Below are 72089 nucleotides of genomic sequence, written 5' to 3' on the forward strand. Positions count from 1 at the left end.
GTCCCAGGGTGCCTGTTGGTGGCAGAGAAATGGGGCCCCTGCTCTGGCATCAGCTGGACAACTCCACACTGGTCCTTTGAAAAAGAGAAAAGGAGGGAACGGAAGATCAAAGGCCATTGCAACACCATGTTTTATTCTCTGTCTCGCGCCGCAGCGCTCACAGTTCTCCTGCCTTCAGCAAAAGAGATCTCAGACCTGAGGTTTGTGTACTCTATAGCTTCACCAAATTAGACTGGTCCCAGACCTGGGCAATATAAATAATTCTCTTGAGAGGTATGTGTGTAAGTGGGAGTGCAACAGCTTGCTCCTTGAGTGCCTGGGGAACTGGGAAGGAGTGGAAAAGTAGGTCATAGTGGCAAGATTAGGGTAATGAAGTGTAAAAGAAGAGAAATGTGGGATAATCACTGGGAAATGACTCAAAATTGATCTATCATTCATACATCGGTGTCCACTGTGTGTACAAAACTGGACAGCGTGGAAGAGGAAATGTGATATGAAACGTAATCAGTAAGATTGGCAACTGCTTCATCTTTCACAGGCTGCCGTTTGTCTTGGCTTGCAAAGGTCAAAACAAGATAATTTAGAGAACAATGAAATTGCCATTGATAAAAATTGAGTTCCTGGAAACTTATCTGAACATTTCCTGGCATGACATTCGATAGACATATACAATGGTTTAACAGGTGCTTTGTGCTCTTTTCAATATTCCTTTTCTTGGTTGACATTTGACACTCGTCAAGATTTCTAGTCTGAAGAAAATACAGATTGTGTTACATCACCATATTTCTTTGCTATGGACAATTGAAGGAAAGATTTTGCGAGAAAAATACGACAAGATCAGCTTGTCAGGCCACTATGTGTAAAAATTTATTTTGGGTCATTTTTTACACAAATTTCCATTTAAACATTTGACCGTGGAGCTGATGTGAACTCGCTTAGAGCATCAGTACAATGATGAATTAAAGTAATTAGAAAATGATGCACTGCAGCCCTCTCCAGTGATGATTGGCAAAAACATGTCAGGGCAACATCAGCATTAATGAGCCATAATCGACATAGGCCTAATTAGCAGCACTTTGTACTTTTATGTAGGTTTATCATCATTAGCCAAGCCAGGCTTGATATGGCACTGAGTATGTGGGTGGCATAAGTGTTTGTTTATCGTGTAGACACGGAAAATAGTTACATGCTACAACAGCCTCGGTGGAGGGAAGTGTTTCTGTAGACCTACATCTCCCATCAGGAGGGGCTTCGGGGCTAATTAGATCTCCAAAGACTTCGGAAACTGTGGAAGGAAACATGCATATTAAAAAACAAAAAAAAGAAAAATTAACGGTAGTTGTTTTGAGTTTTTCATAGCTAGCTCAGCTCAATTATACATTCATATCAAAAAGACTAATAAATCATCTATCACTGGGACTATTAGAGCCAATCAGCAAAGGTTTAACACCACTTTCTTTGGAATTTTATTACTATGCATGTCAGTCGTACTTAGTCTGGACGGTGTTGTATATTTCTATTCTGCCATTCCTCTCACTGCTGATCATAGGGTGTTTGACATAATTAGTAAAAATATTAATCAATCATGTCTTCTGCCATCCGCCAATTTACATATCTTTACATGGAGCAACTGAGCATGGAGCCAACTCCCCGCTTAATAATTCACGAGATGTTTTCCCTTTCTATTGTCGTTTCAAGGCGTGAGCATGCTGGGTTTATTTTTCTAATAAAACCAAATGGCACAATGAGAGGATGGAATTATCCTGGTTGTATTTAATTGAGTTTGACCAGGTCCCCGCTCGGTGTCGGTCTAATCTCCCTGCAGCACTGTAGTCTCTCTCCCAGGGAGACAGGGGAGGCCGATAAACTTTGAAGCTTGCGCTGAGAACCTGCTCGCTTCACCCTCTGCATTATTCATGATGCAGGGACTAGAGCATCTTCAAATGGCCTGTCATTTCCTTTTACCCTCCATCACAATGGCCATATGCTGCACACACTAGAGGAGGGGATAGGGGAAAGCAATCTGCAGCTAAGCCTAGCCAAACAGGAACACATACATACTAACAGATACATTCACAGGTAAACCCACACAAGCAGATATGTACAAGTGGGGAAGCTGGGACTAAAAAAAGTCTGCTGTGGCATATTTCAATCTTGTGCCATTCAAAACTAACCTCCTCCCACTGCTCCCCCCAGACAGCTACTGCTGCTAAAGTAAACATGATGGTACCCCCGTATTGCTGCCAAACTGGCATTTGCAGAAAAGTTATAAAAGGGCAAAAAAAGAGAACAATCAAAAGTTTTTGGCAATATGTTCAAAGTCTTGTGACGTTTTTGGAAAGGTATGAACTTGCATAATTGTTCTCTTAGGAAACAAAAGATGCAAATCTCTCACGGTGCGGTGCGGTTACCTTTTTTTCCCCACAGCTAAACAAAGTGTGGAGGCGTACTCATTGTTTGAGTATAAGTTGTAAGGATCTTCTCTCAGATCGGTGACATTTTGTCAGCCGCCGCGGAGTCCCTTCAGCCAGTGTTCCGCACGTTATTTGTGTTTACAGAGTTTGTTTGCGTGACAAAACCACACAAGGCACGTCCCTCGGAGGTAATTGGGATTGCCGTCATTTGGCCTCCCTAATGTCTGCCATTCAGCATTAACATATCATTAGCTCTTTCTGGGACCGTTCACTCAGAAAATTAGAGGTCTCCATAGACCCCCGGCTCCATCAATATGGCAAAACCAGTTGACACCTTCTCTTTGTAGTTTTCCTGAGAGAGAAGCAAAATGGAGATAGGCGTGGGAGTAAGAATGGCAGATCAAGTGGTACGTCATTATATTACTTTATAAAACTTTGTATTTGTGACCGCAGCTCATGAAATGTAATTTGCTCTTCTCAAAGAATATAATTGACATTTTTTTCATGACCTTCACCTTGAAGTAAAAAGATGGTGCAGACAGACTGTGGAACGTGATAAAATTGCATATATGGTTCCCGAGGGCTGACATGGATTCTACTAAAATAACATCAGCCTTAAAGTGATTCATTAAATGCTATTGTAAAAAGCCTGTCCTTGTCGAATGGTTGAGATGAACAGCACTGCCATGATACCTAATGACAAAACATCTGGTTGATTGTTCCTACGCTGTGATGGAATTGCTGTAGCTCGGGCATTTAGTCTTCGTAAATACCTTGTTTTGACACCTATAATGGCACAAAGTCTAAGTTGTTTTTGTTGTTGATGCACTCACTAAATAGGTAGATGCTGTAAAGTGAAGTTCTTCTTCTCCGGGGTAATTACCTGTTAAAAATAAATACAAATGTGCAACATCACAGATCACAGCTTGTCATTGTTTTTTTTAACTTTAACACAAACATTTAGAATACATATCTATGGACTGCAGGAGAAAGAGCATGCAAACTCCACGGAAATGCCAAAAAGAAACAGCTCCTTCACTGTGCTTTCAGAAACCATGTCCCTTCTTACATTTAATGCCCTGCTTTGGTTTCTAGTTGTATATGTTTGTGCTATCCATTGTATTTTGAAACAACAGACTGTTTTTGTGTTTTTCACCCAAAGCTATTGTTCTACATTAGAAACAAATAAAGAATACATATTTTGTAATTTGCATAAAAAATGTCTTTTATTTTATTGCTCTCAACAGGAGTGAAAGAAGGTTAGGCTGAAGTTTTTCTTTCTTGAAAAACAAACAAACAACTAAAACTTATTAGGAGATTGTTAGGAAAATTCTACTTTAAATGGTGCCTGGTAGTAATACTAATTGTAGTAATATTGGTTGTTTGTTGAAAAAAGAAGAGGAGGAGTACAAGTAGCAGCTGTAAAAATAGTTTTATGTTGTGAGAACAGTATATTTTAGGAATTTTAGCATAATAACAATTATTCTGTGATCTGAAGCTGAAAAACATTAGTTTGTTTAAATGTGAGAATTTTCTGCTTTTTAAAAAAAAAATCTACTATATTTTTATCGACTAACCTTTAACACTGATGATTTGAAAATAACTAAATGTCGTCATTATTGGTACCACTGTTTCACAGGATTTATGTCTAAACATAAATCTAACATAATCATGAATTCATGTGATTTATGTGTAAACATGTCTTATGTATAAACAGACCCCTGCTAAAAGACATTACGGGTTATTTATGGGTTGTCTAAGAGAATCATTTTAACCATGAAAACTGAAAAAATGTAACATTTATTAACATGTATTTCTGATCAAATTGATATTGTGTTATTGATTAATGTTATTAAAAGACAAATTTTCAAAAATGGCCTACCATCATTAAAGGACGACTTAATATAAAAGTATAATTTCTATGGGGAAAATTATTTCAGGAAACAGAAAGGATGTTTCTGGCACAGTCTCACTTACCTCACTTCAAACATCACTGCAAATTTATAATAAATAGATGACATGTTCTTTATTCTTTCTGTGCAATCGCAAAACTCTGTCTCTTGGAGGATTGGTATATTGTTCGAATATGATTTCTTGTTTTAATTTCCCTATTATTTCATATTTCTTATTATTCATATTTATTTAAACTGCTATCAGCAATATACTTCTTAATGCAATGGTCACATAATAAAGCTGTTCCACATCCTTAAAGAATATTTTGGAGAAAATTCAGCAAACTTTTTAAGGATTTTTCTGTGATTCATATTTGACTGGTTACCGTATGTTAAATAAGGCAATACTTTAAAACATCTTGTAGGTGTTGGGATGGATATAGATTGTTAGATTTGCTTAAGCTTTTTGACATAATCCATGAATAAGACGGGAATGTCTTTATTGGCTAACCAACTGAACTAAGCACCCAAAACTCTGCTTAAAGAGCCCGGCTCAATCATTTTTAAAAATAAGTGAGCTGGCAACCAGACATATTATAGAGGCAAATACCTATATGATGACTGACAGTTTTATACAGTTTGACATCACATAATTTCCCAACCCTAGTAACAGTAAATGCCACATTAATTATTAATTTTGTTGAGGTCACAGGTATTCTTGCAAATGCACTGCATTGCTGTGATTATAAACCAGTCAGTAACAGAAAAGTCTGAGGTGTACAAGGCGGCCTGTATGAAAGAAATAAGGAAGATATCCTCAAGGTAGGCTGCCACATGGTTGGCAGGTAAATAAAACTATCTGGCCAGGGGATAAGTTTGGGCTCCTGATGGGCATATCAACACATATGCACAGTGAGTAAATATTTCCCAGGGATGGCCATTAGAAAGTAGACTGTACAGTGGTAAAGGCTGTCTAATCCCTGCTGGTATGTGTTTCAAATTCAGCAGACAGAAGGAAGCTGATCCAATTCCCTGCATCCTGCAGGACACAGATCTGCATTTCCTCTGCACTTTGATGAAACAGCAGCCAAGCTGTCCGCCTCCATTAACAGCCCCTCTGATTTTACACCGCACTCTGACAACTCTGTGTGCTTGTGTGTTTACTTGTATGTGTGTCTGTGGGTGCATATAATAAATATGTCTGAGCGCATATGCCTGTGATGTATTTCTTGGGATCTGCATGTTTATATTGCTTTATAGCAATGAGCTTGAGGTATCACGACTAGGAAAGTCTGTGTTTATTTTTAGATCATATGAACAACCTGGAATCTGTTAGAGGTTATAGAAAAAACCCAACATTCAGGCCCTATTTCCATCCATGAGAGCCAGAGCATATTCATGCTGGTTTCTCGCAGCTTTAGAAATCTTTCTTATCTCTTGAACAGCAGACTATTTTTGCTTGAGTTTCCTTCATTGTCAGGATTGGTCTGACCATGTGTCAGGTTCACAAACTGTATTTTCAGATTAGGCATAGAAATGCCATCTTTTGTCACAATGTACGCCAAAGGTGGCTTTAAACTACAGCTTATTATCACTTTTAATATAATTAACAAACTCTTTACCAGCTTCACTTTTTAATGAACGATATCGTACACTAGTAAGTCCACTTTCATGTTTCTATTTATTATATTTATATCAGGGTTGAAAATGTCTCTTTCAAATGACCCACAAGACAGTGAACTCATTTATGTGTTCATTTAAATCAATGAAAAAAAAATCTCATTGTAATTAAAAGCAAAAATCCCAATAAAACAGCCACATCGTACTCAAGCTCCTGTCACAGTCTCAGGCTGACACTTAAAAGCTTGCTGTACTGTGTCAGAGGGAGACTGGGTGTATTAAAACAACACATGTGTTACTTTTATTGTTATATGCTGTCACCCCTTATACACATGTTATTAAACTGTGACAAGGACACTGTGGTGTAAACCAGCCCCCTCATTGTAACCGTAGATCAGTACGAGTATGGTTGGAGGTTTGAATTCTCAAACTTAAGAGTCTGTTAAATGCCACGCAGGCTTGTCACAGTTATGCAAAAACAATGATCTGCCCCAGCTTGAAGGGCAAGGTAATAAAAAAAAGAAAACGAAACACAGCATATTTTTGTTCCACCTCCGTGATGACGTGTGTACACAGGATGGTTAACTACGATAAATTGGCCCGAAATTGGCCAATGAGTTCAGACGCACTTGTAATGTGGCTTAAATTGCATGCCCTTTCAGGCAGGGGAACAAACCTTCTCAATGTCAGCGTTCTCTCCCACATGTTGAGTGCTTAGTTTGCCATGCAGTACAGGATCTCCAGGCCTGTTTAGTATTCACCCACTTGAATTTCCTAAAGGTTACCAAACCTAATTAGACATTTATGCAGGATCTTCAAAGGTCCCTCCGTTATTAATGATGTGCTACTTCTGAGGACTGCATCGATGGCTTTTTTTCTGACTCGGAGAGCACACGCCTCACAATATGTGCATACACAATGGAGACACGCAGCCATCCAAAATGCAAGAAGAGACTTTTAACTGTTGTTATGCAGTGTTAAAATGGCCCAGTGTTTTTGAGAAATGTTGGGATTCAAAGTTAGCCTATTTTTTTCCATAAAATGTTCTTATTCAAACATTTGATATGTTTTCTGCATTTATGAGATTTGCAAGTGGTTACATTCTGTTTTTAGTTACATTTTATGCAGTAACCCAACTTTTTTGGCATTGGGATTGTGCATTAACACACTGACATTACACATTGTCCAATTTAGTTTTATCTGACCTTGGTGGAAGAATTCACATCATGCTCTCACACCAGGAATGTCAAGTGCAGTTCTCCAATCCGGAATTCATTTCCACACCCACATTAGTCTTTGTGTTTGTACTCACTGTTATTGCTTTTGCACACACTTCACTACTAACAACATCTTACTATTGTGTTGGTGTATTTCTCATCTGAATCGGCTCTACAACATCAACATCAGTTTTACCTTAGTACTGTTGCCCTTCACTTGAAATCAAATAGAGACACGTGTTCTCAGAATAGGAATAGTTGAAACAAATAGAAACACAGGCGCACATCCTGACACTGTCATAATTACACAAGCATACACTATACATGTAGGCAGCATAGCTTTACTGTATTACACAGTAGCTGGTGTTATGGTCAAAGTCTTTATTGCTGTTTTCTGATGTGTGTAGTGTCAGGAATGATTTGTGACAGACGAATAGCAGAAAGATGGAAAGGGAAGGTTTACAAGATGATAGTGAGACCTGCTGTGATGTATTGTTTGGAGATGGTGGCACTGACAAAAAAGGCGAAGAAGTATCGCTAGAGGTGGCGGAGTTGAACATGCTAAGATTTTCATTGGGAGGAACAAGGATGGACAGGATTAGAAACGAGTACATCAGAGGGAAAGCTCGGGTTGAGCAGTTTGGAGATAAAGTTAGAGAGGTAAGACTGAAAGGGTTTGGACATGTGAAGAGAAGGAATAGTGGCTATAATAGCTCCTGGCAGGCAGGAGGAAAAGAGAAAGACCACAGAGAAGGTAAATAGATGTAGTGAAGGACGACAGGTTTGGTATGACAGAAGAGGATGCTAGGGATGAGACTGAGGCATATGGTCTGCTGTGGTGACCTCTAAAGGAATCAGCCACATGAAGAAGAAGATAGTATCACTTTGTGTCTGGACTCTTTTCGTTCTACACTAGGCCTCACTGCTTGCAGTACTCTTTCCAAAGTCAGTAAGTATGAAACTATTTGGTGTTTAAGTCTTAAAGCCAGGATGGAAGTATTTTATTTCACTGAGTTGAAGTGACCGGCTGACATTGCATGTTTTGACATAGGTGAAAAATGTGATTTGCAAAAGCATGTGCTTTGAGAATTGAACTGTGTTAAGAGTCGTGAGAATGATGTACCTAATATTAGAACTGCAACAAGGGATTTGGATAAAACCATTACTTAAAGTGCCAATAATACAATTTGATAATAATACAAAAAAGGACCTCTCTCTGTAAGACACTCTATAATATTTTACAGATTGTGTATAATATTGTAGCATTAAATGAAACTATTCAAGTAAAGGACTAAAAAAAAGACTAAACGTGTTAATTTCTCACAATTTAGAGGCTGGAACTTTATATTAGAGCTGCTCAGCTCATCAGCTGTCACGTCTAATTTGTTTACCTTTATTAAAACTAAGTATATCATTTATGCACACTAGTGGGAGGGCAGTGTAGTTCTTTCATTTATTCATACTACAACAACTGACAGTCTAACTTAGGATATAAAGTGAGATAAAACTGCTTTTAATGGAATGGCTTGATTTTGGCATTCCCCTCAGAAAGAATAAAACGATCCTCCAAAGGAGTAAAGCCAATCTTGGCTCAGTGTCAAAATTAAAATGCTTCCCTCAGAAAAACAGGACCCTGGTCCATCATTTTCCCATGACCAGAATGTGAAATGACTTTACAAAGAATGTGAAACAAAGCCAGGAGACACCTCCGACCTCTCTTTGCCATTTAAAATAATTAACTGAATCTAATGCAGGAATTAGTCCAACATTATGCATCCGTGTTTGCATCCACTCTTAGTAATGCATTAGGTAACTGTAGTTGACAAGACAACCTAAATAAAACTCAGTTTACATTTATTATTTACATTCAGACTTTAATCAATTATGAATGATGGCTAATTAGTGGTGCGGAGGGGTCATCGCTCTTTGCAGTGTCAGAGTCTGCTAAATCTACTGTATGTCACGGAGTGCGGACATTGACAAAAAACCTCTCACCACTTTACAGATTTAGGTGTCTTTCTTCTGAGGAGACTTCACTAATCATCTGTGAAAGTGTGTGCACTGTGCACACACACCCACTTGTGTATGTGGGAATGTGCCCGTGCGCCGGTTTGATAATAATAAGGCAAGTGAAAATGAAGAGGAGCTAAACTGTGTAAGTCATTTCTCATTTCCCTGCTTCAGTGCCTGTCAGCAGAAAGCCTTGCATTTTGAATGATGGCTCAGACAACAAAAAGTGAACAACAAACCCTTTGGCTCCAAGGAGGGAAATGGAGGGAGACAAAGAAAGAAAGAAAGAAAGAAAGAAAGAAAGAAAGAGAGAGAGAGAGAGAGAGAAAATGCACGCAAGAAAAAAAAAGACAAATGCTCAGTTTTTAAAAAATGACCAAACAAACAAACAAAGCAAAATCCCAATATCAATGCTTTGATAAAACCACTGAACATGCCCTGAAAGTGAAACATAATAGAGAGAAAAAAATTACCTATACAGTTGGCACTCATACAGTTTTAGAAGGACCTTTCAAGGGGCTGATTTAATGTGAGAGCATCAATCCTTTAGCAGCACCGGGCCTTGACAGCAAGTGAAAGTAATCTCTTCTTTATTAATGGGACTTTTCACTTTGGACCCGAGGCCTTTGGTATTCCATAATAGTAGTTTCATACTACAGACCAAAGGAAAGAACAATATGAAATCAGATCAACTGGATGTGTTATGAATGATAAGTGAAATGTATTTCTTTGTAAATTCAGCCAAGCCTTTCAAAGAAATACAAAAAAAAGGGAATGTTAGCAGCTAAACTAGCAAAATAGATTATACACTGCTTATTTTCATTTAATCAAAAAGTGTGGAGCCTCCTTGAACACATTATTTGGCTGAAAAATAAATATAAACCCTGTAGCCATGGAGCTACCTTGTGGGGAACTGTGGAAACTTCAGTTTGACCCTTTGCTTTGGCTTTAAATCCTTAAAAATTGATGATTTCAGTACTTTATCTGAATAGTATAATGTGTAATACAAAAAAGTTTTACTTAAAATAAAAAAAAATCATAGGATTATTTGTTTACAGTTCTCCTCAGTGTTCTCTTTGTTTTGGCTTCAGCCAAGTAACTTTATATAGAAGTCAGAACCAGCCAGTCAACACATCCAGTCCGGTCTACTCGCTGGCTTTACAAAGACTGAAAGTGCAGTGAAGCCATTAATAATTCTGGTTTGTCAGTAAAGTACACTGCTGCTGGTTGCATGGAGTGAAAATGGATGGACATTTATGCTGACAATACTGTGCAAAAGTCACTCATTGCCTTTTGTTTTGCCAGGAAAATGGGTAATAGGTGCAGTGATTTTGTGAATCATGCAAGCATACATCAAAATATATGTAGTGTATGGGGCAAAAACAGAGCTTGTGTCATGGGCCGCGTGAGTGGCAGTATTTTTCCACTGTGTGTCATGTCTCCTCCTCTGGGCGGAGTCGTCCTCATCTCTCTCGGGAGCTGCACCTGGAGCTGATTAACTCTGTAGTATTTAAGTCCAGCCTTGACAGCTGCTCTCTGGCTGAATGTCAGCTAACCAGCTTGTGTCCATGGAACGTTCTCTCCACCGGGCTACAGCTACTCTCGCCCCGGTCGCTGAACTCACCTGCTGCCATCACAGCCATAGTTTCGGTACGGTCTACACTCCCACTCTCACCTGCCTCCCTGTCTCACTATTGGACCTTCTCGTACTGGATGAATCTCATACTCACCTGGACCTTCTCAAACTTACCTCCTCCTCTCACGTACCTCCACCTGTGGACAAGTAAGCCACAGAATTACTCTCATTGTATATCTCACTGCAATCCGTTTTACCTCCACTCTGATACACCTCTCCTCTGTCACAGTCTCCCTGACCACCGGCTCTCTCACTCGTTTCTCGGCCTGATTAGATATTCCCTACCATGTCCAGTTCCAGCTTTGGGACCCCATTGTCATGCTCATGCTCTCAAACAGATAACTCGCAGTATTTATCTCTCCTACCATAATTAGTGTTTTAATTGTCATAGTGTTCTACCCACGGTCATGTTGCCATTTCTGTATTTATAGTTATAGTGTCTTTGCTCACGTCACAGCTCTTGCTCACTACTATTCTACTAGAATTTGCTCTCTTTGCTGTATATAATCCCTGCCCTGTTCACTAGTATTCATTTGTGCCTTGCCATTTCACTCACCCCTGTATGTAGTCACTATACATGTGCATAAGCATTGTATTTATTCTCGTTCTTGTAATTAGACACTCAAGATACGTGACGGAAGTTTATGTCGAATCTGTATTTTGGGTCCATTCTGTGTCTGACGGCTTGTGCTGTGACAGTTTGTGTAATTCTAACACGCTTAAAAGTCAATAATTGGCATGACCACCTTTATTCTTCAACACAGTCTGAAGTCCAAGACGAGCTTTATTGTAAGTTCTTTAATAGTCCTCAGAAATAATTCCTTAATGACATCTGAAGCTCTTTTTTGGATGTTTGTTAGCTTTTGTTCTGTTCTGTCAGGTTGATCCAACAGGGCTTTAACAGTTTTGAAATTCAGGCTCAGGGGAGGCCAATCCATGACTAACAGTGTTAAACCATATTTTCCAATCTAGGTATGCTGTTATTGCATTTCGGGTCGTTTTTATGCTGAAAAGGGAAGCTGGTAAAGACCTGTTGCCACTGATTTTCATTCCAGCTCTTGTATAATTTGGCATCCTTCAAACTTATTTCCCTGTTTCCCTTAAGAATCCTTAAAAATGGCTTCTTGACAGCCGCTCTTTCACTGAGACCATTTCTGATGAGGCTTAAGCCAACAGCCAACAGATGGATCAACTGAAGGGCCAGATGCATCTCTCAAGTCATATGTCAGGTCTTTGCCGGATTTCTTCTTATTTAAGGACATGACCAGCCCCCCCCCCAGCCCCCCAATTAACAACAAAAACACATTTTTGGGTCCTTGGGAATCATCAGTGTATTATAGTAGTCTGTTATGTACATAGTAGTCTGTTATGTACATATGTACAGACACAATACCTTAAGGTAATTGCCTTTTTAAGCCTTCAATGAAAGGTCAGTTTCAAGTGGCTACATAAGCAAAATCATACCTCTTTAACTTTTACTATACAGTATAAAGCACCTTGAGGCGACTGTTGTTGTGATTTGGCGCTAGATAAATAAAATTGAATTGAATTCAATTAAATGGTCAGGTACAAGAAATGTGTGGTGGCCTAAGATTTTTGCACACTACTGTAGCTATAGACAAGTTGTTTTGATCATAATGATAAAAAAAAACATACAAAAGCTAGTTATTTTGTTTAACAGTGAAAAATGGGCTGAATGGAGAGGTTCTGTGGAAAACAATTTAAAATGATGGCAAAGATGCTGAATATCATACTTATAATGTGCAAAGTTCTAATTAATGGTTTGGTGACGTCCTCACTGCATATGGTTTAAACTCAGTTGTTATCCATTTTCTGCTGGTTAGCTACAGTATGTTCAATGAAGTTGTCGCAGGCTTAGCCAGCTCTACCATTCCAGATGAGATAGATAATCTCTCCAGTGTGTTCCAGGTCTACCCCGTAGTCTCCTACAAATTAGACATGTCCGGAAACCTCTTCCCCGAGTGAATGGAGGGTACTCATGAGAACCACCTCAGTGATAACTAAACCCTTTTCCTCCTTTCAGGCCATTCCCAAAGCTTATGACCATAAGTTAAGGTTGGAATTTAAAGGTCTTACCTTCAGGCTCAGCTCATGCATTAGTTATGAACAACCGAACTCTCCAAATCCTGAACTTGACCTCTCTCATAGTAACCATAAGGATGTGTGTTTATCAGATTTTATTGATGGCAAAAAACAACCAACAATTATATATATATTCAAAAATATACAATGGCATACTATACTATTCATTTATTCTTATTCAAATGCAAATATCTTCTGATCATAGGCTTATTAATGTAAGTAATAAAAGTAAGTATTATAGCAGTGGTGTGAACCTGGACTGTGGAAACAGGGTAGAAAGTTTAGACACAACTTCACCTACTTCCATGATACACAGAGAAGAACATCTGGCGAGGTTCCAGCAACATTTGCAGTATAAAAAACAACTTTATATATATAATCGGCCAATTAAAATTTCAGATGGAAAAAAATCTTTTAAAGGTGAATAATTGAAATGTGCTTCCGAAACATTTGTTTTCATTGCATTCGCTAATTTAAAGTTAATATTTAAATGTTTCAATATTTGGGATCTCAAGGTGCTCAGTGACCTGTGGTTTTAAAATTCTGGGTTCAGTAACACGCAGCACATCTTCTGGAAACTGTAAGGTGCTTTTTTGGAAATCTCTATTGCATTCTCTGTTCATTGTATGAACTTGTGGAATTCTTTGCCTTTGGAAATCAAGCTGGAGCCTGATTGAGATTGTTTTAAATTTAAACTGAAACAGCTTTTAAAGATTAACCAGTCATGGAGCCATGAATAATTTGCAGTTTTGTTATAATATTATACCATAATGTGGTCTGTACCCTCTGGTATGTGTTATTCATTTTCTTGTGTTTTAAAGGCCCAACTAGGGACATTGATCGCAAACTAGGCTATAAATGCTGTTGTGTGTTGCCTGGATACTTTTTTAATATAAGTAACCAGTGGCATGTGGTGACTTTTATAGAAAGGCGAGCAGAAAGCCCCAGTCCACCCTTTATTCCACTGTACAACACAACAAACAGGACCAGATTAAATCATACAGTTTTCTGTTGCCCGTCCTTTACTCTATTCAGTTTCCTGCTGCACTTTACCTTTCTGCCACCTTTCTGCTCTCATGTGTAGATTTAAGTATTGTAAATTATTATTACTTGTGTAGATGAACAAATATCTACTATATTAATGAAAAGTATTTAATATTAGCTGAGAATGAGGAGTGGTGGAGGAATTTTAGAACTTTTACTTTAGCAAAAGAAGGAATAAAACACTAGGGGGATACGTCATTATACATTAAATTGTATTACAGGCAAATTGTATATAAACTATCAAAAGTACAAATTATTATACTGCAGAAAAAATGTTTCTCATCATTTATCTGTATATCAGTTTATATTTCTGAAGTTGGCTGAGCTCAATTCAAAATTTCATTTACAATATTGTGTCATATTTTCTAAAAGTTTATGTTCGTAGTGGCTGTCCTCTGGAAAAAAAACTGTTAATGAGCTCAGAAAAAAAGCTTACATCTCGATTTTATTTAAGTTTTATTTCAGTCTGTTAAAACGTATCAATTTCAAAACAATCAGAGCTGTGATAAAAGAACAAAACAGAGCTTGTATAAAAAGTCAGTGTTTAGTACAGAATGACCACCTTTATTCTTCAGCATAGCCAGAACTCTCTTAGGCAGCTTTCTTGCCATTTCTATAAGGAGTCTTCAGGAGTAGTTCTCCTTGAAGGATATTCATAGCTTTTCTCTGGATCTTGGCTGCCTTTATTTGCCAAGATGATCCCACACTTGTTTCAATAATGATGAGTTCCAGGCTATGGGGAGGCCAATCCATGACTGATAGGGTTCCACTGTGTGTTTTTCCAACCAGGTATGCTATGTGTTTGGTGTCACTGTAATGCTGAAACATCAAAGCCGTTGCCAATCAGATGCTTTCCAGATGGTTTTGCATGATTTTCTGTCCAGTTCTTGTTTGGCACACCCCAGCTTGTTTGCACTGGTTCCCTTCCTTAAGAATACCTTCTTGACATCCACCCATACACTGAGATGATTTCTGGTAAGGCTCCAGGAAACAGTAACTGGATCAACTGGGCCAGGTGCATCTATTGAAGGAAAATCCAAAGCACTGCTTTGAATGGTTGGCTGCCTTTTGTTCTGTTTTCTGTCAAGATGATGTTGAGGTCCAGGCTCTAGGGAGACCAGCCAAAGATAGTGTTCCATTGTGTGTTTTCTATCCAGGTATGCTTTTGTTTTGGGGCTCATGTGGACTGATCCAATGAGGCAACTGTTTGCAAATAAGGGAACAGTGGAAAAAAGCCATGCTGAAAAATAACTTTTGGCAAAACAGGAGATTTCCAAAGAAAAAAATGGGAAACATCTTCAGAACACCTGGAAAACTATTACGCAAGTCCAAAAATTACAAAATTACAACCAAGTTAAAAAATTAAGAAATGAAGCGTGGTCAATAATAATCAACATATGTAGTGTTTTTTTTCTGGTAGAGTCAATGAAAAATACAATTAAGCTTAAACGGCTTTATTATAGTCCAGTTCCCTCACGGTGTGATATCAGACTGCCAAATGTCTTGTAAAGGGTGCAAATATTGCACCACAAATCCTCCACCAATTAGTCTCTGATGAGCAACAAAACAAGTTTCCAAAGTTTTGCATGGCATTACTTATTAATTTTACTTTCAAAGGATGACAATTCCCAAGACTCATCACAATGAGTGTGGAAGCTCATTAATGGACTGGAATAGAAAAGTCTCATATGAACATACTTGCCAGAAACATAGTCTGTAAATCCTAATATATTAAAGTTTGCATAATCTTTTAACACATTTACTGTCAGATTTGATTTCAGCATACATGCTGGGGTGTTAATAGCTTGGCTCCATGTAAGAGTTGGAGGTTATTTCAGCCTGTGTCACTTTTCTTAGTGTTTTGAGTGTGATTTGATATTGATTATGGTCGTGTTTATTCATACTGTATACATCCTTTACAGTAGTTTAGGGTGTCCTGTTCCTACTCAGTTGCTTTCAGTGGTTTATCACTGAAATAAATGTGGAATTATATATTCATGAATTCACTCATACTCATGCAGATTGAAATCTAATTTCATATTTTAAACATCTTATAACATTAGCTACAAGACAAACAATACATTTAAGTACTGTTTAGTATCCAAAGAAATTGGAATTGTATTAAAAAAAGAACAAATAGGAAAAAAAAGCAAATAAATGACACAAAGCAAAAAAAAAAAAAAAAAAAAAAAAAAAAAAGCAGACTACTAAAAACAGTCCAAATACTGAAAGTCTGAAGCAGATGAATCTGTATTTGTAATACAAAGATTAGCAGAAAAGATGAAAACAGAGTGTAAATAATTTAGTATTTCATCTATGGTTCATGTAAATGGAAGATATCATAGTAAGGAAGGGATAAGGCTGGAAATCAATAGGGCCGTGATCTTTCAGCCCTCAGGCGACTCCACTTTACAGTCATGATTCTCCAGTGAATATCACTGCATGGGCTCAGAAACACATATTATCTAATTGCAGGCAAATAAAGTTTGTCACTGAATCTGCAAATGCAACTAAAACATGCAAATAGTAACCAGTGTAAATATATATGTGTAAATAATACATATATAACAATAATAATAATAATAATAATATATATGCAAATAGTCAAGATCCAGAAATACTGTCACTTCTGCTGGGCCAGAAATGATTTGAGATGCACTTGAGAGAAAAAGGAAATCATCTTGTGCTCAGATCAATCAGGAACCCCACCGTCCAGGCTACAGAGAAGAGAGATCATCCAGCTTATCGGCACGCAGTTCAAAGGTCAGCAGCTGTGACTCGTAGAATGAACATGGCATTGGTAACTTGCACATTTATGAAGGACCCTATTAATGATAAATGGAAGGTTATGGAGCAACATATGGTGGCATCCAGTCAATGTGTTTCTCAGTGAAGGCTTTGCTTATTTCAGCGAGACAATGTCAAACTAAAGCTTACAGAGTGGTTCCTGTAAGTTTTTTTCCAATGTGTCTTGACTTCAGTTGTTGGGCTTTTTCACACACCATCCCAATGTTAATGTCATAGTTTGTCAATAACCACTATACATGGGACTCCTTAAATGTTTCCTTTGGCTCGGGAATGGACATCTTTGTCGTAAAGTTTGAAAATTATTTCTTAAATTGTGTAATATTTTCACATTTTTAACTGTGAATCACTAAAGTTGGTGCTATTTCGATTTTTGCCATGGTGGCACTATTGCTCTCAGCATCTCAATATCAGTCTGTTAGTTTGTTCAGCTAAGACTTGAGTAGCCTTCCTTCACTGAATATTACACAAACTAAAATAGTATTGTGATACTCAAAATCTCATCTAGATTTTCAGCTTCATACTTTATAATTATGTTCTTATTGCCAAATTGCACATTTGAGCTCTCTTCAGCCAAAACTTAGGACATACAGGTGCCATGCTTTTTTGTTTTAATGTCTCTCAAAATCCTTTCAGATATCTTTTCAATCAACTCACTGTCTGCCAAATGAGAGTCCTCAAAGACCCTCCAGTGGGCATTGTGGCACTGTATGATGGGCCTGGCACTGGTTTCAAAAGACGAGCTGAATCTATGACCTGTGCAGGAGAGCAGAGGACAGAGACAGTTGACGGAGTGAAATCCTTCACGTTGCTGTAATGGGTATAATTACACAAAGAAAAGTGCTGTTAGGTTAAATTACCCGTGATATTCACCATGGATAATGGCAGAAATTCAGAAGGTTAAATGACACCAGGAGCTGAATGACTTTTGACATTAAGGTACTATTGAAAAGGAAATTATAAAAGAGCCTTTATGGGCAAATCCAATACCCTACACGTTGGACGGTAGCAATTGGTTTGAAAAGACTTTAAAAAGGCTTTTTTTTGTGAACACCTGTGTCTTTAGAAGCCATTGTGAGATAATGATTTAGTCTAAAAAGCATTGGCTGGATAGATTGTTTCCAACAGTGGAAGCTATTTGAAGCTCTCTTTGAGTTGCAGTGATGTCTGGAAATTGTCCTGCTGAGTGCCGCACCTACTCACACAAGTAACCACTGCAGGAAAGGAAACACTGAATAGACTCAAGCAATTAGCTGTTTCGGTCTTATTGTCTCTTACCTCCAGTTTTCCAGCTACCGTCCAAATAGGATTGTATATGAAATGTTGGATTTTTTTCTTCACTTGGAACTATATTCTCTTTGGCCCAAAACTTGTCCATTGCAGACAGGAAACTGCCCAATTAGTGGATGAGAAGGTAAAGGGGGCTGGGATGGACTGCTAGACAATTACCTCAAGTCACCCCACGGCAGCCACCCACACAACTAAACAAGAGCGTGTATTGTTTATCAAATGACTACGGAGAAAAAGAGGAGCCAGACACTGTAGATGTCATGCATTTTTTCCATGTTGCCCAAGCTGTTGTGTGTCTTCAAACTTTCACTTTCTTTATATCGTACAAACTTTGCTAGACATCTGACTGCCAGTCACCCATATGCTGATTGGCTGAACACGGATGTTAAACACTTGAACACATGTTAAACACCTGATATTTACTGGATACTCTTAGTATACTGTGAACTATAATTTATGTGAGAATGAGGGGCAGAAAAAAAAGGAAACAGAAAAATATGCTGGCATACACGCATCTATATGAATTACACATTTGCTTACATGTTTTCATAATGTAAAATGCAAACATAAATACAGCTCTTGTAAGCCATATGCACCAGTGCATTTGGAATAAGGTACACGTTCAGGAAATGTAAACTGATTACATGTAAAGTTCTTGAAAATCAGAAATTCACTATCTCAATTATCACTATTATAAAATATTTGTAATTTGGTATTATTGTTTGGCACTGCCGGCAGGTCCTGTGGGAAAAGGAAATTGGCAAAAAATTTGTCAACAGACTCAAGTACCTTGATTTCCAAATGAAATGGGCTTTTTAATAATATGAAAGCAGAACTTTCTACCTGTTCTGTCTTCCTTCTCTCACCCCAACCGGTCACGGCGGATGGCCCCGCCCCTCCCTGAGCCTGGTTCTGCCGGAGGTTTCTTCCTGTTAAAAGGGAGTTTTTCCTTCCCACTGTCGCCAAAGTGCTTACTCATAGGGGGTCATATGATTGTTGGGTTTTTCTCTGTATGCATTATTATAGGGTCTACCATACAATATAAAGAACCTTGAGGCGACTGTTGTTGTGATTTGGTGCTGTATAAATAAAATTGAACTGAATTTGCGACTGAACAAAGTCCAATTGTTTTTCTCCTTAGCCCAGATAAGATGCTTCTGACATTCTCTTTGGTCAGGAATGACTTTATATTTGGAATGCAAAATCTATTACACCTATTAATGCAATGCCCCATTCCTGAAGACATCTGATGACTCTCGATACATTGACATCAGCTCCAGTCCACCCCTTGTGAAACCTTCCTAAGCTCTTGAATCAACAGATTCTTGACAATTCTCTAAAGGCTGTGGTCAGTGCTGGTGAGTAAATTAATATATTTACCGGCATTACGTATTTATACCGTTACCGTTTAAATAGGTGATAATTAGAACACAGTCGACATAGCGGTCATTTCCTGTTTCATATGTTAGGCTATCCCCTCTCTAATTCTGGTAATTTAACGCATTGCTGGAAACCCAAACAAAACACGCAATAAGAAGCTCTAATGTAAGCGTCCTGTTGTTGGTGGCATCAGTTACACAATGGACCTGGAGCCAGTACAACAGAGCCAGCAGTGCACGGGCAGGAATGCATTTCTTACTTGGAAATTCTGACACCACTTCATATTTAAAGAAGAAAGGGTTTGCCAGCAACCAAGCTGCTCTCAGCGTGAAAAGACTCCAACCTAAAGAAATAAGGAAAGTAAATCTGGAAGTAAGTCCTTGTGGTAGCTACCTGGGTTACGTGCCCATTCAGTATCTTCAATGTACTATTGCTGTGTAATTTATTACTATTACTGAAGGCTACTCGCCACCAAGCTAACATCTTATCTTATGTTAACATAGATCTTTGCTCCTCTACAATAAATATATTGTCCATTCAGGGAGATTTGGGCTTAACAGTGGGGGGTAGTCAGACTCGAACGTCAAGGAAGGTGGTAGGGAAGCAGACTCAGCAGACATTTCGGGTTTCCAGAGGTGAGCAATTTATTTACAGTGGACTCTATACGTGAAACTTAACAAAACTTCCCCCCAAAGTAACTTAATTAACAAAACTCAAAAGGACATGGATTTGGTAACACAGCTCACCTCTCCTTCCTCATCTGAGTCTGGCAGAGACTGACTATATATAGGGCCATCAATTTCCCTTCAATTAGTCCAGCCAGTACCACTCACTTGAGCTGAGTGATCTAAAACTCTACATAGTTGACTAAAAATGACAAAAACCTCCTCTCACTTCTGATTAGCACATTTACACAACTAAACGGCTCTATTTACGAAAAAAAAAAGTTTCAACAAATCCTTTTAGACCTGGTAACAAACAAAAGGAAGCATTTCTATGGTAAAAGAAATCCCTCCTCTTGGTACAACCTGCCGATGTCATGGGTGACATCATCAGTACTTTAAAATGAGAAAATGCTAGACGGGCCTTTCCCCACACCTGACCTACATGAAGACTGAAAAGAAAGAACAAAGTAAGTATGAACAAATGACTTAATCTGTAACATAATAAAATATAAAGAAACATGTAACTGAGTATTAATTTGCAGAATGTTTGTTTTGCCGGAAACAGAATGCTTACACAAACAAACCCGGGATAGTTAGTGCAGCATGTTACTTTGACAAATACCAAATCATAGCAAATAAATACAGAGACAGAACAATGTGCATAATGTGCAAAAAAAAGGTCAACACATCTGGGACAAGCAGAGAGCATTACGACTGCTCATCCACTTTGCCACAAACAGCCAATTGGTAGAGAAAAACAAGCAAGAATTTGCAGGATGTGATTGCTGCATTCATGTAGTTGCAAAATCATGACAATATATTAAGTAATCCAAAGTATTTAGATCACATTGAGTAACTTAACGGAAGACGTTAGAAACTACATTTTGGGCCATGTAATCTGTAATCTGTAGTGGGATACGTTTGGCTGTGGTCTTTCTATTTTGCTTGCGCACCATTTCCTGCCACACTTTCTCCTTCCAGTCAACTTTCCATCATATTTCTTTTCGACTTGGCACCATGAAAACAGACTTTTTTCAGCAGAGACGTTCTGCAGACTACCCTCCTCATTGAAGATGTCCATGATCGTCTCCTGGACAGCTGTCAACTCTGGAGTCTCGCCCATGTTTGAATAGTAATTTACTGAAATGGAATTTCTAGTAATTTGTGATATTGCATTTCTCATGAGCTATGAGCCATAATCATGAAAGTTCAAACAAGCAATATGTAATGAATATAAAATATATGAAAGTTTACCTTGTTGAATTAAATTCTGAATAGAAATAAAGCATAAAAGAAAAACTTGATAACAGCAGAATAAAATAAATAACATTCAATATTAAAAACTACTTCAGGTAACATGGCCCTGCATAACAAGCATATAATTTTTTCACAAATAAGATGATTTTCTAATATTCAGCCCAACCAACAAAACTGTCTTAGTTACCTTTTTTTGTTTGTTTGTTTAATGAGTAGTAAGTGTGTTCGTGTCACAGGACTGCTTATAGGAATGAATCAATGCCATGTAAGTTACATAGCATTTTCTTCAGCTTAAAGAGCACTTTAGCCTATTTAAACTCATTATTTTGGTTTTCCAGCGTACGAACACTGTTATAAACAGCCTATTTTCCTGCTGCAACAGAGAGCAGTTTCCAGCAAAAAAAGCTAATAAAGCCACTGAGCACTCCCTACTTAATGCAACAACAGATAAACAGCTCACAGCTGAACACAGTCACCAAGTTAAGAAGCCAAGGAGCCATGTTATATTATTTTTGTCCGTTCTTGGTGGAGGCAAAACACGCCTATAAGTAAATATTGACTGACTACAACTTGGATGCCCTAATACTGCCTGATCAGAAGGCGACTGCTTCCAAAATATATACTATAACAGCTTCACAGGATAAACAAAAATATGACGACATGATATCAGCCTGCTCTGTTTCCCCCACATTGCCAAAAAAACCAAAAATGTAAGCTTTAAGAAGAAATAGTTCATCACTGGCTTTGAGGAGAAAGAAGATGCAAGCTGCAGTCTTGGTCACTGCATACAACATTGCATCCTGACTGCTGATCATCTGAATAAGACAACAAGATTGATGATATTGTGCAACATGGCAGGTCAGTCTTTCATGCCCTGGTCATTTAAATCACTGACACATTTAACACAGCCAACATCTAGTGATTAATTATGCTCTCAAGCTCCATTATAATAGAAACAATATCATATCATGAAGTTTAAGTTATTCATGTTATTGAGCAGTGATATACAAAACAAAATGTATCAGGCCGCCAGTATCTGTTTTTAAGGCTTGATCTTATCAATAAAGGAATGCAGGAGACTGACACTTTGATAAATACAGTTTCTCAGTCGGAAAATTTACTTCATAAAATGTCAAACTTTTTGTTCGAGTCAACTCTTAACACATCCATCATAGAGCAGGAGGCGGGGTGATCCCTGGACAGGTCGCCGTTCTATTGCTGAAGAGAGACGGATCACATTCACACTCACATTCACACATAAGGCCAATTTAGACTCACCAGTAATCTAACATGGATTTGGACTGCATGTTCTTCATGAGTGCTTCTTGGACATGCACTCAGGAACAGGAGCACTTGTTTAATAAAGCAGATTAAAAGATTGTGTCTTCCTCTCTTGCACCGTACCATGGTGTGAGTCTTGCTAGAGAGGGTCTGGGATTACAAACAGACTGGTCAGACTCCAAAGTAGAACAGTCCAGTGAGCTCAGAGACCCTGTGGGAGACCCCGACCCTTCATATGCATAAGTTTGAAGGCAGTCGAAAGGAGGAGCATAAGGATCTTGATCAGCTTCTGCCAGCCTGTCCAGAATAAACTGCCTGAAGACCTCGTCCTCCGGGCCAATGAGGTGTGACTCTCGGAGGGACATTCGTATGCTGGCCCTGACATCTTCCCTTCGCATCCTCCTCTCCCTTCTCCTGGGGTGGGGGCGCATTGGGACAGTAGGTTGGCAGAAGTCCAGCTCCACTCCTCCAACTCCTGATTCTCCATAATAAAACACCTTCTGCGACACAGTCTCAGGCAGCTCCAGCTCCTTCACCTCCACCTCACGTCCCTCCTGCTGTTTTCTCCTGTGTCTCCTCACTATCAGCATTACGACTGACAGCACTGCAGACACAACACAGTAGGAGATCATTACAGTTAAACACCAGGGCATGAGCTTTGTTAGGAAAAAAAAATCTACAGTGCCCGATGGAGCATGCATGCTGCGTACAAGCACACCAAAAAGTAATAGCTGCCAGATTTGTTTTTGTGGATGCAAAAAATCTAAATGATGGCAAATTAGGCAATACATTCTTTTTTAGTTTTTTTGTTTGTTTGGTTGTTTTTTTAACTTCAGCTCACATACAAAGAAAGTGTTCCTTTATTTGCTCCATGTGGCACAGAATACTAAAACTGTTGTTATTTTTTTTCTGCCGGGTTTTCATCAGCTATTGTTCTCATCCGACAGAATGTTAGCATAGCAGGTTTTGTCATTAATCTTTCATGTGATGGGCACAGGGAGGACACAAAGCAGCCGAGGTCATAATAAAGCTCTTCACTATGCAAACCCATCAGTGTCCCAGGATGGCATTGCTACTGATGTATTGCAACCAATACGCACATTACCTGACATCATTGCTCTGCAAGCTTTCAGCATTTTAAAAGTGTGTGTTAAAGGCACGCTGGTGAGTCTTAAAAGGCAGATTCAAATGAAAGTGCAAATTTGTTAATGAAGAATCCTGCTATTTAACACACATTCGCATACTTGCCAAAGTGATGTGAGCTGGAACTGCTTTAGCTCAACAGACCTGCTGGAAAACAGTGACTTGTTTTAACGACAGTTTCAGTGAAGCTGACGTTATAAAACTCCAACATCTCAGGAGTTTGATTTACTGGTTTTCTTTTCCATAAGTAATATTGAATGAAAGAGCCTAAATTGCCTGTGAAATCCTCTCTGAATGAACTGTACAAAATAAAATTTACTAATTCACTCTTCCAGTGTATTTTTTTATTAAAGCAGTTCTTTTAAATTGAATATTCTTGTTTGATTAGACATCTTTTATTCCAGACAGACTTTGTAGTGACGTCGTATCAAATCTGAAGTCTTACTTAGAAGTGGAAATTATAATTGGAAATACTTTAAAATGCTTCTACACCAAAACCCAGACAAAAAGGAGCTACAGTTAGGCAAAGGTGTTATAAAAAGTACTTGTCCCCTTACTTTTTTCTTCTTTTTTTTTTTTTTTTGCATATTTGAAATACTTATGTCTCCATTAATTAAACAAATTTTAACATTAGACAAAAATAACCCACATAAATACAAAACTGTTAATGAACATGAGAAATTCGTTTATTAAGGGAAAAAAGGTATCTAAACCTACTTGACCCTGTGTCAAATAAGTTTTTGTGATAACTGCGAATGAGTCTTTCACATTACTGCAAAGGAATTTTGGTCCACATTGGTACATTTTAGAAAATTAACACCATGTTTAATGCCATGCCAAAAAATCTCAAATCAGTTTTAAATCTGGACTTTAACTAGACCAATCCAAAACCTTCATTTTGGATTTTTGTTTTTTTTAAGCCATTTAGAGATAGATGTGGAGGTATGTATTGGATCATTGTCCTGTTGCATAACCCGAGGGTGCTGGAGCTTCAGGGCAGAAACTGATGGCATTATCCTGCAAGATTTTCTGGTACAGAGCAGAATTCATTGTTCCCCCAATTACGACAAGTTGTCCAAGTCATGGAAACCGTCCCAAAATTTTAAGTTTTGTCTCATCAGTCCACAGAATACTTTTCCAAAAGTCTTGGGGATCATCAAGATGTTTTTTGGCAAATATGGGAGTAGCCTTTGTGATCTTTTTGGTCAGCATTGGTTTTCACCTTGGAACTCTCACATGATACCATTATTATTCAGATTTTTTGTTGTTGTTGAATCATGAACACGTACCTAACTGAGGCAAGTGAGGCTTTCAATTCTTTAGATGATTTTCTGGATTCTTTTCTGACCTCCTGGATGAGGCGTTCATGCGCTCTTGGTGCAATTTTGGTAGGCCAGCAACTCGTGGGAAGGTTTAACGCTGTGCCAAGATTTCTCTATTATTTGGATAATGGCTCTCATTATAGTTAGGAGTTCCATAGTCTTTGTAAACCTTTCCATACTGATAGATGTCAGTGAACGTGTTTCTCAATGGTTTAATTTGATCATGGCGTGATGTGCTGCTTTTTTGCAACATTTAGGCTACTTTACTTTTTCAACAGGTTCTGTTTAAGGGATTTCTTGATTCAACAGATCTGACAGCAATCAGCTAGTTACTTCATGATTTAACATGAAGTAACTTTTTCAGGTTTGGATATGGTTTTCTAAACAAATTAAATTATCATTTTAAAACTGGATTTGGCGTTTGCTCGGGTTATCTTTTTCTAGTACTAAAAATTTGTTTGATCATTTGAAACATCCACTGTTCAAAACTTAAACAGGATATGCACTGTGACAACATTATGCTTGCTTACCTGTGAGTGTGACCAGGCAGAACAGAATCCCTAACAAGGTTTGTAGGCTCACCCCCATGGAGAGAGCAAGGGCTTCCACCCCTCCTGTGGGACAATGGCCTGCAGGCTGACAGCTGCACACACTAATGGTGAGAGTGCTAGTACTGGAAAGGGCTGGAGAGCCACTGTCTGCCACCACCACAGGCAAAAGGTACTGGGTTCGATCCTTACGGGTGAAAGTACTCCGGCGTGCCACGATTCCAGCTGTGTTGTCTAAAAGGTATGCCAAATGTTAGAGATGCCCTTTTCAGTATTCTTTAAAAAAACATGAGAAATCCCAATGTGAATGCTGATGTGTCAAGAAAATACAAGGAGAAAAACCTGTGAAGTGACACACCTAATGCAATTTAAAATAAAAACCAGGCTCTCTAAAAAAAACCCTGCGCCTTGTCAAATCAATTTCTGGTCAATGTATAAAAGTAAATTTGGAAAATGAATTTAACTTCTGAGTGTGCCTGTAAGACTTCATGAAGGCACTGAACAAAAAACTTCTTTGGAGTCAAATAAGCCTTGTAGCATATGGAAATGTGTTTTATTAAACTTGTTTCTTGATTCATTATTCATTTCCTGGTTGCTGACTGGACTGCTGTGCTTGAGTGGCTAACCACCCATACGCTGCACCTGCATACATTTCATTCTAACTTACTCAACACATTCAAACATGCTCTGTACTTTAACAATGATGTCTCTTCAATTTACTGCCCATTTTCATTATAAACCCTAAAAAAGGGTTGAGTGCACTCTAAGCCAAACACCTCAATTTACTTACTCAAAAGACAGTCAGCCACACAAAAAGTAGAACCTACACAAGGATTTTCATCTCAGAATATTCCAGGATGCATTTATTTATTTTTTCTTTAATCAAAAAATATCGCTGTTATTTTGTCCTTAGCCTAAAATCATTGCAGGTTATGACTTAGCTGTTGTTCATAGCTTTTCTGGCAGGAACCATATGGGATCCCGTGGCTTCTTCTGTTTTCGTGTTCATTTTTGCTCCACAGCCTAAAGCATCTGATGGAAAATGTCAGTGATTTGCAGGATGACATTTTTTGGAGCAAGAAGTATAATTATACAGATTTAGTTTATGCTGAGGGTCTCACTGCAATAGCCCTGAGTCAGTCAGCAGCTGGTTCGTTGCACTTGGAGGGAAAACAAGTCACACTGTGACCGATTACATTGTTAGACTGACATCACATTAATCTCTGTATTATTATTTTTCTAGTTTCTTAAGACTTTCTTTTAATCATTCACTGCACATGTTTTGGGGTGAATTTGGGGAAAATATGCCTGTTTTCTGAAAAGAGCTAAGTGGGACTATCAGCAACACTGTCACTCACATATATGTTTATACAGAAAATATAAAGCTTTAGCCTCCACAGGTTAGAGAAGCTTAGCAAAATGTGAGAAACAGGTGCAGCAGTGACTCTGATTCTTTCTCAAGCTTCTAAAACTCACAATTAGTCATCTTTCCTTTCCAAAATGAATAACGGCATTACCTCATAGTAACATTTTGGCATGGATTGAATGAATTCAATAATACAGGGTAATAACTGCGCTTTAGAAGCTAACTGGCCAACTTTGTGAATATGAAACAACACAGACACTCTAAATGATTCCCTTGTTGTGAGTTGTTAAGCTACTCTAAGAGCCTGTTTGATGTAACTCAGTAGTTACTGAATGAGCATGGTATCTAGTAATTCTAAAGCAGACACATTTGTATGCATTTGTATATTATTGATTTGACTATAACCTTGATTATCTCTGATTGTGAAGTTTGGATTAATGCGCTTCTCGGGGACCATAGAGAAGTAGAAATGATGTCCTTCGACAGGGTCGTCTGGATCAACGGCGCTGAGCAGCTGAATGAGCTGAGAGAACAAAAACAGAAAATACAGAAAAAACAAAGCTGCAAGAAGTGATGAAAGTAAGTAAGGAGGAATTGTATCCATCTATTCATATATACATACACGTGTAGAGTGCTTAACAAATTTATTAGACCACCTATCATGGAAAAAAGAAAACTTGGGCATTTTATAAATCTGTCAAAAAATTTCATTGTTATTAATATGTGAAAAAAAGTTGCCAAAAAAACTTAATTCATATATTTATACCCAAACTTGTGCGATTGCAACATTTTTTTTCTGTTCAGGAATGCAATTAAATAACTGTAATTTGGCAACTTCATCAAAAATATTGTGGTTTGCTATTTTTATCTGCTTTTTTTTGGAAAATAATAAATGTGAAAATAATGAATTTTTAATTATTTATGAAATAATTAGCATTAAAAATATCGATTTGATTAAAGAGCTTGCACGTACTGGTGGAAACCAAAAAAAATGATGGTAATTACCAGTCCTGGTAATTTTAGGCAGCTGTGGCATAAATGAACCTCATTAGATCATCTGTATCCTCGTGCCATCCTAGAAAAGCCTGTTTTATTGTTGCTGACTGAAAACATCTTCTTTATTCTGATTTGGAACGTATAGCTTTTGAATTACATTATAGCAGTATAGGAAAAAGAGGTATAATGAATGCAATTAGTATACCGAATAATAAGGTGCAGCAATGTATTTCTATAGTTTCAATGATGTTTTATGCATGTATCTGTATGAATGTGTGGTGATTATTATTATCTTTATTTTTTATTATGAATTTATTTGTAACTTGGTGAATCAGAAACAATTTTTACCCAAGTTGAATTAATTCTAGTTCTCACCTTACACTGGGTGGTGACCTAATAAATTTGTTGAGCATATATCTATAAAACACAGTATTATGCAAAAGTTGAGAATCACAGTTCAGTTCTTTGTATTTTGCCTCCAAGGAGCCAGACTTTCTTGTCAATTATTGAAGCTGCCTTTAGAAATAGTTCTCAAGGCCTTCTCAAGGTCCTTCAGTAATTGTCTTTGGACATTGGCTGCTTTTTTACTCATTTACAATTCAGTTGATTTCAGTTTAATTCATACAGCGCCAAATTACAACAACAGTTGCCTCAAGGTGCTTTATATTTTAAGGTAGACCCTACTTTCAATCCAGTTTTAACAGTCTCAACATTTACCTATGAATCATCCAAACATCAAAAAACCACAATACTGAAGGGATGAACCAATGAAGCTCTCATTTCTTTAATGAATCTAGGGAAAATGCCAAAGATAACACAGATTGACATACATAGTATGTTTTGCACCAAAAATGTTGAGATATCTGGATAATTGGAGGAAGTAAAAGTGGCAAGCCAAGAAAAACTATCTACAGAAAACCTTTCCCAAGACTACTTAAAGAAATGACATGAAGCTTACCTAAGAAAGTTCAGTCTGTGTTGAATAAGGTGAAATAAATCACAGGTGAAACCAATACAGCTATTTCCCATTTTCAAGTCTTGCTCTTTGGAACCAAAATGTGAAGGAAGGAAGGAAGGAAGGAAGGAAGGAAGGAAGGAAGGAAAGAAAGAAAGAAAGAAAGAAAGAAAGAAAGAAAGAAAGATAGATAGATAGATAGATAGATAGATAGATAGATAGATAGATAGAAATACTATAGGACACAATATGACAACTTTTACAGTTCACATTCATGTATATTCAGCTTTCCACTCTGCAGTGTAGTAAATCGTGAACATCAGTGCATCATAATATACATACTTCTCCTGCCTGCGTCCCCTCACAGATATATGGCTGGTAATCTCTTGCAAGCCTTGGCACATTGTCGTTTATGTCCAGTACTTTGATGAACACCACCACAGAGGAGGATAAATGGTTCTGCGCTGCAGTAGTGAAGATAGACATTTGCTGGAGTCCACTGGGTCCATGTATCATAAATGCTTTGTAAAAGCTCTGTCAAAATAACACTTAAGACTGAGAAATGTTTCTGTCTTCTAGCTTTAGGAATGCGGGGGAAAAAATGGGCACCAGCATCACACTGCTTTCACCAAAACAAAATAAACGAATCAACAGTAAACAGTTATACCTATTATGGAAATTTAAGGCTTCAGTCTACAGTAGCTGTTCCCAACATTTTTTTTCTGAGGTGCACCCACTGGTCTGTGAGATGGAAACTGAACGACTGGTAGGTAGAAACGAAAATATATCAAATGTGACTTTTCCTGCAAGCTTTTTTTTTTTTTTACAACTTGTGATTTCTCCACTCTCAAAAGTCTACAACTTTTGAGAGTGGAGATGTAATTGTTTTTCTTTCTTTTTTTCTTTTCTGCAAAAGAATGACAAAAATATGACATTATCTTTTACCATGAAGACAGCATTTTAGCACAAGACCAGCTGGATAAAATCAGTTACAAACAGGGTGAGGCGCCTAAAAATAATTTTGATTGCTTTGGTTGCCAGCATATTGCCGTTCTTGTGCATAATTTGCATGTAATTTACTTTGCTGTAGTGAAGCTTGAAAAAGTGTGAAGCAAAATGAAAATGCAGAACATTTACTTTTAAAGTTAATGTTGTGGCATCACCACTGCAACCAACACATTTCAAAATGTACTTTTTCAGGCTAAGTCTTCACTTCCAATTTGCATCACTCATTTCTTGGTTTCACGACCACTTGGTGAGTAGTTTAACTACAGGTCACCGTGGCAATCCGCTATCTACCAAAGCCCTCAAAAGGAGGTTTTCAGTACACCACTGTATACCTCTTTGCGGCCAGTTTCACGATAGCAACCGACAGCAACTGGTTGTCAACCAGTTGCAGAATACATACTTTTCTTCAGGCAGTAGTGGTCAGTAGAGGGTGACGGACTCGTCTCCAGGCCCGTATGAATAGGACTTTACCAAATGATTTTACAGCGACCTCCAGCAACCACTCGCAACTGGTCAGGGAATACACATTTGTCCTTACCCAACTGGTTGCTGCCAGATGACAGTCTCTAAGCCTGTGTGACTGAGGCTAAATGACACACTCCATGAAGAAGTGGAATGGCACACTCCATGAATATATCTCTCAGTCCTGACACTCTGGTGTCTAAGGAGTGACGGAGAGTTGATGAGTGAGTGGGTGAAGGAGAAGCTAAGATACTGTTGGGTTCTGATTTAACAAGAAACCTCTGTCCATCACATGACCTGCTGGTGATTAGGTCATGGTAGCAGAAAATGAATGACTGAGTAAATAAATTAGGACACATTTTTTATGTCAATGGAATTAAAAGGACTGTCCAAAAAATCCTAATATTTAAGCAAATGAACATAGGCAATTCATGCCATTGTGTACAACAATTTAAAATCAAATTTAAAAAAGGTTCATTTAACAATTTGAGCTATTTATTTGTTGCTTTTAATTCCATATTTTAAACAACAATCCACTGTGAAATATTTCAATCATTCAGCAATATTTTTGGCTTCCTGGTGATATGTGCCCACAGGAGCTTGTTTACACATTAGGGTTCACCCTGTTTTCAAGCACTGGACACTTTGTGGGTGACTCACTGAAAGTAAAAACAGCTGATGTACATGTACTCGCTGTCTCTCTCCTGTCGAAACACTGAGCTGCATCTGACTCCTGTAAATGTTTTCTTTCATTACAAAAAGCAAAAATGCATTTTCCAAAGAAGCTGAGGTGACAAATAAGGCTTATGGTCGCTGAATCTCTTTCTTTGTTTTTTTTTTTAGATGGCAATGACAAGTTTCAAAAGTTTTTCAGAAGTTATCAGGGAAACTGCCATACTCCACTGGATTGGATAAGGTAGCCTAAACCTCAACTTTAAGTAAAATTTAGTGAACAGTTCCTCACTGAAAATCAAAATGCTACTTTACTACATGGTGATTACACACACAGCATTTTCATTTTCATGGACTCTCACTAATAAAAAGGATAAAATTTTTGTATATATTGTAGAGGCTCCAGAAAAAAATATTTGACAGCATTCATTGGACTGACCAGTAGTCAGAACTATGGGAAAGTTCGAGCAAGGACAAGATTTACACAAATTAGGAAAGTCTCTTGGAGTTATATTTGAAAAACTGTGAATTCCAAGATCACCAGTTCAAACAACTGTAAGTATGATACTTGGATGTGTCACCACTTTAACAAAGTCTGGAAAAAGAATCAAACTATCGCCATCAGATGAGAGGAAATTGGTTAGGCTGTTTAGGAACAACCCGGGAACCACCAAGGCTCAAGCATAACATGAAATGGAAACTGCTGGAACACCAGCAGCCAAACTGGCCACAATGACAAAGGATGTGTTTGGAAGAGTAAAGGTGAGGCTGCGAACTTAAGAAGACTGTACCAACTGTCAAGCATAGTGGTGGTAGTATAATGGTCTTGGACTGTTGCTCTGACATTGCTACTGGTAAATTACACAAAGTAGTTTAAATAATCAAAGAGGAAGACTACCTCAAAATGTTTTTATCAAAGATGTGTAATCATTTCACCCTGGAAAATTAGCACAGCATTTGTGCCCATGATGAGTGGAGGTAAACTTCTAACCACAACCATATATGAAAGGATAAGTAGCACACATTATATTTTAATCAATGTGTCGATTTTTTTATAGTTAACTTCCATCCATCTGTCCATCCATCCATCCATGGGGGCTTTTGTAGGGCAAGTAGTAGGTTACATCTAAAACAGTTTGCCTGTGTATTACAGTGATTATTAACATGTGCTCAAATTAGCTGAGCCAATCCAGTCGTTCCAGATAGTTCCCGGCAACAGCATAAGTACAGGGATATCCCCTTGTGAATCTCTGCTATAGTAGATTTCTCATCAGCAAATTGCTGGAACGTATTTTGCACACGTTTGGGAATAATTGTGCCATAAGTCGACCATTAACATTACCATACGCTCTTATAAAAAACATGAAACTCTCCTTACTTGTTTCCTTAGCTTCAACTGTCACATTGTGCCAGGCTGCAGTCTCTCGGTCCAAAGACTTAGCGACAGTTATCGTTCCATTGTTTGGGTCTATTTTAAAAGCTTTTGTGGTATCGCTCCTTTTGTCAACAGAGTATCTGGAAGAAAAATCATGGAGACATACCATTTAGAAGGCAAGGTTGTTTTCTGGGCAAACAAAACATTGCGATACCACAGGGAGATTAATTAGGCAAACTGCTCAATTTTTTAATCTGTTGACAGATATCCAACAAAGCAAGTACACACATGAGCTAGTCTGACACAGCGACAACAACACTGTGAAAACAAAGCACCTCATGCAGATGGCACAGACATGGTTTTGTGTGTTTTCCCAGTTATTTTAAATGAATATTATTTTTAATCTGACCAAAGACATTTTCTGTTTTGACATAAGTGTATAAATAGAAGGTAAAAGCAGGTAGACATGGAAATTCGTAACCATGGAAAAAGAGAGACGCTTTTATGGCAATTAAATAATAACGGCCTTGCATGATATTACGTTCTGTGTCATGTTTGCTGGTAATGGGTGACAAGTGGGTCTACAATTTTTTGTCAAAATAATCTTCAGGGAAAATGAATGTAACTATCACAAGCAAACTAGGCCATTTTTATTGTATACCACTTTCTCATCATCATAAGATTCTTAATAAAAAGTGATTAGAACAACCTGGTAAATTAGGATACCAGAGTGATGAATTCTTTCTGTGAGCTACTTTGCTGATAACAGCATGGGAAATTTGACCACAGCAACTTTAATCATATTTACTAGAACTGTGGAAACCACTAAAATGTCAGCCTGAATTTATTAATCAATGAGACACTGTCACCAAAGGGACAGTAATAGACGCTAGGCTGAAGATGATATGCAGCACCTGCCATTCTTAAGCTCTGCTGAGATGGACTACAGGCACCAGTAGTGCGCCTGTCTACTCTGCAACGTGCCCCACTTGCAAATGACTGCAAATCTCAATTCCATATGCCACCTCGTATGGTGCTTTATTACATTCCCACGTCCTAGCAACGTTGCTTTGTGATAATACCACGGCAATAGATAGAAAAGCCTCTGAGGTTAAAAAAAAACTGTCATGATTTATTCAGCAGGGCTCATTTTCTACTAAAGTAATATGAGATAAATATGACCATGTACAGGGTATCCAGAGATCAAGGGTAAAAATGGATGCACCGAACCGGTAACGCTATTTGAAATGAAATGATTTTTCACCCTGTGGAGGAAGCTGTCTAAAGATGTTCAGCCCATGCCAGCTTGGGTATCTACCTTATCATTATCGTACTGGTAGTCGGATGGCATATGCCATTCTTCCTGGTTTAGACAGTTCACATTACCTGATGGGATTGTTGACTGTGTCAGTGTCTCTAGCGCTAACGCTGCCAACCACAGTTCCCACAGCTGCATTTTCAGGAAGTTTCCACTCGTAGACTGGCGAAAGGAAAACAGGTGGCTCATCCTCATCTCTCACAATGACTTTCACTGTCGTCTTATCAGTGAACTCGTCCAGACTCAGAAAACGAGTGTCCACGTGGTCATTGACCGCCTCAGCGGTCATGTCAAAACGTCTCTTAACTTCAAAGTCCAAAGGCTGTGAAGGAAAGAAATACTCAACTTTTTATAGCTTGTATTAGAACAGAGGTTGTTACAAGAAGAATAAAAAACATAATTTATCACAATTAAATAATCAAACAGCAAAAACTTTTGGAAAACAAAGAAAGTTGTGCATAAAACCGATGATTTTTCTGCGGAGAGCAGGACATGACTGCGATTGGATGTTAAACTTGTTTAGTCAGTGTCAATACGCTACCAGCTGTGAGTATGCACTTAAATAATGCTGCGGTTTTGATTAACATGCTGCTAGTAATAAGAAAACAGCATGCAAACCATTACCACATTCCTAGAATGATTCAGAAACAGAGTCAATAATGTTTGTTATTTTTTTTCATGATCACGGCATCTAAATTGAAATCTCCTGTTCTATAATTGAGAGAGATATTGCATGTAAATGTGAAAAAGTAAAGTGAATAAGGTGAAATCATAAGTTCAGCAACACCCAGACAGCAGTCTTCATTCTATATAAGTGTAGTAACGGTACTCAGGAATTGATTTTTGTTAATAATTTGAACTAGTTCGGTCAATAACTTTTCAATATTCTCTGGATTAACCAATAGATTAATTGGCCTTGTGGTTGTGGTTTTGCAAAAAGATGTGATTATTTCACTGAAAAATACATAAATAAATAAATAAACACACACACAGACAATATCACACAGGTTTGGACCACCCTTTGGCTTGGTTCTGTTGAAGCCGTTGCTGATCATTTGCACAGCATGCTTTGGCTGTCAATCACAGTCTGTCAATAGACACAGGAGTCTGACAGTTTACAAAGGAGTGAAACATGGCATTTAGCTTAACTATGAGCACTGACTGAAAACAGAACACAAGAAGAGATAGGCTCGTGTATGTTTAGTGCAAATGCTTGGTTATACTGATGCAAGCCATTCATATATATATATATATATATGTGTGTGTGTGTGTGTTGTTTGCTGTCCCTTCACATTTTCCTGTAACTGACTATAGTACTGATCCTTTTTGTTTTTGTGAGATGTGAATACTTTAATGCAATTTCTGGTTCTTAATATTAATATGTAACACCTATCAATTTAGAATTTTATTAGAGCCACCTTAAGAAAAAAAATAGTCAAAAGACTTTTTTTTATTATTCATATTGAGAATGAAGTTGAAATTTTGAGGATAAAGTTGAAACGCTCTTTTGAGAATAAAGTGGAAATGTCGAGAATAAGGTCAACTCCCTTCATCCATCTCAATATGCATTCTTGTGTGTACTTGTGTTCTTCTGGACTTGTGAAATGTCATCAGCTGCAGCCTGATTGTCTGATACAGCATCATCCCTTCTGTACGGCACAAAGGTGTAATCATCAAAATCCTTGCATCTCTCCATTTTTACCTACTTCACATTGCACAAATGAAGCCAAGTCTTCCAAGCTTGTTTACTCATCTACTAACTAAGTTATCTACACAAGGCCTTTTGTAGAAGGTCCAGCAGCTGTACACTAATGACATTAGTGCCATTAGCTTAAATGTAAAACATTATTCTCAATATTTCAATGTTTTGTGTCAAAATTGTGTTTTTTAACACAAGTACTTTCAAGGATTGCAGTACCCAAATGCCCAACCCAGAGAAGGACTTGTGGCTGGACAAACAAACAGACACACGCACAGATCTTGGGTTAGTTGTTTGGTTTAGCCTCTCCGAAACAACAGCCATTTCTTCAGGGCTTTTTTTGTAACCAGCATACCTGAATAGAAGCTCAAGGTTTCCTGTACCATGCAAAGATCATTGAGTATAGCTGGTAGTTTTGAGATTGTTGTTCAACAAATGCAATCTACCCTTTACTCTCCACTTAAACTGTTTAACTGTATGTAACCAAAGCTTGCTTAAAAGTGGCTGGTAAATTCAGATTATTTGCAGACTTCAAACAGAAACCAGAATGTTTCAAGTACCAACCTGCTCTACCGATTTTGCATTTTCATAAGCAGCTATAGATTTATAGAATGCACACACACACGCACAGATGTTCACAGAGAATCTAAATATTCGATGTAGATATTGTAAATAGATTCACCTTGGCCAGTAGAATTACTCCCTCTTGTGTTACTGGGTCTGTTTTAATGGTAAAAGTGCTTTCTTCCAGTTCACCCTCCAGACTGTAGGTCATTTTGGCATTGATGCCAGTGTCTCCATCCTCTGCCATGATTCTGCCTATTGTGGTGCCGATGGCTGCGTTTTCGGGGACAGCAAAGGTGTAAAGGTCTGAAGAAACAAGAATATTTTCTATGAATCATTTTGATGCCATTGGGCTCAGAAGATGAACCTTGGAATAGGATATTAAAAGGAATACAAAATTTAGTTGATACCAAACTGGTACTTGTGCTGTCTGCAATGACACTTTGAAAAGTTGATAAATTTGGAGCAAAAAACAACAAATGAAAAAGTTTCTCCACCCGAACACTGTATACACAACTTGACAGTAACTTGTTAATAGCTAGTCAAGAGAGGCTGCTTGTGTGTAAAGTGATAAGAAGGAAGAACATTGTGGTGGAGGGTCAATTTGTGTGAGTCAAAGATAAGTTGTGGCAACACATAATCCCAGCCTAACTGTAATAAGAAGATGAGAAAACGTGATTGTGTCTTTGAGCAACTCCATTTGGATGGCTGCCACAACTGGGTGGAACTCGACACTCGACAGGAAACCAGCTGCTTCTGAAGAAAAAAAAACTGTGCCGATAATAATTTGCAATTATGTGACAAAACATAAGACATGGTTCAAAGCAAAGTGTGGCCATACAATATTTAAAAGGCCTTTTGACTGAACATAAAATCCATGGGACACATTCAATGAATGTGAATGTGACATTAATAGTTAAAGGTATCATTCTTGCTGTCTCAGTCCTACAGAATTGATTTCTTCCCACGGCATTCATTTAGTGGGGTTTATCACCGGGAAGGCTAGGTTTGCTTCCAAAGGTCATGACAAATGTCCTCTCGTGTGTGAATGATTAAATTCATCCAGTGTATGGAACATGTACACAAGCGCAAAATGAGCAAAACATCCCAATCGCCTTTGCTGTCTCCTTCACTCTCTCTCATTCTTCTCTCAAGCCTGCCATCTTTTAATTTTGGCTGCTGGCTGAATAACAGACAGCTGAATGCAGCACAAACCACCCACCCGAACCGGAGAAGTGTGATCAAATAAATAGCTCATAGGTATAATATTAAACATGTCCTCACAGACTGCACTGCTTTGTACTCTTTCATTGATTCCCTCACTGTGTATGGCCTAATGTTTGCACCACTGTGAGTCATATCTGTGACTCACGCTGCTGGAATGTGGGTCCATTGTCATTGACATCAGTCAAGCTGACCGTAACCGTAGTGGAAGAGGAATAACCGCCGCTGAGACCCAGCATATCCTTCACCTGCACCACCACCTGGTACTGCTCTCTGGCTTCACGGTCCATATTTTGCCAAGATGTTACAATAATCCCTGCAGGTAGATAAGACAGGGAGAGAGAGGAGGGGGCCAAGAGGAGACTTTGGTTCATTAAGACAGCATTAAATATATCTGTGGGTGTTTGGTTTTTTTTCAACCAACTGTAAGTAAACAAACTTTGCCTGAAGTTGTACTCGAGCGCACCGTGCAAAATGTGCAGTAAAACTGCATCACAATAAATGTCCAGTCTTCAAATTTAATCAGCACAAAAAGGAATATTAAGAGGGCTTTCAGATGACTTAATGCTTCCTCTGTCTGGGCAAACTGGAAGATGAGGGGAACAGTAAACAGTAAACAATTTAAATCAAACAAATTAGATTGACCCAGCAAATTTATATGCCATTTGTGGATTTGAATTATCTCAATATCATGTTCACTGAATCTTGTGTTGAAATGACGTAAACATTTTCGTAGTCTCCATCTTTACTATGAAAAGATCAAAAATGCTCTGTGGTAGCTGGGGTGGTCTCCAGCGCCTCACTGACCCCGATAAGGATAAGCAGAAGTTGGATGGAGTTTAAAAAATAGATATATATATCTCCGAACTTGTCCTAACAGGTCAACTGAAGCCATGTGTAGAACTACAAGTTGTAGTCATTTGGAGCCAACTGGTACCTACGCTTCAATTGAAACCAGCAATTGGCTTTCTAAAAAGTCATATTTGGCCTTTTACATATTGCAGTAATTTGCATTTAAATATTTTATTCCATGCCGGTGATTTCCTCCCCCAACTTTTAACAGTTAAGGTCAATAACATGTGTGGGAAGTGCTGTAACTGACCTCTGATTTACACAAGAAAATAGCGGGGATGCATGTGGGCATTAGTAAAATCAATTGTCTGTCACAGTATGAACTTGTCTAGCTGGCCTCAAAAGTAGCTAAATCTGTCAATAGCTGTTTTAGGCTCCAGTCCATCGAGAGAAAAAAAGTGGTTGAAGATGCCTATACGATGAAAATTACTGCGACTGTGATTGCGACGTATGATCTTCTTGCCTTTTAAATGGTTGCTTCAAAGACGGAGACCAGCTCTGAGACCACTTAGAGTTAGCTGCCATCTTCAAACTGCTGTTGGCAAGTCAAGATGGTGATAAAACGTGCCTAAATGGCACTGAGACGGAATCAGTCTGCTAGCAGTTTTTGACTGAATTGGATCAAGTTGGCACTTACATGCAGTCTGTTTGCGACAATACCCTGATTAACTGTGATAAATCTCAAATCTGTTGCTATCTACATCAGACGGGAAGTGCTGTACCCAAGCCAGGGGAGGACGTGCCACTAGGAGACTGAGAATCTACACATCTACACATCAGGCACATTCTCTCAGCCACAGACCGGGCCAGATCTAAAAGGGTCAGATTTTTAATTTATACATTTCTAAACAAATGGCGGCAGCTGGTTGATATTATTAATTACCCACATTCTACCAAGAACGGTGCAAATTTGTGGTTCAAAACTAAGGGAGAAAGTAATAGCTGCATTTTGACGGGCATACATATGTGAGGCTCAGCTGCAAACACTCTAAGACAAAGAAGTGAGTAAAAAGCAAGAGGACTGCTTTGACCCATCTCTCCTTGCTAACTATTCGCTGAATCCAATAACTATTTCGGCAACTATCACATACATAAGACATGCTTGTCAGTGTTAAATTTAGCATAGTTTACAGTAAATAGCCTACCACAAACTAAAGTAACTCAAATTTGTGTGTTTTATTATTTGATGGAGCAGATGAGTTCTGCTCATCGGGGGAGACTGATTGGAAAGTGCTGGCAGTCTATCAGTGTTTATAAATTGGATGGTGATTTATTGCAAACCATCGACAATCTATTTGAGAGTATTTAGTGTTGTTCTTTATCTGAGTTGGACTAAGAGAGCTCGCCTCCCACCAGGCGCCTGTTGCAACCATTGCCTTGTGACCGAAAGTGGTTACTGCAACTACTAGCAATTGGTCCCAGACGGCAAAACAAATGCAGTGCAATTACTGCCAGTCACCAGTTTCCTGGTTGCACAGAGTTTGCTGTCCAATTTTACTCTACTGTGACTGAAGCCTTAGAGGTACAGTCACCAATTAAGTTTATGTAATCTTATAATTAAAAAGAAATTCTAAACTTGTCAAATGTGAAGATTGGACATTTTCCTGATTAAACACAATGGATAGTTTAAACTAAAACACTATAGCTGTCAGCATCATGTACCGGTCTTTGGCTCCACAGAGAAGTAAGGTTCCCCCTGCAGGATGGAGTAGATGAGCTTGGCGTTGTTTCCAAACATGGGATCATCAGCATCTGTGGCTGTCACCTGTGCCACTGTGGTCCCTGTGGGGGGGGGGAGCAGATCACACAGTCAGAGTTAGCTCAGGCAGCAGTTCCAGTCGATGGGGAAATAAAGTGATTATAGTATAGTCCCGCAGGGTCTGTCTGACTGGCTCCAGGGGGGAGTAGTGGAAATGGAAGAGGGTGGATAGTTGAGGTAGGGTTAGAGGAGGGATGTTGACTAAGGCAAAAGGGTTGAGGAGGTGGGGGCAGTAAAGCAGCCTTGGCCTTTCACCACTCGGTAAGGCGGTGCAGGTGTGCGTGACAGCCTCTCCAGCCCTATTGCGACATCTCACTCTCCACGTGCCACTTGTTTTGTCTCCTTCGCTCTCATTCACTTTTATCTGTCCATCTTTCACACTTACTTGCATTTTCTCCACTGACCATATCCTTGTCCTTGCTTTGCTTTTTACAGTATATTTTGCTCCCTCAGCCCTCTTCCCTATCTAGTTCTTTCTTCCCACAGAGCACTCTATCTTTCACACAGTCAGGGATTTACCGCAGCATTTCTTATTTTACAATGCCCTCACTCCAACCTTCCCCTCTCACTTTCTCTTTCTGAGTCAAATGCATTATGATTTATTACGAGCTAGATATTATGCTGCTAAAGCAGATTACATATAAATTGAAATGGTAATGTCTGTGGTATGAAAGGGCAGTGGTTATAATAACATTATTTAAGAAATTTATCCATAAAGGCATTGGAGCTATCATACAGAATCCAATATTTTTAACTTCCTGAATAGGGACAGATGACAGACATTCATATAACCTTTTGTTCATTGTCTTCAGTCAATATTTAATTTAAGAAAATTTATTTCAGTACTGTGTCAATTTTTATCAATATGATAGAAAAAGTTTATTTGCAAATAAATTACTCCTTTTTGTGAATTATATTTTAAATACAGAAGACTGGATCCTTACAGATCTAGACAGGCCTTGTTCATGTCCTATTAATACCAGAAATTGTACAAAATAATTTGGAGGGAGCGGTGAAGAAGAGTGATGGAGATAAAAGGTAAAAATGCTTTGAGCTGTCAGTAAGAGCAAGACCTGTATAGTATAAGTATGAAATAATTATTTCCCCATTTTAAAAAAGAAATTTAGAAAATTTCTACTATTATTAATCTAAACTCAAGTGAAAAATGCTAATGACTTCTTGTTCTTGTTGATATTCTTAAAAGGACAGCTGATTAGCGGGTTAAGGATTTACAGCTCATTGTGACAGAACAGCCTCCCTTGATAGTATTTCTCTCCTAAGTTCAACAGGCAGCGAATGCAATAAAGTGGCTCCAGAGTCCTTAATACTTACAGAAAGGCTTGGAACTACAGCCCATTCATTCTTGACTGTTTCTAGGAAGTGCCATCTAGCGAAGTGGAAGCTTAGAAATTCTCTGATAAGAGTCAATAAAAAGTACATGTATGTCGAATATTGCTATTACCGCTAAAATTACTAATAATTATTTACACATTATGTAGTAAAAGCTGAGATTTAGATTTAGAGACTCTCTACAGCTGATGGCACTTTTGGTCCTAAACTACTGATTTTAAAAAAGGCTAGACCTGGACAAAGACGTGTTTAAATTCTAATGCCAACATGCCAGTGCGAGCATGCTAATGCCACAAGATTAGCTTGCTAACACTAGATCAGAATGTGAAAAGTGTTCTAACAAGCACACCATTAACAAAGCATAACCAAGGCTGTTAGAAATGACCTTTTAAAATGTAGTTAGTGTCTGTGTTTTCAACGTTTCATAAAGGGACTTTTTTACTCTTTTTTCACACATACCAATTGGACACATCTCAGGAATGCTGGACACATATGGCTCATTTTGGAACTGGGGGACATTGTCGTTAATGTCCTGCACTGTGATGATGAACTCTGACTGGGGCTCCTCTGGTTCGTTGGACCATCTATTGATGGCCTGGGCTTGGAGCACATAGAACGCCTTTTCCTCACGGTCAAGCTTCTTCAGTGTCCGGATTTCCCCAGTATACTCGTTTATTTCAAACACATCTCCAGCACCTTCTCCTGATAATATGTACTTGATGGAAGACTCACCTTGATCAGAATCAGATTTGAGCTACAAAAAGAAAAGGAAGGTATATTAAAGTTGTTTTTTTTAATTTTGCATATTTTCCCGAGGTAACTAGAAAGCATGCATTTTCAAAGGGAAGTACCATATCAAGGACATGGCAGACATTCAATGTGAAGCAGTACCTGGCCAATAACACGAGGAGTAGGATCTTCCTCGGGGACAAACAGCTGTTTCCAGATCCAGCCTCTCTTCAGGCGACGGTGCAAATGAGTGGACCCCTGAGCCAATTGTTGGGCTTCCAGACCCTGAGTACCTCTCATATCACTCAGCACCCCACCAGGAATCATAAAAAAGACCATCACCACAGCCAAAACACTCGGCATACTCATTTTTACAGTCCATCCGTACATTTCCTCTGGACTTCACGTGGATAGTGGACAGAGGATAGTAGTTTCACTGGTCCGTGTTACAAATTCTTCATTCACCAGCACCATAATTCATGATCCTGGCAGTGCTGCATCCCATCTTGTTATGATGTGGTTTGTATGCATGACCATGTCTCTAAAATAAAAGTTAGCAATTCAATTAATGTCTGCACTAAGAACTTCTCAGTGGAGCACAGAGATTGAAAAACTGTCAGTGGTAAAATATTATCTTTATGATTCAAAAGGTACAATTCAAAAAATTGTAATATTAAAAGAGAACTAATCAAAAATATATTTATTTTTGACCCTGCAAATAGTTACATGCTCTAGTTAATAAAAAGGCCAGTCTTTTGTCAGGGGTATGTATATACTATTGAGAGCATCTCTATTTGATTAATAAATGATAATCTAATCTATAGCATTAAGCCAAAACACTGATGATTAGTAAATTAGATGGTTGGATTCTAAACATCCACAAAAACAACTAGAAGGTACTTAAGTAAGTAGTGGATACATTCTATGTCCTATTGTCCTATTTGGGGGCTTTCACATACGAGTTCCTTTTTTTTTTAATTAATTTTTTACTTTCACAAAAAACTGCAATTAAAAATTAATTTGTCAGGTTTTCGTTAGGCTGCATAACCAAGAATTATTTAGGTTAAATTTAGGAAAAGATTGAAGTCTAGAGATAAATATATATAAAGGCTACACCACCGATATGTGGTAACCGGAAACCCTTCTGAAAATCTATGCCAAAACTTGCCTTACCCAATGTGAAACTTCATATGACTATAACTACTTATCATGTCAACACAGTCTCCATGTCAACTGTGATTGACTGTGATCAGCACCCTTGTTTCCTCCTATGCTATTTTCTCTTCTTTCACCATTACACAAATTGATAGAAAGAGGATGTATCAACTTGAAGAGAGAGAAATTGTAGATCAATGGAGGCACCTCACACACGACTTTAAATAATGGCAACCTCAGCAGGTTCTACATGAATTTGATGCAAAATTACAAAGCATACAGTACCATGGATATTTAGATGGCTATCTGGAAGGGGTCCTTTACAAGCATCCGTACATAATTAGTTGGGAGACACAGCTGTAGCTCTTGCCTACATCCACTGCATCATGTATAGATACCAAAGAACATCTTGTGTTTGATTTTGAGATGCCAGTGTTTTGCCAAGCAGTAATATTTGATGCATCAGGCATGATGCAATGTTGAAATATTTAAAAGTGCTGTTAAAATACAGTTCAGCATTTAGGAAGTTGATTCTGACAAAAATATTGTCAACTTCTGCAGTGTTTGATGTCTATGAGTGCACAACAACAAAGCAGATATCTAACAAATCTGAGATAGAAAATCAAAGGAGAACTGTTTTTTTTTTCTCATAATCCTGCAGTCCTGCAAAAGCATCTGAAAACAGTCCTTTGTTTTGAATCCAGACAAGGGCCTGCATTGTGTTATTGTGATGGTGGTGCTGAAAGGGGCTAGGGCGGGGGTGGGGCAGAACATCATTCCTTAAGCATGACACTGCACTCTGCAGCTGACTAATGAAGACTTCTAATTAGATCAATGTCTCCTCAGACATGGAAAACAGAGACACACATGCCTCTGACAAACTATGAGTCAAATCGATGCACCAATTATAATGTGGACCAAGATCAGGGTCAAGAGTGTAAGGACAATGAAAGTCAGGCAAGACAGCAAATTAGTTAGGACCACACAGATACATTATCTTGCACTGACAGCATTGCTTGAGTTAGAAGACTTTAATTTGGACAAATTCATCAGTCCTCTTCATAGGAATTAATTGTGCTGTTGTTTTTCTTTTCCACTAGAGACAATGAATATCTACTGTGTTGACATGCCACCGTCAAAGGACGGCTTGTGATTTTATGTTGCACAGGGAAACCACTATTAATAGTTTATCAACAATTTCCCCAGTTTTATTTTCTGCCCTATTATTTTAGGTGTATTAAAGACTCAAAATTCTTTCACTTCACTTTTTATTTTTGACTTTTGTCCTACATGGTGAAGCAACACAAATTATTTATCTTCTCATTAAACCTTAACCTAACTTTATACTGCTCTCCGGTCAAGCAGCAAACCATACATCAGCACTCAGTGGGATCAGTTCTCATTAAGGGATAGAATTCACAATAGCCATAATTCTAAACTATCTTAATAGGATTTTTTGACACTGTAATATAACCACATAACATATACAGTCCCACCATGTGAATGCTTTAATACAGACTGCTGCACAGGAGCAGTGCATGGTTTGTTAGCATCGCTGGTTCCCGTGGAGATATACTCTATACCCCAGGAAGTTGTTGTAGCAGTTAGAGTAGCTGCAGTATTAATGCTTTAACAGCTCATAGTGTTCATGTTTAATCTTGTAAAAGTAAATTGGCTGTCAAGACCTATTTGTAATGAGCTGGTAAAATCAATTACTGATGCCTTTTATTTCTTAAATTCAATTTCGATACAGAACGTGAAAGAGAGTATGTGTTTATGCTTATGTATGTCCTTACAGGCCGTATTCATATCTCCGAGCATCGTGGAGTGACATTCCAATTAGTGGCCAGTGAATCGTGAGCCGTTATGGTCTTTCATAGGGCTGCCAAGCATGCGCCCAAACTGAACGCCTTGAGCCAAAACTAGACAAGAGCCCTCAATGATGTTTCTCTGAGCAACTATTCAGCTGCCAACATGCCAAGGAGTCTGCCTCAAAATCTTCCCGAGGATATCAGTGTGGCCAAAATAGTGCACAGGTCAACAGATGTTTTTTTTAATGCCAATTTAACAAGATGGGCCTTTCTACAAATAACTGATGAAATTCTGGGAAAATAATATGGCCAAAAAATAGCTCGAGGCCTGTAAATAGCAAGCATTAAGGAGCAAGTGAAACATATGTCCATGGGGGACAACTATCTTAATAGTGCTTGATAATAACGGTGAACCTGCCAAAGTCTACATAAAAGGCTTTTACATTATGATTTGATTAGCTATTTCATAGTTGTTACAGGTATGCATATGGTCTGAAAAAAGCAGAGAAACAAGAAAACAGAAAAAAAGATCACTGGACTCCACGGTTCCTTTCAGAAGAAATTCTCATTCTGCATGACATGCTGTACATGCAGAGTGCCCTGTGGTTGACAGCCATTCATTACCTCTAATAGGCCTTCTTCCCATTTCTAGCAGACCTCCTGTAGCCTGTATGTACAGAACGCTACTCTACCACATGACAGAATGACAATGAGCTGCAGTCTCACAATGTTAAGCACTAGATGCGCTGAGACCGTCACATCATTTTCCTATATGGTGATGTGTTCTAGCTAATAAAATGACGCTCTTTTGTAGGAATGGTTCTGGGATGCTATTAAATTGTGTCTAATGTGCCAACACAAATGTTGCAACACAGCAATAAAGAAAAAGCAGCTTTCACTTGACATTGTGGACGACATGTCAGTATCAATATACAATGCTCAAGCTAACTGCTAAATAATACTAGCTTCATGAGATAATTGATTATTGTGGTTTTCAAGCATAAACCGTCAGTCATCTTCTTAGTGGTGTTGTGTATGATAATTGAAAAAAAGAAGCACTGAAAATGTATAAATGTAAACTCCGATGTCTACTTTGACTACAGCTGTTTGAAATCTTTAAGAAAAAACATCTGTTAAGCCTCACTTCTTTAAGATCAAGCTTCTAAGACAAAATGTCCTTAATTGGTCATTTGGGAGCCTACCATGGGACTTGGCTGTTTACTGTTCAGCTTCATAAAACAGTAACACTGACATGTAGCACTTGTTTTCTAATTCAGGGTGTCAAACAAGTCCAGAGAATGAACTAGAACAACCAGGGAATGTCAAGCCATCATGTACTTGTTAGTAAGTAATTTGTTTGATTTTATTATGTGCACAAGTGGAAATCATTGCTGCTTAGCAAAATGTCACGAATTTCCATTGACGTTAATCAGCAACTCTACTACATCCTGTTATTTCTCTCCTTTCTTTCCCATCAACAGTAATTAAGTGATACTACTAGAGTTATTGCAAAATAATATAAAAGGAAGCAGTGAATTTATATTTCATTATAATAAAAAGTTTGATACAAAAGTATTACATCAAGCTTGAAGATATCAGATATGTTTTGAGAAAACATTTTGAGTGAAAATAACTTAAACAGCAGACTCATATGGAATAAATAAGTCAGTATGCTTTTGAATTAATCAGTTTTGACATTAAAAATAAATGTAAACATTGAGGAATATATTTACAAGTTGATACATGAATTGATACTAATTGTTTCCATTTGCTTTGTGTTTATTCACTTTTATATTATTTAATTTACGGTGCCATTTTCATGTTACAAATCAGTTTATCCATTTTTAATTTATTATTGTGTTTTTGGATTTCTTACACATGCCCCTGTGCACTGGTACATTGACCATCCTGCTGTATTTTCTGTAATGCATATTAAACTGCTCTCTCTAATGATTTGTCCCTACTGCTGATCGGCTATAGAAGGCTTAACTGCCCACATGTAAAGCCAGAAAAGGAACATGGTAGTGTTCTGCCTGTCTGCCTCCCTCACATCCATCAGATGTTATTCTTCAGGTGCTTTTTGCCATTTTATTCATTAATTATTAGATTTCCTTTAGACAATTTTTTTTTACTATAACTATTAACATTACTCTTGATAGATAAATTAGAGTAATATTAGTAACTCCTGACTCTTAGAAATTAGAGCTGGGAGTTACCAACAGTTCCGTTTTCAGTTATTAATTTTGGATTAGATTTATTTATTATTTTCATTAGTTATTGATAGGATAGGTTTGTAGCTTGAACCTATTCACTGGAACATTGAAGACAATTTAATTACACAGCAAGCAAGACACGAGTAGGCAAGTTCTTTATGTTTCACGTGCACGGGAGAGAACTGGACAGGCGCCGTTCCTTCGCTTGACCCCAGTTGCTCTCGTCCGCTCTCCCGTAACACTGCTCTTTTATTGTGGTTACATGAATATGCATAGGTTCATTAACATATGACGTATACATACACACAAAGAGTACCTTGCCTGTGCATTGTGTAAGTGTGTGTGTGTGTGTGTGTGTGTGTGTGAACCTGTGAAGACTCCCCAAAGCTGGTCCCAGGAGTCTAACGGTCCATCTAAACAAAAGGCTCTTATAATTAACCAGATATACGCGTGTTTGCTATACCATATATCAGCAAGAGAAGATATGACCTCTGCTAGGAGGTGTGTGATCTATGCCAGAACACTCTGAAGAGGAGTGAACGCACTCCCCTCTTCATGCTACACAGAGTTGTTACAGACCTCCTATGAGACATTCTTTCAATCTACAAATGATTATATACTTCTAAGTATATATGAGTAAATATTTCTAAGCATAAATGACAATAAACAATACAGTTATAATTACTATTATTAGTTTAGGGAAGAATCTTGAATCTCATAACTCAATTGTGGGGTTGTTGGATAGTTTTCTTCTCTTTTGCTTGTTTTTTATCAGGAGTCCAATCTACTTAATTTGTGTTTGTTCTTTATGAGTACTTATGTTCACTTTATAAAAAAATGTCTTGATTTGCAGCACTGTTGTTGCATTTCATAGGTTAGATTCAGGGACCAGAATGTATTTGGGGGTGCATCCAGGATCTGGACCTGGGTGCCTCTCACACCAAAAATAAAAACCATAACCCAAGACTAGCTTTTATTTGTACACTGTAAAAAAAAAAAAAAAATCCTAATATAAAAGTATTTTACCGTGTATTTTACAGTTTTGTTCTGTTCTTCTAGAATATCATTAAATTTACATAAATAGACTGTGATTTCACATTTCAAATGTAAATTAACGTAAAATCACTGTAATGTAATAAAACATAATTTTCTTGTTTTTTAAATGTATTTGTCTGTACATATGCATATTTAGATTGTTAAAATACATTCACAAATGTATCATGATTTCACAAATATGTGTCCGTTATTTGAAAGATTGAACTGTTAAATTCAAATGTAATGCTACAGAAAAATATATAAAATGATTCTCATAAACTTTTTTTACATCAAATGATCATTATTATTATTATTGCTATTTAGGGCGATCGTGGCTCAAGAGTTGGCAGTTCGCCTTGTAATTAGAAGGTTGCCGGTTCGAGCCCCGGCTCGGACACTCTCGGTCATTGTGTCCTTGGTCAAGACTCTTCACCTACTGGTGATGGCCAGAGGGGCCGATGGTGCGATATGGCAGCCTCGCCTCTGTCAGTCTGTCCCAGGGCATGCAATCCATTATTATTTAAACCAACTGTTAACTGTATATTTCTGTACATTTAAGTATTATTATTCATATTGCCACATTCATTGACCTTGTTTATAGGTAATTTCATTGTTTAATCACATTAACATGTTCCTAATTTAATGTTTAAAAGCACTTGAAAAAGGCAAAATCCCATGTAAAATTAGGGCAACAAACTGTATTGTCATTACTGAAAATAACCGTATTTTTATGAGAAAGTTATTTTCTGTTATTTAATGGTATTATTTTGGCGTCCCAGCTGCCGGAATATTACTGTTTTTCTAGGATTCCTTTTTTAACAGTGTATACTATTGAAACTGATCAGCAAAATTCCATTATGAAGACAGCGTTGTTCTGTTATACAAGAGGCAGACGTCTGATTTCATAACATACTTTGAATGACAAGCCCTCTTTGCATTATGCAGCACAAAAACATAAAGAAATATTAAAAGAAAATGCTGGGGGGGGGGGGCTGTGACATAGAGAACGTTAAACTAATACAGGAAAAATTCATTTCAAAATAATTAAATTAACTGATGAAATGGAAGATTTTGGAATGGAAAAATGGAAAATACGTTCATAGCGATTAATTGCTAAAAAAAAAAATAGCATTTTATATAACGTTTTAAAGCGTATTTTTATTCTAACTTTAATTTCTGTGCGTTTGAAGGCATATATTTATATAACATGTCATATATATGGAGTCATTTATTTCATTCTGTACTGGTTTGTAATTTTGGCAATCATGGTCCTCCATAGCCACAACTAATCATCAGTTTAGCGTACTGAGTGGCCCAGCATTTAGTCCTTGTTTATTCACATGTCCATTCACATAAACAGCTAACATAACATACACTTTATTTTCTCTTGGTTGTTTAATTGTATAGTGAGAATGTTTTTGGTATATTTGTATATCTGTGTTTCTTGTCCTCAAATAAGTGACCCAAAACACTGAACACACATCATTATAGGTATTAATAACCTATTTAATTGTTACTTTTTCATTAATTCAATATTTGAAAATGTAGAATATACACAGGGGTCAATTGCTCAATAGAATAAAAAGTGTATTTCATAGGTAGCTATTTTTCCGTCAAAAGCCATCGATAAAGAGCACAAACTTTACAGATGTCTTGCTGTGACTAATACACAGAACCCACGGGCTCATTTAGAATTCATGGAGTGAAGCTGTGCCCTGCTTTTATGTTTCAAGCTAAGTTATTCTTTGTGTTCTTTTTCTTATTCTAGAGAATATATAAACTTGCATCTAATTATCTTCTTACAAAAGATAATCACTTTAGCAACCAAGACCACACCTACCTGTTTGTGTAATTCTGCTGTCACCCAAGCCACTTGTCACCAGCTGCCATCAAGAAAGATCATTGCTGAGTGTAAGAAAACACAATCTGCTTAACTAAATACCCTGGTACTGGAAAGCAATTCAGTCACCACAATAGCAGAAGCAAATGCTCATAGTCCTCACAATGCGTAATCCCCTCCACTGACGACCTCCCCTTATCTTCTTCTTCTTCGCCCCTTTTCTGTCCTTCTCAAACTTCCTGAAGAAGAACAAACACAGGGTCTATTGTTAGGGACTCACATCTGAACACTGCAGAACACTCGGGGCCTTCATCACCATGCAAATAGTCACAGCCCAGACTTACAAATGGATTTCTATCTTTTTTCTCCCTATTTCTGTGAACAATCCTGCGCTTATTAGAGTTGAGCTAGAACATTGACAGGACAGTAATTCATCCACTGTAAGGTCACTATTTTTGCAAGCGATAGGATGCCAACAGTCTGTTTTTTGACATTCAAGATGAGGGAGCATGCTGTTCCCCCATGCTATGGTCACATTTTAAATATGTGTAAAAAATGATTTTACAAGCATTTTTCAAAGAAAATCATTTAAGGTGTTGATTGTACTCCACATTCTCTGAGTTCTTAAAGGGTTAATCAGGGGTATATGCTGAAAAATAAAGGATAAAGTCAGATATTTGCTTTTCAGATGATCAGAAATGACACTTACAGGAGAGCTTTTGTTTTTGTATGTACACATGTCCTTTTATTTTATTTTCTTCCATCACATAATTTGGAAACATCTGTCTTAACTGGCAGGTCTCCTTCATTTCATTTTCTTCCATTTCCTTTTTTATTTCACTGGAAGACTTTAACAGTATTTTCTCTTTATTTTTTCTACTTAAATAAAAAGTGTGGCCAGAGTTGGACTTTACTGAAGCTGAAGAAATTCAGACTTTTACATACAGTATGCCTTTAAATGGAAATAACCTGCTGCTTAAGTTTTTAGTCTTTTACATGCACTGGCCACTTTTTTTAGGTACCTCTTGCATAGTGCACATCCATGATGTGAGTCTCCCGTTTCCCCACATCCCAAGACTGCTTTATGGTCATTTCACTAATGTAAACTTCTTGTCATGTTCAAGAAACTAGTTTGAGTTCATGGAAACAACCATCAGAAGATAGGCACACTGTGCCAAGTGTGCCAGGAATCATCACCAGCACCTGAGCTGTGGATACAAGGCAGGATGGATCCATGCTGTCATATTTTTTTTTACACCAGATTCAGACCCTACCATCTGCATGTCACAAACTGAGACTCACCAGCCCAGGCAACATTTTTTTTCCCAACATTTGTACAATTTTTGAAATTGTAAAATTGTAGCTTTGGTTTGCTGTTGACAGTTGCTTAGCTGACAGGAGTGGCACCTGTGTGTGATCTTCTGCTGCTGTAGCCCATCTGTTTCAAGGCTGGACGTGTTGTGCATTCAGAGATGCTCTTTGCATACCTTTGTTGTAAGTAAGTGGTTATCTGAGTTACTTGTGCTTTCCTTGGCACCAGTAACAGCTTGAAGCAGTCTGGCCATTCTCATCTGACCCCTGATGACATCAACAAGTTATTTTCTCCCAGTGAACTGCTGCTCACTGGATATTTTCTCTTTTCTTTGTAAATTATAGAGAGTTATGTGGGAAAATCCCAATAGATCAGCAGTTCCTATGATTCAGAACAGCAGGCCAACATGGCACGTTCAAAGTAATTTAAATTACCTTTCCTACACATTCTCTTGCTTGGTTTGAATTTCAGAAGGCTGTCTCGATTATTGCTACATGGTTTGCAATGCTGTCATGTAATTGGTTGATTAGATATTTGCAGTAACAAGCAGCGGAAGAAGTGCAATTAATGGAATATCCAGTAAGTATATGGAATTTATTTTGCAGCAAGTTACAGATAGTGCCATCTAGCCAGCCTCTTGAGGCAGATTATAACACCATCATGATGATAGTAACAGTAGCAGTATGATCACTGTAAAGTATGCTTGAAGACAAATAGTAATGGTGGTGACTCCAATTACCACAACTTAAAAGTTTGTAATTCTCGAGTCTATTTATGTAACAAACCAATTACCTTTTGGATAAAATGCATGCTTCTCGTAAACACAAACCGCAGAGGGCTAATTACAAAGTTAAACAATGCAAATAGATTCCATCATTAGTAAGATCTAAGAAGGCCGAGCTAGGATTGTTGGGTTTTAAATGTCTCCAAAGTGACCACACCAGCCTTCCCTCAGAGCTTTGTGACAGGGTGGAATTTGTTATTTCAGGAGTTGAGATTAGTTCTCCCTGTGAACTCCACTCCCATTCTGATTCCATATCAAACAGAGAAATGTCAGGACCTGCACTGTGACATTTAAAACCCCCATTGCAGACCTTGTCTAATTGAGCCTCCCTCATTATAATGATGGAGTGTGGTGCGACCACTGAAAAAGAACATCAGAGATGAAAGCTACGGTTTAGTGCCAGCAAGAATTATTTACATTCCTGCTCTCGTCCTCTCTCTGAACACAGCAGTGAATCCGACTATCTCTCAGTCTCTCATGACATTTCAGCGCCGTCAAATAATGGGCACAGGGTAATGGTCAGCATATTCGCAACAAGATAAAGGTGAGTCTGGTCAAATCAGCATTCAACAGGATGTGATGCTATATAAATAATGTAACCCCTAATTGTGATACACTGCTTGCTTATATAGTATCCTGTATTATTCATTATCAATGAAGACATAATTCTGGGAATAATGTGGCTTTGACATTAAACCAATGCGTTTCTCCGTAATATAAAGACTTGTGATAAGTGACTCTGACAATCTTTTGGGAAAAAAATACTGTAAAAATTAATCAACCACAAAAAAGTTCACAAGTTCAGTTCACAAGAGATTGAGTTCTAAACTGTCCTTCACAGCTTGCATTTGCCTTGTTGCACTGTGTTTCTGTAATTGGAGGAAAAATAAAACATCATTGTCATTCAGTTCAGTCCACTGTGGTGAATTTGATGAGGATGTCACATTAAAAATGCATGTTCCTCATACGTTCTTTGGCCTTTGTCTTTAGCCATGGGAAAGCTTATGACAAATAAGGACAGAGCTGACGCTGCCTGAGGTGGATGTCCGTGTTCGACAGGAAACATCAGCATCTTCTCCCACTCCCTGCCTTCTCCGCATGAGACTGCGTATTTGTCAAGCGACAGAGCTGATGGAGGGGAAACGAAATTGGGTCACAAAAGAAAAGTTGCACAGACTTGTAAACATTGCTCAAGGATATAAATGCAAGCAACAACAAGATTGCTTACCTGATGATAAGTAATGATTGTGCAAAAAGACATGTGGTCTTTTTGCATAATTTCCTTAGCTAAAGCTTAACTAATCCAGACTTAATCTGTGTCTTAATGTATCTAGATTTTTTCCTAGCTTGCAGTATGTTATTGCGTATATCATTATTTGAACCAAAAACACAATCAGTTAATGAGTAGCTGGCAGCCAACTTTTGACTAGCTTCTGGTGGATGAGTTAGTTAAGTTTCCTAGATCCTTCATGAATCTGGCACAAGTGAGAAATAACTCAGCACTTATGGACATCAAGGGAAAACCTCTGGAGTCTCATGTATTTTATTTCAATTATCACTTAAAGTCCTACCATTCATAAAATATATAGCTTTAGGTGGAAAGTAGCACAGTAGCACAAATTAGCTCAATGAGTGAGAATTAAGGTAGTTGCACAAGAGTGCTCTGTGCTGCTGGATACTCATGTTATATTAATTTGTAAGCTGCAGTCACTTGATACGTCACAGATAAAAAGTGGTATAGTGGTTAGGACTGTTGTTTCACAGCATGAAAGGACTTACTGTAAGGGATCAGCTGAATGGATCCCTTTCTATATGGAGTTTCCAAGTGCTTACACAGATTCTCTATGGGTACTCTAGATTGCTCCTATAGTCTAAAGATATGAAATCAGATTAGGTTCATTGGTATTTCTACAACAGACTTGCAACCTGTAAAACGTGTACCCCACCTAACCCTGACAGCTGAGATTGGCTACTGTGTAAGAAAATGGATGGATGGATTAACAGATACATTTATTGTAGACAAACCATATTGAATATTGCTGACTTTAAGTGGAATGCACTAATAAGGGTAACATAGTCTAATACAAATATTACACAAAATTTAATCCATCCATCCATTCGCTACTGCTTATTTTTTTCAGGGTCACGGGGGGTTGATTCCAGCTGTCTCAGGGCAAAAGGCATGGTACACCCTTGACAGGTCGCCAGCCTGTCGCAGGGCAAAATTTCATAAAACTGTTAAACAATTGGTGACAGTGTTTTAACAGAAGGTTCTAGTCCATCTGACCCCCCCAAGTTAGCTGTGCGTTCGTCTTATCACTTATGAATTGTTAATATTATTGTGTTTTTATATTTTTACATTGAAAAAATGACTTGTGTTTTCAATGCACATTTTTAGAAAATTATATATCCTTTACTCTGTACTTAATTCACTACAAATATTAGGCTGAAACTAATTTGTATGTATCATGTTGATGCTACGCTGGCTCGTTGCACCATCTTGTGGTTTAAAGTGATATTACACAAAAATACAGTCCAATCCAATTTCAACTTCAGCTGATATCTCTGTAACACAATACATAGATGTTGCTTTGCAGTCTGTATTATTATGTATTTTTGTTTGTTTGTTTTTAACGTTAACTATTTTTTTAAAAATGTTGACTAAAAAATATGTTTACAAGCATTTCTATGGCTCGGATGAATATGTTAATCTAAATACTGTTATTCTAAAACAAAAAAATCAGGTTTTTTTTGTTTGTTTCAGTTTTTTTCTGTTTGTTTTTAAGGAAAGAAATATATATTCTGTTAATTATAATGATGAAAAAACTGACAGGTTAATATGATTTGCCTCTTAGAGGCTGAGTGGCATTGTATACACTCTAAATGTGTCCTAAACTTAATGGTTTCAGAAGAATAAAACTCAAAAATCTGCAGTACTTGAAGTGATAAAGGGCTTTTAAAGAAAAACGTCCAATTATCGTACGTATTCTAAATAGTTACATATCTTTAAAATCAAAATGTGTTATTTTAGGAATATGTCTGCATGCTGTTAAGTACCTTAGATAACAAATGTAGTGTCTCCCACAGCAGCCACTGTGGAAAGAAAGTCATATTAATTCTTTTCAATTAAATGTCAACAAAGTTTCCTCCTCTGAACTGACAGCATTGTTCTGAGGATTCATTCAAGGAATGAGTCGACTCCTCTCTCTCTTCTCGGGGGAAATATAGTTTTGAGTTAACGTGTGGTATCCATCATGCTGATGAAATGCATAATTAATTCTCATCATTCCCGTAATCCTTCACCAGCCTTGACCGCAAAGATGAAAATTATAAGCCGAGCCTATGTTAGCAGGACAGGTGGTGTCTATTGTGGTTTCTCACCGAGAAATGAAGACAATAAATTAGCAAGGTTACAAAGTATTTATACAAAAAAAGTTGAAAACGATCGATCCAGTGCACCATACTGTCATACCCTTAGGGATGTGGTTCCCCTGGAAGAATGCACAATCCCTCTGGCCTGGGTTCATTTGAGACGCAGATTGTGTCTGATTGATCAATGAGAACCACTGCTGAGCCATCAATCTAACAGGAGTAGAATAGGAAAAAGGGAACATTAACATGTATAAGCTGCTGTGTCCCGGCAATGTCCTCTACCTTGAGTTGGTGGGAAAAGCAGCCACCTCTGGGGACATGAACAAAAGTGGTAAGTCTAAGACCTGCGACAGGAACGCGTTATATAAGGACAACAGTGACTATGTCAACATCTCGGCTCCTTTGTGATCTCATCTCTGTCAGAGCAGTGGCTCCCTATCTCTGTATCGCACACAGAATGTGTCTATTATGAAGCCGCTGATGCTCCAGCACAGCTTTTCTGCTCGGGGTAGATAGTTAATCTCTGAACTGTGAAAAAACTTGAATATCACCTTCAACTGCCCTCCAGGTAATCATCACTGTAACCTGTTAATGAAAGCATAAAATTGCTGGCACCTTTCTGGCCATTTCTGGGCTGCAGTATTTAAGGCAAACAGGTGATTAATGAGTGATTTGTGTTGGTATTGCTGGTAGACAGCTGTTCCATGGGCGGAGCTGTTAAGAACTGTTTGTCAAGGTCTTTCTATAGAGTGCATTGCTTATGAGATCCATTACCGGGGAAATGACTAACATGCTGTGCTAGAGGATTTGACAGTTGGTACATTTCTAAAAGAAACCCCTGTGCATAAATGCATGTTACAAGCACAGAATAACTGCACATCCAGATGGAACAGCTTCCTTATGGTTAAATACTATAGCAGCCATTTAGCATGTTTAGCAAAATGCTTTTTAAACATAGTCAATAGATGTTTAATCTCTAAGTCTCTGGCGTTAATCATCAGTCCAGTTAATTATTTAAAGTTGATAGCAGAGTATGCAATAGGAGAGCAGCTTGAAAGCTAAAATTATGATGAAAACACAAGCTTAATCTTACATTTAAATTAGTTCACAAAATCTCTGACAGTGCTTATTTTTAGCAGCTACGTCCTAATAAATAAATCCAATCACAAAGCAATTTGAACTCAACTTTTTTTCTAGCCGTCAAAGCCTCCGAGTCTCATTGCGGTATCAGATCTTCTTTGTGGTTGTTCTATCAGGTGGTCAAGTTTCAGCAAATGCAATTTTGAAGCCATTGTCAATTTAGTTGCTTTGGTAAATAAAGATTCACACACACAACAGGAGATTTTGGCTCACATAATCGCTGACTATACCTGAAACCTCGAAAGATGGTACATTATAGCTCAACCGCATATGAAACTGGGAAGTAGCCGCTGTGATGTCACCCACTGGTTTTGTACTCCATCTTTCACTATTTGGCTGCCATGATGTTAGTATAATTAAACGAGACCTGTCAGTCAAAGTGGCCATGCCCCTACCACCAGTATCCAGATGGAGGAGTTATAAATAAATTCACCAAGCTCTAAAGTTGAAAGGGGAAAACTATCCACAGAGTCCAAAAACAGGCTGTACGCATGTTTTTAATGCTGTAAAGTTCAGCATTTTAACATCAGAGTCTCTGGGGATTGATCCGCATTTGGAGACAGCCTCAAGTGGCCATTATGGAAGTGGTATTTTTGGCACATCCACATTGCCTTAATTTTTCAGTTCTGGTTGCTGCTCGTGACTAAGTCAGCAGACTATGAAGCTCTGAGTTCCCAGACTGGCCATTACATGAACCCAGTGGCTGTGGCTCAGGTGGTAGAGAGGGCAGTCCATTAATTGAAGGGCTCATGGTTCAGTCTTCAGATGAACCATGTGCTGAAGTTTCCTTGGGCAAAACATTGAACCCCAAGTTGCTCCTGATAGCAGGCATGGCAGGCATTGGTGTATGTGTGTGAGTTAATGAGAAACTCATTATAAATTGCTTTGTGGAGGTTGACAGGCAGTACACAAGTGCACATTATATACCTAAAGGTTTATTTGCATGCTCTAGATTAAGATTTGTGTTTCTTACATTTAGTAATTACAATTTTGACTACAGGTACATTGTTTTATTATATCTGTAACCGAAGAATATTAGAGATATAGATACAGAAAAGATAGAGCCACTTGTTATATCCACAAGCAGCTCATCTGAGAATCTTGAAAATCCTTGCCAAAGGGCATTATGACACAGGTTAACAAGTGATGAGAACAGCATGCCTTGTTAGCCTTTGCCACCTTGATTTTTGCTCCTTATCTCGGAGCTTCGGTAGGTGACACTCCAGTTGATTCTCTGATTCTTGACAGTTTTTACAACCTCCTAAAAACGTAGCATTTTAACAAACTGTGCAAGATGTTAATGTATAGATATGTTTATACAGTGAAATGTGATACAGAGAAAAACACACTGGCTGCTCTATGGTAAATGAGATGAGTTTGCAAATAACTGCAGATTCTGACATGATTTTCATAAGCTGCAAAAAATATCTAGAAGGTGAACAAATGTCAGTTTGGGACAGACAGTATAAGCTTAAATATTGACATTCAGATTGCAGCCAAATCCATCTTCATAGTAGCGAGTCACAGTAATACTCAGCTCATGGCATTATTCATTCAGTCCTGCAGTCATGCATTGGCGCAGCACCTAATCTCTGCCCCTAAGGCACTTCAGCAGTAATGCACCTGTTAAAAAATCCCCATCCGTGTCATTCTGAATTGTAAAAAGATTAGCTAATATTTTATAATAGTTTGGGAGATTTATTGGACATTTGTGTGTTTCTCTCTAGCTGGAAGTCTGCACTCACTCAGTTGCTTCTATCCTTGTTTTTTTAAGGAGTTGCTGCTGTTAAATTATCCGCATTTTATGCTCTGAAAAAAGTGTCATTTTACAGACATTAATGACAAATTATTACATTTTAATTCACAAAAGACTAATTGCAGAATGCTGAGAACACTAACGGTGCAGAAAAGTGATTTTTCTTTCTCTCATTTAAAGTTTTTCATCTATTTTAGACATTCACCCATTTTCAGGATGCTCCATTCACCTCAAACATCAGAGGATAATTTATTCTTGCATTTGCAGAGACAAACAGAAGCATCCGATTTAAAGTTAGGCCTTAACTCATCCATGCTTAAGCCTGACGTGCACAGATATAGATGTTTCTAATGTTAAAGCACTATATCAAATAAATAATACAAGAACAAATCCAGGGAGTATGACATTTTTCCATTGCAATGTGTAAGATTGTAAAAAATGTGGTTGTGACATTAAGTAGGCAGCAAATAACACTATTAGTGAAACATTTGTATCCATTTCTCTTTTTAGAGCCCAACTAATCAATTTCCATCACAAACCCAGTTTCCCTCAGGCGTTTGTTTCTTTTACATTTTTTAGAGCTGTTACTTCAAAAGCATAGAAATAATTCATTCCAAGCTGAAGTGAATCAAACTCAATTCTGGGCAGAATGTCAGTGTTTATGATATACAGTGTCTCAGCTGAGAAAATGGAAATTAAATTGAATCACTGCTGTTACAACTGTACACCTCTCATACCTACAAATCAGCAGCTGAGCATCCAACCCAAATGTGGTCACTTGTTTCACTAAAATTAATACTGAACACGTACAATAATAAAATAAAAGCAAATAAAACAAAGAAGCATTACTAACATTAATACAACGTAACTATTTCATTGTTGAAATTACTTCTACCTCAGAACATATTTAAATAATTCAATCTGTCTAAGTAAGCTCACTTTCTAATGAGTTTATGTTCTCATTCACTAATTTTCGCTGGTTAATGTTGTAAAGTGGGAGCCTATTTGGAGGAAAACAAAGTACAAAGCAGTGCTACAAACTGTGATTAATGAGTTCTCACCTGTCTAGATATGCAGCAGTGCATATCTGTGGCTCTAGTATCTGTTAATAAACGTGTTTAGGTGATACTGGTTGGTGATACTGGCTGGTTATGCTTGGCTGGTAATCAGACTGTCACCTTACTGGCTTATGTGTGCATAAATTGTACTGTAGAGACTTAAGTTTACTGCAATTATCCTGTCAAATTATCATATTAAAAGCACAAGTAGAGACTTGTGTGAAGAGTTGAAAATAAGCAATAGTTGTAAATTCTATGTGAAGCACATTAGTTACATGCTGTATTTGAACCATTTTAAACTGCATCGCTCCTGTTACATAAGATTAAACTGAAAAAAAATGAAAAGAGATTTACATTTACTATTTTTTTCTATTTTCATTCAAGAGCTTTCAGTGGAAAGGTATGTCACTGCATCTGCTGTGGTCAGTTGATTATTACGTATGTTTCTGAATAAATACTCAAAAATAGGGACTATTTTGGATGTTGCTAAGCAAATAAGGGGACCACAATTTCTAGTGAAGTTTCTTGCACCATACCCAGGTCAGGACTGTCATATTTAAACATTTCTATGTAGATAATGTCACAGTCTCATCACCAGCCAAGAGGGACAAAACTGCCAGTGTTAAATTTATTGGTGTCTTTAGAATATCATCCACTAATAGCAGCACACCTTATACCAAAAAGAAGCAGTAGATCGACATATACCACAACTCATGTAGGGTTGTATCTGGCTCAGTGCTGCTCCAATCCAATAGTAACATGGTCTATGATGTGCTTTCCAAAGAATTTGGCTGCAAGACAAAAAAATAAAAGTAAAACTGATAAACTGGTTTGGAGCAAAGCGCTAACAGTTAATACTTTTTTATGAGCTTCCAGATGTTTGCTCTCTGAATCCTCCTGCACGGACCTCTCAGTCGGTGAGTCATGGTAAAAATAAATAAATAAATAAATAAATGCTGCATAATTAATTGCTGGGCTAAGCTAATGAGATCGTCAGAAGAAGCCTGGAGCTAGCAAAATTAGCATCAATGAGTGGAACAATGATGAGCAGTGCCATTAGAGCTCTATTGTAGAGCTAAATTAAAACTGTTTTAGCATTCAAACTGAAATACATGTAAAAAGTTAAATAACTGGTTGTTTTTGAGTAGCTGATATAACTATTCCACTGATTTATACTGGAACAACTGGAGCCTTTTAATTGGTATTGATATAGGATTACTGAAGATAATGCAGAGTCATAGTAAGTCTATGAATATGCCATGCATATACTCTTTTTTAAATACTATTTAAAATAACTTGGCCTACGTTCTGTGTTACTCGAGGTAATAAAATTGAGAATTTCTGGAATTCTAGAAAGAAAAACATTACAAATTTTCCTTGGCTAATCCACAGGTGAGTTTTTTTCTTCGTTTTTTTGTTGGCGTTCATTGAAGTGATGCAACAATCTAAACTTAGGTCCTAGAAGTCATAGACTGACTTCCACGGTCATTCCTATAGAGTTTTTTCTGAGGTCATAATTAAACCATGTCCAGTGTTCAGTGTCTAAATCCTTGATTATCAAAGTCCACACATTTAATATAACAATTAAGTGTTCATATAACTGGGATTTCAGTGTTTGGGAAGATGTAAACTTCTGCAAATAAATGTGCTTTGATTTCAACTATATGGATGAAGAAATGAAACCCAACGTCAGATAGGTTCTTCATTGTAGCAGGAGTGCAGCAGAAACCCAGAGTTTGTTTAAGAAAACCTAACAGTGAGCAGGTTAGGTTCAGAAAGACTGTTAACCTGGTAACAGAGCTGAAGATAGCTCTCTTTTTGGAACAGAACACCCAGAATTTTCACTACACCTTGCAAATGTTTGTACAGTGATATTAGTTTCACAAAACATTCAAAATAACAGTGTACATTTCCAGCTTTAAATAAAAGGATTATACTAAATTAGCATAAAAATGACAAAGAACCACTTTATTTATCCATCCATCCATTTTCTTAAACTCTTTTTCAATTCAGGGTCACAAGGGTACTGGAGCCTATCCCTGCTGTCATAGGATGAAATACAGGGTACACCTTGCACAGGCAGTCTATCACAGGGTCCATTTTAATGTTAATTTGTCCAATTATATATTTGAGCTCTTGACAACATGGAATTATGTTTAAAAATAGATTTAATTTTTCAATGTTTAATGTAGTGTTTTTGTCCCTTGAATTAAAGCTGAGAGTCTGTACTTCTGCTGGGTCATAGTTGTAAATTTTAAAAGCAGTGCAATAATTTTTTTTATCATATCAATTAACCTACATCACATTTACAAACTTTATTGAAAGACATCCTTGAATTGCACATTGAACTCATGCTTTGTCACCCTGACTTGCATCTCTGTCACAAGTACTTTGCAACTTTGTTTAGAGTGAATTTTTCCTTGGCCATGACAATGTTGCCAAACCTTACACTGAATGTCAGTCTGGACAATTGATACGATAAACCCAATTGAAACTTTCAATCTCCCTCCTGCTGATAAGAACAGAGAGACTCTGTGAGTGGTAAGAAGTGGGGTTGAGGGGAGGGGAGGGGGGGTAGCTGGCTTCCTTTTGTTGATGACCTAGTGCCGATAACAGCAGAATCTCCATCAGAGTTGTGGGGAAAACAGCATTTCTACGCACATCTCCTGCAGTTCAGCTCAATGCATTTTCCACAGTGTAAAGCTTTGTGTTTTGTTGCATTTTAGTGAGGTTAGGGTTTAAGGTTACATTTGCGGTCCAAAATGTTGCTAATGAAGGAGATGGATTTTTGAACAAGGAAACTATTTATTGATCAGTATTAAGGATAATTAGTTTAATTTGGATATTATCAGTGTTACATGTAAGATTTAGAAAGGACATGAATTACCCAAATTCTGAAAACACTTGTATAACATCTTATGTGACCTTACAGAAACTTTTCAACAAGAAAAATGCTCAATCTCTCAGCAATATTAAAGACACAAAGCGACTGGTAGAGCAATTATAGCAGAGGCCAGCCAAATCCTTCTTTTTAACTGTTCCTTTCTGGCTTTATTAACAGATCTACATTTAAATTTCTACAAAAGCAAAAAAAAATTACCCGAAAAAGAAACAAATCTAAAAGCATCTGATGCTATATGCTGTACTAATCCAGTAGTATATGGACAATGAAACATTCCTGTCAAACAAACATGTTTAAGACTACACCCTTAATCACGAGGGATCACCACAGCGAAGGGCTCCACATATTTGATTTGGCAGATTTTTATGCTGGATGACCTTCCCCATGCAATCCCCTGAGGGATTTGTGTCTCTTCTCAGGAACCAGGGAGCTTTCACTTATTAAGTGAATGTGTAAACCACTTTACTATGAAAACCTTTTTTGATAATGATCGGCAATAAATATTATATGTAACCATCTTTCACACACTCATTGTGTGGGAAAGAGTTTAAGCAGAGAAACACTAACCCCAACCAATAACCCTTAGGGGTGTCCAGTTGCAATATCAAGGGGCCCATCTTATACAGCCATATGTGAAAACTTGTGAGTAAGACTGGTCTCACTATTGCTGTGACCGGTCATGGTACAAAATGTAAAGGACAGCTGAGAGTCTCTCATTGACAGAGACAAAGCAACTGTATTAAAAACCTTTCTAAATGAGGGTGTACTTATTTAACTTTTGTAATCAAACCAATTCGTTACAAAATATATAATATCATGTAAAATGTTACTAGTGCCTCTGAATATACTTGTTATCACCTACAGTCACTGATTTATTGTAAGCTATGAACAACACCCTTTTCATATTGTATTACAGAGACCAATATAACACATTTGCAGTATAACAATACAAATATATAAGGAAAATAGTGATTAGTGATTAACTTGAATCAGTTCAAAATGTATTAACAATGGTTGTTATAAAGTGTTACCAGCAGAAATGTCATTGCATTTAGATTTAGCATACACCTTCAGCATCTATGGGATTTTTTTTCAACAGAGCTCCAAAGTACATACTCAAAATATTCAATACAGGTCCAAAGCTGTAGGCAGTAGTAAGCAGTAGGTGTAACAGCACAAAACATCAAAAGATCCTAGCTCTTGGGAGTACATAACCAACCTGTCTCTGTCACCGTGTCCATCAGTGTATCGATCCAAAGACCTTATCAAAGAGTGTATCTGAAGCTAACAGGGTGGTGAGGATTGACTTTGCAAATCTCTACCCCTTCTAACTTTCCTTTTGATCTGAGCTTGCCCTCTTTGGTTTGATTCATAATCAGCTGAGTTGACCTCGTCTGTGGCTCCGTCAATCGGTACAAGTTAAGACTAGAGCAGAGCCAGTATCTCCGAGGTTGTCAAATGACACTTGAAATATATTTTATCTAGTTCTGTCAGTCTGAAATGCATCTGGCTGAAAAAGAAAATAGCATCATTAGTAAAGTTTCAAACCATTTAAAAAATTAAAGTTGAGTAGACTCATCAGCATATTCATATGTCACACAGCTTGTTGGCATTTATATTTGTGTAATGATTTATTAATGCACCTCGTGCAACTATTGCATCATAGATCACAAAGAATAAAAGTGTGGGAACATCAGTATCATCACAATCAATTGAATAATTGCAATAGTTGAACTGTCTCCGATTATTTCGTAATGACAAGAGATAGAAGCATAGATTATATCTCACTAACTGGTGATTCAAAGACGACACAGAGCAGTAACAAATACAGGCAGCTTACACCGGATAGTGGTGTGATAAAAATTCTCAGCCAATAAGCAACACTGATGTACTTGCTGCTGTCCAGTAATGAGTGAAAGAAAGCTAAAACTATAAGTAAGGCTGTATAAATTTAAAATTTCCTGGAATATAATTAGGCTACGAAAATCAGACTAACCAGCCCACCAGTTATAGTTGTACCCTGGTTTTATTTAATAAGAGAATGATATCAGCAAGTATTATTTTCATTGGGATTCCTGTGAAAATAATACTGATTAGAAAAATACTTTTTCTGGAAAAAAACTTAACAGTTGAATTACAAAAATTAAAAAATGGTAACTATGCCATTTATAAATCAGAACAAAAGCTTTAAAACTTTCAAACTCACAAATGAAGTATGTGTAATTAAGTATAATTATATAAGTGTTCCCAGCTCCACATTAAAATGTGTTTTTTGTTTGCATGTCACCATGGTAACACTGCTAAATTTGTATCCTGGGAATACAACTTCAGAGTTACAGTATGTTATTTGTATGTACATCAGGTGCATCTTTAAGGCCTGTTTTTGGTTGGCATGTTCAGAGTCATGGCAAGATTCAGACAATCCTGCTACAAATGAAATAGACTTGATTAACTGATCATTAGCAAATGTGACCACTCGCAGGCATTCTGGTACTTTGTTGGTCTGTAGCATTCAGTTGTGTTCTATTCTGTTCACACATGTGGACGTCCCAGAAAATTCACCTCATTGCAACACTCAGAGAAATTGCAAATAGAAAGAAGAGCTATATGTCAGATGCGCAAATTAGAAAAAGACTGAAGAGGGTCGGAAGTTGCACATGTGCACAAACCACAGGAGGTTTGGATAAACTAATTGGAGTATAAATGTTTGAACACATAGCACAGATACAATGTAATGCTCACATCTGGCAAACACCAAGCACAGAATATCAACACAAACAACTCATATCAAGTGTCAGGTACGGTGGTGGAGGGGTCATGATCTGGGCTTATTTTGCAGGCATGGCACCTGGGAAGATGTAGTCATTGAGTTGACCATGACCCCCTCTGTATACCTGTATATTCACTCATTCGTTGGAGAGCTAAAGCTTGGCACAAATTGGGCAATGTAACTGGGCAATACCTCGAGCACATTAGAAAATCCACAACAGAGTGTCTGTAAAAGTAATGAATCTGGGTGTTGCAAAGACTTTTTCATGTTCACATCTTAATGATTGAAATACTATAGTGGGACATGTACATAAGCAAACCTCAATGAACTGAGGTAACGTCATAGAGAAGAGTGGGCCAACAGTCATCAACAATGATGTGAGTAACTGATAAAGTCATAGAGAAAATACATACCTGAAAATAGCTACTGAAACATGGGGTTTTTCTTTGTTTTTAAATTAAATTAAAATGGTGACAACACCTTGGGAACTTTGTCTTTTGTTACAGGCATCTAAATTCAAAATTATTAACTAAGGATATATGTAACACAATACTGATACAGATTCATAACCAATGAAATGAAGCAATCTGTTGAACATGGGTTTACATATGGCAAGCTATTCCAGCTAATACTTAAGGTCAACACTCCTAGACTGCATTATATTGTTACATTTTAGCATAAGAGAAATTAAATCGCCTTATATTCCCCTAACAAAAACAAATCAACAGGGTAGTTCAAATAAGTTTTTTCCCCAAAACTAAAGGATAATGATGATCCACTGTAAGATTTTGCCCCCATACACATGACTCCAGAAGGTGAATGAATTTCAGCACTTTAAGTTGTCTTTTTCAGAGAAGCTCTCTTTAGGCCTTGATCTACAACAGTATAATGCATATTGCATTAAAGGGGTTATTAAGAGCTTTGCAACCAGCAGAAAAAAAGAGATTTAAATTAAATATTCTCCTACTGACTGCTATTTATTTGACAGTTTGAAATGAACAAATATTCAGTTTGCACAGGCTCAGCAATCACAAGTAATTAAATGAATCTAATGAATTTAAAACACATGGTCATGTCACTGTACTTTTGATGCTACAGTTGACTTGCTGATCAGTCACAAGGCCTTGGAAAGCATTTTAGTACTTGGTCTGATCTCTCTTTCAATTTTGCATTTGTGGACCTGATTAAAAAATAGACAACGTGATACGCTATAAATAAGAATTTAAAGCAGGTCTTTATAAATAGTCTAAGTAGTAGATTCATAGAAAATGAGGGGAAGGCAAGCATAATACTTCAGCCCAAGTCTTTATTCATAATATGGTAATTTGTTGCACACTGACTATTGTTAAAAACCAATTAGACTTCTTGATTTTACAATAAGCATATGGTGGATAATTGGGGGCAAATGTTTGATATTATATTGTAGGTGCCATCCTTACGTACAAAGCATGATGTCAAGGCTGTAGCATTTCTTTCTGATGTTTTCTCCTTTTCTCACCGCTTTGAAGGCAGCTGTGTCCTTTTTTAACCTTCTAGGTACAATTCAAGCTTTTAATAAACAATCTAACAGTAACATACAGTATTACTGTACGGTGTGTTATTATTTGTTTGTTTTTGCTTGAATGAGTAGTCTCTTATGGGCATAGACATCTTTAGTACATCAGAGTCTTTTATGGTTTATAGCTGCAGGAAAAACATCTCAAAATCATAAATCAGCTTTGTGAATGCTCGGGGGAAGACTTAATCTACTATAGTATTAATCTACAAGAGCAATGCAAGGTCAAGGTCACTGATCTCATATTTTTTTGCCATACCAAGAAGGTTTGAGTAGAAAATATATCGAGCCTATTTAGTCTAAACAGAATAGTGTTAAAAGGATCTTTTAAATCTGAAGACAGTGAAGTCTACTTTCACTCAGCCGTAACTTAGTTAAACAATGACATCAAAGAGGAGTAAATTTAGCCAGGGTTAAATAACTTTTATGCAACAACTAAATCAATGCATAAACTTTGTCATATGACATTGATACAGCAAGACTTTTATTCATTTGGAATCATTTTTTGGCACTCGGGCGTTGGGCTGATATCTAACCCAAAATATCACAATAAATAAATACCTGTTGTTGCTCTGATCAGTGCAACTGTTACAATGCAACATGGGACTTTTGACTATTTTGACTATATGTCTGTATATAGGTAAGAGTGCTGTGTGGCTCTGTCATTACTTAGTGAAATGGTCATCCTGAAGGTGCCTTGAAGATGGTAACTGACTGTGAGTGATCGCAGACCTCGCAGCAAAGGCAGGAAAACTGAAAGTTTATTCCCGATAGTCACAGTAATTTTGGACTCTTTTATTCTGTCTCCTCAGCATGACCAAAAAGTAAACATAGTTTTCCCTACTGTGGCTGTAGCATATCAAATTAATTACGAGAATAGTTCAATATTACAGTTTCTTGCAATTCACTATTTATATCATGATCCTGGTTTTGGACCCTGCATTTTCAGTTTTGGACTTTCAGTTTCTGTTTAATATTCTCAGTTTGACAGAAACAAAGGAAACTATATTTTTGATCTACCAAGCCTGTGGTTGAGGAAGATTTGGGGTCATGAATGAAACAAATCAATATTCACTTTTGTTAGAAAATGGGATGCATACTCACAAAATTACACACAACTGTGTGAAGACCTATTCATCCATCCCAACCTCCGTTTTTGCAGTTTTTTGCGAAGCTATATTTTCAACACTTCCACCTTCGCTTGTGGCTACAGTTATAACTCACATGGCTACAAAATGTCTAAAAGAGTCTTTTTAAGCATGTGCACAAATTATTATTGGCAGCTTTCTTGCAGCCCTTGTGTATTTATTCAGCCTTAGGCTCAACAGTTACCGTGTTAACATGTTGTGGTTTGTAAAGAAAGAAGATGAATTTGACATATGATGACATTTGGCTTTGTTAGATTCAACCTACACTTCTGTTTAGCTTATCTCTGTCTCTGTTACTTTAGCCACTCCTCTCACAATCATTTCTCGAACAGTCTTTTTTCTGTCTTAATCTCCCCTGCCTCTATGTCTTAGAAGCCTTTGACTAGGTCAGCATCCCTCAGGGCATAGCACAGTCTCTGCTGCTGAGACTGGTGCCATTGAAGAGTTCATGAAGTAAAATTACAGTCAGTCTTGAATACGTTTTGGAATCATCTGAATAATTTGAGTAAAGACTTCTCTGAATTAGTGTCACCCTGTAACATGGTGGCAACTTTTGATGATGTAACTAACACTAACATCCATACATTCAATGCAGGATTTAAAGACATTTAATAGAAATGACAAAATATTTCTTTTAAAGTCACACTGGCCTAGAGTTGCTCAGCAATCTCCTTCAACCATTTGCCAACTGGTCAAGGACTACACATTTTTCCCTACTAGACTAAGGCTGCCAGGGGGGTCACTAACAGGCCTCCAGGGCCTTCATGATTGGAGCAACTAATTTCACAGCTACTGACCCAAGGATCCAGCAACTACTCACCAGCAGGTTGGGAAATACACATTTTCCAAAGGCAAACAAAGGTTCCTAAGTTGTTGCCAGCCATCTCTATGACTGGGGCCATAACTAGCGCACTGCTTTCAGTGATGCTTTTACAAAGTCATGAAAGTCAAATAGAGTATTAAGTTTTATTACTTAATAAGAAAACATTAGATAAGACCTTTTTGCATTACTATGTATTATTTATTTGTTTTCCCATAACAGACTTTGTACTTTTTACTTTGAGTATTCCAAGTTTCATTAATGACTTGGGCAAAACCAGGTCATTACGATTAAATACATTTTAAACTTTAAATACAATTTCCCTTTATGTAAAAACCAAACAATATACACCATAAGTCTAACCAAGTGACAGCATCTAACTAGATAGCAGGATTGTTTATAGTACTGCAGTGAAAATAAGCCAAATACAGAAAGCACCATCTATTGTTTTATAGAAAAGAAGAGAAAAGAGCTATATCATTTAGTATCCAACTGTTACCCAGACAGTAAGAAGTGAAAAAGTCCAATATGTCAAAAGACTAGACTTGACATTTTCAGCCTGTTTTGAGAATCTACTCCATGAGCTAATCTTTGGATTGCTGAGCAGTGCTGAGAATGCAGAAGAATTCACAACACGGCTTTCTTGTTCAGCATTAGCATACAGCATCATGCCACCATATTGCCCCAACTGTGTCACTGTGTTTGTAGATTACTGAACATTTGCATAAAAATAAATATGACTGCAAATGCAAAGCCTGCTATTTTCCCCTCACGTAAAAGATCATCCCGCCGCTATGACACATCCTGTGCTTTGTTCAGTGACCCTGTGGGGTCAATTACATTTGCTGCGAGACACAGAGAGTGCGTCAGGTTCACAAGACCGTACTGCTGGCATGTTGATCGATGGTAGGGATGCTTATCAGCCACGCTGTGTTACAGATGCCTAATTGCAATTGATCTCTTCTGCTGTACCATTAATTGTAAATCCTCTCTCAATCACAAACTCCACACTACACATGTTGTACTCTAAAACTAAAACTTAATTTATCAGTGGACTCCACATTGGTTTTCAATATGATTGGGCCGTGGCAGACTGCACTGGAGCTAAGAGACACAGACTTGCTCAGAGTGTTGAGCTGCGCAGCTGTATGTGTTGTCTGGATGGCTTAAAGGTCAAGGTTGATAACTAACAGCTGAGAGCTCTCATCAAGATGTCAAGTCACTAAGCCCTGTTGTCAAAACACAACGTTGCAAACCCAATCAAAATTTAATAAAATAATTGACGTTTTCATTCCTGTTAGCGCCTCTGGTAGCACTGCTCCAGGCATGTTAATCAGTGGCCTACCACTTTAATATCAATAGAAAATTTCTTTACAATGAATCTTTTTAACATTCATTGCCTGCAACAGTTAAATCCAGCCTTTGCTGCTATTTTGAATTTTCTATTAGCACCACTTTAACCCTTCGTATTCCATGCCGTTATAGTACAGGCCAAGAATTCCCTCATCATACAGATATATTTAGAATGTATAAACAGTCTATCTGACATTAATGTTTAATCATTAATTACTTTCTCAGAGAGGAGGTAGAGTGTACTTTTAGACTTTACAATAAGCCCTCTTAACCTTGTAAGACCCAACCCATTAAAAAAAGCCAGAAAATTCAGATTTTTTGGAACTCAGATGTTTATTAACCTTTATAACAAAATCCCTTTTTTTTTCGCTATATCATGTTGTGTATGATATATTTAATTATAGATTTATTGTATCGCATTTGATACATTATGCATTTTGGTTACTTTTTGTCAACAAAAATATTAATTTTAGACAAAAAAAGAGTTTTGTCCATAACATTTTGAAATTATGGCAAGTATTGGTCATGTTGATGAGATAGAGGTCTCAGAAACTCCTGTTTCAAATATAACACAAAGGGCATTATAGGGTTAACTAACACCTATTATTATCAATAGTGATTCAAAGTTATTTAACAACATAAATGCTTACTGCAAACTAGCCTTTAAACTTCAAGTCAACTGATGTTTAACTGATGTTTTAACTTGGTCACAAAGGTAATAGCAGTAGCATTAGCTGTCAATTAACATTTAGTGACAGCTAGCAAATGTTGACGAGCCCACATCTACATAATAAAAATCCACCAAAGCAGGGTACAGCTTATTGTGCTGACATTAGTTTTAATCTCAACTCTACTTTTTTTAAGTAGCCTAAATAGTGCCCCTATGATCTCAGTAAGTAAGAAAAGTATTAAATATCAGGGAAGTGTAATTGGTAGACACAATCTAAAGTTTTGACACCTTACGTCATATAGCACTGTGTCATTTCCTACTAGTATAAATTGATAAATGGTATATTATATAGCTGTTAGTATGTAGTACACACTCAATATATATGTATTGAGCATGGACGTATTACTTTATTGTAAATGAAACAGACTTCTTAGCCACTAGGGTGAATAGAGATTTTATTAATCTTGCACGAAAATGTGTAGCAGCTAAAATGAAAGAAATGGCACAAAATTTGAATAAATGATTAATCATATGATTAATTTTCCTGTTTTAAATGACATGCTAAATTATGCAAACATTATTTAAGAAACTGTCTTCTCCTTTCCCCCTCTTTTTAATGCTATATTCTAAACACCTTCATCCAATGAAACACTTGTGCAAAGCTTTATTGGAATAAACATAATACTAGACAGGATGACAGGCAGTGTGCCGCTATAAGGCTAACAGCTATGACGCACCCTCTTCCCTCTGGCAACAGTGTGTACATAACTAAACAGCACATTCTCAGCAGCATGGAGAGGCTTGCCCAAAGGATAAACTCCTCCAGGAAGCCTTGAAAGAAATTGGTTATTAAATAAGGCAGACCAGAGATAAAGATGTCAGCAGTAATAATGCTTTTCATTTTGACTCTGATCTTATTTGTTCAGAGGGGAGGGTGAACTATGCAGTCTCACTGAGTTGACACAAGGGTTTCTCCTACTGCTAGGAGACCGATCTGTCAGCAGATACACGGCAATGCCGTCTTTGTCGTCTGCGCTGGTGAGGGCAAACTAATATAGTGGAACTGCAGATGTGGCACTTTCTGCCTAATACTGTTAATACTCCATACATACACTCAGACGGGCCCGAAAGGATACAGAAACCACCGCCGCTGATTTATACAGGCTGTGGCAGTTACTGAGTGTATGTACTCTGCTGCCTTATGCATCCCAATGGCAGTGAGGATGGGACATGCTGTACAGTAGACTCAGACCATTTGGTTATCCTTCTGTCAACAATCGAGAGCCCAGTCCACTCTCGCTAAATTCTTCTTTGATAGTGTCAAGTGTATTTCTGGTACCACAAAATGAGCATCTGTTAGTAATGAGAGAATATCAAAGAAAAATGATTTTTTCCCCAAAAATAAATCAGCCTCGTCTGGAATACAATTTTAATACCGT

At 37.6% G+C, this 72089-nt stretch overlaps 1 protein-coding gene across 2 annotated transcripts; it reads right to left on the reverse strand.

Annotated features, from left to right (window-relative positions):
* Positions 1 to 21090: 21090 nt before the first annotated feature.
* On the reverse strand, positions 21091 to 50216 carry cdh19 (cadherin 19, type 2). 2 transcript variants are annotated; one of them, XM_025910511.1, is made up of 13 exons: positions 50174 to 50216; positions 50011 to 50075; positions 42119 to 42497; positions 41687 to 41981; positions 39781 to 39900; positions 37415 to 37582; positions 36161 to 36348; positions 33848 to 34101; positions 32465 to 32601; positions 29287 to 29408; positions 27399 to 27516; positions 25610 to 25861; positions 21091 to 23218 (listed from the first exon to the last, which is right to left on the reverse strand). In XM_025910511.1, the coding sequence occupies exons 3-13, from the start codon at positions 42344 to 42346 to the stop codon at positions 22704 to 22706; spliced, it is 2397 nt and encodes a 798-aa protein (XP_025766296.1). In that variant the 5' UTR covers positions 42347 to 42497; positions 50011 to 50075; positions 50174 to 50216; the 3' UTR covers positions 21091 to 22703. The 2 variants fall into 2 exon arrangements, with proteins under 2 accessions (XP_025766296.1, XP_003439194.2); XM_003439146.5 differs by lacking the exon at positions 50174 to 50216 and having other exon boundaries at positions 50011 to 50165.
* Positions 50217 to 72089: the final 21873 nt, after the last annotated feature.

This window comes from Oreochromis niloticus, linkage group LG9 (genome assembly GCF_001858045.2).
Source record: "Oreochromis niloticus isolate F11D_XX linkage group LG9, O_niloticus_UMD_NMBU, whole genome shotgun sequence".
NCBI lineage: Eukaryota > Metazoa > Chordata > Actinopteri > Cichliformes > Cichlidae > Oreochromis > Oreochromis niloticus.

What these genes read in the sequence shown, in the direction of transcription:
- cdh19 (XM_025910511.1), bottom strand. Translation starts at nt 42,346, where the DNA reads ATGTACGGATGGACTGTAAAAATGAGTATGCCGAGTGTTTTGGCTGTG. An exon ending in CTCCTCGTGTTATTGGCCAG is followed by an intron (nt 41,982 to 42,118) that starts GTACTGCTTCAC and finishes TTCTTTTTGTAG; the next exon opens with CTCAAATCTGATTCTGATCA. An exon ending in CTCTGTGGAGCCAAAGACCG is followed by an intron (nt 37,583 to 39,780) that starts GTACATGATGCT and finishes ATCTACCTGCAG; the next exon opens with GGATTATTGTAACATCTTGG.